Consider the following 72,089-nt stretch of genomic DNA (forward strand, 5'->3'; position numbering starts at 1 on the left):
CCACCTGCTAAACTTGTACAAGGAGTGCTATGAGACCGGCACCCTCCCGGCCGAAATCCGCGCTGCCACCATAGTGGTTATCCGCAAACCCGGCAAACCTGCAGATGAATGTGCATCGTACAGGCCCATCTCCCTGATCGCAGTGGAGGCCAAAATCCTGGCTAAGCTGCTGGCCAACCGACTGCTTTCATATCTCGCGGCCTTGATCCACCCGGACCAGTCGGGCTTCATGCCGGGCCGTAATACCGCACGTAATCTGCGTCGTGTTCACGGGGCCCTGGGTCGGGCGGCAACACTCCAAGAGGAAGCACTATTGCTTGCGCTCGATGCTAAGATGGCGTTCGATACGGTGGCGTGGGAATATCTCTTCGCTGTGCTGGCCCGTGTGGGGTTGGGTCCTCGGTTGGTTGGATGGATTAGACTACTATATACCTTGCCCACGGCTCATGTATCAGTCAGTAACCACCGTTCGACCTCCTTCTCCCTCGGCCGTGGCACGAGACAGGGCTGTCCTCTGTCGCCGCTCCTTTTTGCCTTGGCACTTGAGCCACTTGCGGTCTGGATCCGGAATGACCCGGAAATCAGGGGCCTTAAATGGACAACAGATCATGAAGACCGCATCTCTCTATATGCGGATGATATTTTGTTGTACCTGGCCTCCCCTGCGCGTTCGATCCGTCGGGTACTACACATTTTTCATATATTTGGGGCCCACTCTGGGTACCAGATCAACTGGTCCAAATCCCAGATGTATCCCCTCTGGGGTGACCCGCCGCTTAGCCCTAGGGGATATAATATACCGGTGGCGCTACAGGGTTTCCAATATCTGGGCATTTTCATAACATTGGACTCAGCATTATTCTACGAGTGAAACCTTGGGGGCCCCTTACAGCGGTTCAAATCCGACGTGATCCATTGGAACACACTGCCCCTTACACTCCTGGGCCGGGCAGCCCTTTTTAAGATGCTAGCCCTCCCCCGTTTTCTATATGCCCTTCAAAACACGCCTATCCCGATCCCAGAAGCCTACTTCTTAAAGATTGACGCAACATTGCGTGGATTGTTGTGGGGTACAGGGCCGCCGCGCATTGTAATACAAAAGCTGACTATGGGCTGGTATGACAGTGGGATTGGACTGCCGGACTTACGCCTTTATTACCAGGCAACACAACTGATCGCGGTCAACCAGTGGGTGTTCGGGTCTCATGATGACCCTAGCTTCCGAATGGACCGTTGGCTCATGGGGAAGGGAGGATATAACAGGGCATTGTACTCAAACCCGAAGAAACTAGGCTTGACTGGCCCCAAGGCCAGAACGGTGGAAATTTGGCACCTGCTCCAGCGGCGAATGGGGTGGCGTGGGCGGTTGACTAAGGCCACTCCACTCTGGGAACCGGATTGTTTGGGACGGCTGAGCACCTGCGCGGGATTCAATAAGTGGGATCTTATTGGCATCTCTACGGTGGGGGACGTCTGGGTTAAAGGCAGGAAGGCGTCCTTCACAGAGCTTCAACTTAAGTACCAGCTTGCACCCTCTGAGCACTATCGCTATCTACAAATAAGCCATGCTATCGACTGCGCCCTGCCCGCGCAGACTATTCGCCTTTGGAAGACAGATTGTTACTAGATCCAATGGACCGCAGGGCTATTTCCTTAACGTACAAAAAGTTAATTAATAATCGCACTGACATAATGCAGAAAGTACGGGCCAGGTGGGAAACGGAGGTGGGCGAAATGTCTGAGGACTGGGGGGAGGCGCTAGCCTCTCCTAGGGAGGTGGCGATACCAATGCGGCTCCGCCTGGTTCAGCTCAAATTCCTGCACCGTGTGTAATTTGATGCAACCCTGTTGTGTAAATTAGGTAGGCGTCCAGATGAGCTCTGCCTTCGGAACTGTCATCATGTAGGTTTTGTGGGCCTGCCCCCCTATACAGCACTATTGGACAGAAGTCACTCGTCAGATGGCGCGGGCTGTCGGTAAGTCGGTTGCCCCCTCCCCTCAGCTATGCCTCCTAAATGTGTGGGATGATACGGACCTCACCCAAGCGGAGCAGGAGTGGGCGGCGTTAGGTTGGGTCATAGCTAAAAGGAATATTGCCCAGAAATGGGGGGTAGCCGCCGTGCCATCGCTGCACACATGGGCCAAGGATATGAATTTATCGATGGTAGCGGAGAAAACGGTCTATAACTGTCGAGGCTGCCCTAAAAAATGGGACCACAAATGGGGACGATGGAATAAATATCGGGGGGACATCTGCATTTCTCACACAATTGAACTCCGACGAGAGAGACAGGCCATACTGGACAACTTGGGAGTAAGTGCGCTGACCTGAACTCTTGGAGAAACCTAGCCTAAATTGTATGTGTTGTGGCCTCTCTGGTCCTAAACTGTTCCGGGAACCACCTCGATAATGTTTCACTGCTTGTTTTGTTTCTGTGCCAAGTGCCCTTGATGTGGAGCTTGTCGTCTCCAATGCCCTAACATGTATTTGGTCTAAGTCGGTGCTACATGAGTGTCTTGATTGCTGTACCTGCTGCGGTGTTCGCTGTTAATAAAATGTTATTTTAAAAAAAGAACACAAAAATGCATTTTAATCTTTTATTTTCCAATTTCTTTGCAATATTACACTGTCATTATTCCCTCTGTACCTCCTTGACCCAGTACCTTTTATACCCGTATCCATTCCCTTGACCTCCTTTCTTTCCTTCGTCCCCGCTTTTTTCCTTTCTTTTTTTCTCTTTCTCAGGACCTCCAGCCTGGCCTCCTTTCTTCTTTTCATTCTGACTTCCTTACATGCTCATTGATTCATCACCCTTTCTCTCTTGGTGCATTTCTTCCTTCTTCCTCCATTCATTCCTTACTTACCTTTTTTTTTTTTTGTTCCTTCCTTCATCCCTTCTTTACTTTCTTCCTTTCTTATCCTCAACCCTTCCTTCTGCTTTTCGTCCTACTTTCCTTTCTTCTTTCTATTCATCCATCACACATCGTTCACTTCCGTTCTCCCTCTATCCCTTCATTTTTTCCTCTTACATGTTTTTTATTTCCTCCTTCTTTCATCCATTACATATTTCCTCACTCCAGTTCTCCCCTTCCTGCATTTGTTGCTGCCTTCTTTAATGTATTCCTTCCTTCATCCCTTCCTTTCTTTTAAACAGCACAGTACAAGCACATTCTCTTAAGTTAGCAACGCTGCCTCATGTCCTCAACTGACCTATCATAAAGCTGCATTTTGAGATCTACACACATTCTCTAATTTGAGTTCACTTTTGAGTTGCTGTCATAGGCTTTCCATAGGTTATATTATATTATGTTATTTTGATTTGTATAGTGCACTAATCACCTGAGAGGCTATTCAGGTGCTTGGGCAGGTGTGTAGGTGTGAGGTCTACGAGGTACTTAAAAGAAGAGCCAGGTCTTCGGCTTCTTACTGAACGCAAGAAGTGAGGAGGTGGCTCTGATGTGTTGAGGCTTGTGGGTGTGGGTGGAGCCAATAAAGGAAGTGGGTGGAGCCAGTGGAGGAAGTGGCAGAGCCAAAGAAAGTGGGGGTGGCATCCTAACACAAATGTGGGCACCTGCACGTAATATTTTACAAATTAAGCACTGTTCTACATGCAGTGGCGCTTATGAATTGGCCCTCATTTAACTGGGGATTAAGGCTCTGTGAAGCAATGGAGCACACTTGACTACTTGGTTATTTTGCATCTTGGAATTCTGTTTGTGCGCTATGGATGTAAATAAGCGCTGTGGCAAAATGGATTTGCAAAATCAATTGTACTGTTAATTTGCCCTTTTAACAGGGGGTATCAAGAGGCCGAGGACTTGCTCTTCCCCTGTGATGCTTCATGCTCTTATGGTGTGCTTCATGGCTCTTATGGTGGGTATTTGAGTAGACGATTACACAGTGTTTCCTGTTTAGAGATGCTACGTATAGACACTTTATATTACAAAGAGGTTTAATGAGCTTTCTTACCTTGTGCTTTCGCAGAGAATCATCAGTAGGAGTTTTTATTGACAGAGGAATTTTGTTATACCATTCCATATAGGAATACGGTCTGGTCTTATATTTTATGGGTAATTGAAGACAATCAATGACACATATAAACAGAAGGAAATTTAGTAGGAGTACATCTTATATCTTGTTATTTATTCTGCAGTTCTCCTTCCCAGTTGTTCCCTTCCCATTTCCTTCCCTCGCTTGATCACCTCAATATTCTGCGCTGTTATTGCATTACAGAATTGGAGCTATCTGTAAGTGGACATAATTGCGCTTTGCACTGATCCTGAGGATTTGTTCAGGTGACAGCAAAGCACGCAGTCTTGCATGTTGTTTGATGGAAATTGCACTTGTTCTTGCAAATACTTCCCAACCATCTAAAATGGCGGCTGGGTCCCTTTTAAATTTCTATGGATGATGTAATTTGTACTTGCCCAGTCGGCGTCCGAGAATATGAAGGAAAAAATCTTTGAAGCCAGTCTCTTCCAGCAAAACTCATCAACATTCAACAGAAACGCATGGAAAGAAGCCTAGTCATGCAGTTGCAAGAAGTGGCATCCACTGGTTGTGAAGATCCTCTCCCTGAGCTCGTCGCCAGCATAACGAGAAACAGTGCCTTCGTAGGTAAGCAAACTTCCTTTATTCCAGTTCCAACTGTTCTGGTAACTGGTCACTTGGTTCCTTAGAAAGATAGGTACTAACACAGAGACATAACTACAGCCCACTGTAATCCAATATCAGCTTGAAAATTTCTCCCCACTCTGTTCCAACATTCTCGATGACGTCCACTACACTCCATTCCAATCCACCCTTCATACAAGCTTCCGACTGCTGACACATACAATCGAAAAGCCTCAGCAAGGACTGGTAAAAATCAGGTGCATGTCAGGCTTTTCCTGATGTTCAGTTAATGACTATTCACAATTCCTATTGCCATTTGTGGAGTCCTGGGCCTGTTGCTGAATCTCCCCATGTCCCTATCAACCCACCTCTATAGCCTCCCCTGAGGGAGATGAACAGGTCTCTGCCTGCATGTTTGGCCGGTGGTGTAGGGTGTTAGGGTCTGATCTAGACTTGGGAGGACAGGACACTCCATCACAAACATGACAGATATCCCGTCTGCCGTATTACAAGTGCCAAAGGATATAATGCAGCTCAGCCATCTAGTGCCTGAGAATATTAGCATCAGGAGTGCACTAAAGCACTGCCACCCTTTGTGCTTGTGAGCCCTGGCATTCCTTCTCATGTTGTATTTCCTACAGCACTGCCATCCAATGTGCATGAAAATGCAGCTTCTTTAGTTCCGGGAAGTGCTTCTTATTATCTAGGCGCCCAACCATCACTAGTGCCTGGGATGCAAATCCAATTTTCCCTTGCTGCAGGTTGTGACTCACACAAATAAAATTGCTGCAGTATCTTAAGTAATTGCTTGTCATTTGAATCTTTCCCTTTTCTGCTTCTGAAATGTAACAAGCAATTCAATATCGCATAGCATCATGAGTGTGTGAAAGAGCTGAAAATGATTAATAAATTAAAGTTGCTCCAAAGCCCCCCCTACCCTCAAAAATGTTTACAACATCTTTTCCTGAAGTGAAGATTTTGTAAAAGGTACATTGAGGGTGGATTGGCAGCCTGACCAGTCACCGTCCCCAAATAGTAGTCTAGAGACCGGATCCTGAGCACTTTACCAGACATCACCAAGAAGAACCTAAAGAACATCACTGCTCTACCAAGCTTGGATGGATACTTCATTCTTCGGGCACTGGGTCCATATCTGGGTTGGTGGTTTCAGGAGGTAGTTGGTTCGGGTGGCTCAGCGGACTAATGGAGCCACTGCAGGAAACTGTGTTTCACCTCATGGCCACAGGTTTAAATCATGATGCCTTTCATCCTTCTGAGGCTGATAAAATGAGTATCATTGAGTTGGGTTAACAATAAACATGTAATTTCAGTGTCGAAATACTCATCAAGATGAACATGCATTTTACAAATACACATTACGTTACAGTTCCATGCAAGATGTTATAGCAGGTGCAGCAACAACAAATCAATGCATACTGAAATCACACCAAAACTCATTATAAACCCTTGGAATCCAAACCCCAAAGATCTTTACTTTCACCTTTGAAGTGTATAACTGAAACTGTTACTGTATTTAAATTCAGTAACACTGAAAGAGATTGTGAGTTTTGGCTTTGATTGCACTATCGAGGTAAGAGCTTTGCAAACATCTTTCATAGGCTAACATCGGTAATAGACCAACATTTGGCTGCAGATACAGAGCTTAGCAGTTTAAGTATTTGAGGTCAGCTCTTTGGCCAGGAAGGTGCTATGGAGTTCTTCTGGTTTTCATTAGAATACATTACTTTTGAGTGTGGCATTTTATGCTTTTTAGGGCTCGCGCCCTGTGTTGCACTGCATAGCAGTGCTCGCGCACGTGAGAGCCCTTTTGTGGAGGGTTCCAAAACGGACCCTGGAATCGCACACGCTCGTGCGTGTGCGATTCCTTTTGAGCCACGGTATTGCCGTTTGCGGTCGTATTTTTTAGAAAGACAGCACCAATTGGCCAAAGGCGGTCGCGTTGCTCCGCCCATGGCCTATTGGTGTCTGTTACCCGCACGCCAAGATCTGTTTTCAATTATCGTGCCCAGACACGGGCGCAATAATTGAAACCAGATTGTTCGCTGTGGCGCGCCGCTGTATGCATTTCCGTGAGTATGTCTTCTAATGGGTCTCTGGGTGTCCCCACCTTTCATTGTCTGGCATTTACTCTGCTTCTTTTGTGAATGTCCTTTAACTTGCTGCAGCTTCAGTAGTTGCAGTATTCTCCACTCTCAGTGCACGCGAGTGGATGCCACCAATCCACCTCTTCCATGTATGTGCAACACTCCACTTGTTCCCACTGGTGCCCTCCCATAGTCGACTAACGCATTTGTAGCACTCTTACTATGCCATAGTTTACATTTTAGCCGACCTTTCTATTATACCTCCCCCCGCATATACCCGTACATATATCTTGGCGCTATTGGCAGTCGCTCCCTGGCCCCCAAACCTCACACATTATTTCATAAAAACTGTTCTTCCACTCGTTTTTTTGTTGTTGTCGTTTTATATAGCGTAACTCGCCCCAAAGGTATTGGAGCTCTTTACAAGAGCACCAGTTCCGTTACAGACTGACACATTCCTTTTTGGGAAGGCACGGGGAGACGTGCTTTATTATATTTTTTTTGCATCTGACTACATTGAACAACACATCTCCCCGGCGCAGCCTCAAATCAGGCACCGGTTAGATGCCCTCACGAGGGACGCTGTAATGGGCCTTGACAAGTTAGTGGGCGGGCGGCAAGCTCTGTCACCAACCTGGCGCGCGATGAACCCCGAGCCGGGCTCCGCAGAAGGCAAAATTGCTGTCCATAAGTTGCGAAAATTGGTGCCGTCAGAAGCCGCGCCTCAGGCCTCACCAGCCTCCCTTCAGTTTCGACTGATATTTACTTTTAACGCGGTGCTGGACAGTAACTTGTTACAAGCCATTGAGGGAAGGAATGGAGAGTCTTGGCTGGAAAGGGAGGGCATTGCTGTGAAGGAGATCTAGCCCCAGCGCGATAAATCCACTAGGAATCAACATCGTAACTAGCAGCGTAGCTTCCATTGGTGCAGCAGGTGCAGTGGCACTGAGGCCCAGAGGCCTGAGAGGTCCACTGATTATTCCTGAAGTTCGCTGTTCAAAAATGGCCATGGGACCTATTTCCTTCATTGCACTAGGTCCCATGAGACACTGGCTGCACCACTGATCATAGAGATGTAGAATGGGGCAAAACATTTATTATGTGAAAACAATCTCTGGTGACTTCCTGTGTTTGTTATTCATATTTTCTGTGATTTTTCCATTTTGTCTGTTTTTCTTGGACATATCATCTGCAGTAGACTGCTTTGGTCATAACCTCCGAGCAGCAACAAAACTGATGCTTGGAGTGAGTGAGAGACATTTGATGCTTAAGTCTGTCTCCGCCCTCAGTTTCACAATGATGTTCGAACACTCATCTGGATCCAGCCCATAGTATGCATCATACATGCATATGTGGTTTTCTTTCCAGTTCCATTCTACAAGGAAAATCCCATGAAGAAATGGAAAATAATATGACCGTTTCTTATTTAAATATTTGGATGCTTTGTAAAGTGCTTCACTCATTTACTTCATAGAGGTCTGTTGAAATGCAGTTGTGCAAATGCTCCCTCCGAAGCAGTCACCGTTTTGTTCCTGCTGTTATTTTGTACTTACTTCGTTGTTCGTCTGTTGTTCATCAGTTGTCCACACACATATTTAAACAAACATGTGCAATGCAATAGATCTCGCATTTACACAAGTTTGACCTATTGGCATTGTAAATGACGATGCCTTTTATATATGTTGTGGTTTTTAAAACCTAAATAAAAGGCATTGTCATTAGCTTAAACTCTCGCAAATGCGAGACCTGTTGCATTGCAAATGCTTGTATGTATTGGAGTGGCCATCTAGTGAATGAGGTCACAATAGATCTTAAAACCCCAGCTGACACCATAAAATAACCATTCTAATACCTAGAGTGGCTGATCGTTAGAGATGCAGGACTGTGCAAAGAGAACTGTTTTTCATCTACACTAGATGGCCCCAATAAAGTCATTTTCTTTTCGAAAGTAAAAGACTGAGGGCCCATTGATCTTATTGACTGTTAGTCAGAGGCAGCTGGTAGGGAATGGTGGCAGGGGGTGGAGAAGGGTGGAGTTGGAAAAGAAAAAAAGAATAAAAAATTAGACTTACCTGTTGGTCGCCAGTGGCGCCTCTCCTCTGTTCTCCATGTTTTTCTGGCTCCCGGAAGCACCCAGACTCCCCTAGCCAATCACGACGCTGCTATCACCAGCAGACTTGACCCTGAGCCTCATGGGAACAGCCCAGACCGAACTGCCAAGCCATGTCTTCCCTGGACTGGAAACAAGCATCCTGGGACCGGTTTCAGGATAACACCCCTCATCAGCCAGGCTTGCTTGAATCCAGTGACAAAGTGAGCAAGGGACCCACGTCTGGGCATACCGTGCCAACTTAGGGCGCACAAAGCAAACACAAAGATGATGGACGGAGTGCTGAAGCTTTTCAAACACTCATCCCCAGTCACAGATCTGGGTTGAATCCATGATCGTTCTTTAGCTCACTTTACCACCCCTGTCCACAGCAGCGTCATGATTGGTCTGAGAGGCCTAGTTCAGCACTCAGATAGGCAGTGGAAGCATGTGCATGTTCTCCACCCAGGCTGTGCAATATATTTTGGTGGAGAACATGTTAAAAGCGTATGACAGTTTGGCCGGCCCAAGACGGCCGGCCAAACTGCCACACTTACGTGGCACCAACCATTCCTCCTCCCTCTGATGCTGGCCCAGCCCCGCCCCGCCCTAACCTGGCTCCATACTAAAATTAAAATGATAATAATGTTCTGTTATTATCATTTTACTTTTCCTTTGCACTGTTCAGAGAGCAGTGGGGAAACGTACTTCCGCCTTAGCCCTGGAGCTGCCACTGCTGTTAGTACAATGCAAACTTAATTCTGTTCGCCTAACTTCATGCCACCTCCTGGAGAAAGCTTCCCCACTTGACCATGCTACCCAGTGAGAATTGGATGCTAAAAGGGATTCTTTGCCATCCACTTGGATTGCATTAGAATTGTAGCCAGAAGATAAAGTGGTACATCATCTCATACTATTACAGTTATTCCCCAATAACTATAGGTTTAATACCCATGAAAAGGCTTCATGCTTGCTAAGGCTCTTTTTTAAATAACATGATTCACATGAATAACAGAAACCTCCCCACCCATAGTAAGGTGTTTCTCATATAAGCCTGACCCCTGGCCTCTGCACCACTCCCTCTGCTGCCGTTCCCAGCTCCGCAAGACTGCTTCCTAGCCCGCAGCCCTCGAGGCCCCCAGTTCTATCCCGCAGTCCTGCCATCCACCAGATTAAGCCTCCGGTAATTTGCTTTTTGTCATTGTACTCTGTTTTCTTTAGAATGTGTTTTGTATTCTGTTTGGCTTGTTTTTGCATTGCTTTATTTTGGATTTTGCCCACTGCCCAGTGCCCGCACACTCCGTTTTTTCCAGACGTTTTTCTTCTGCTACCGCCACTCTCCCACCTCCCTGCCAGCCGCTACCACCTCCCAGGACTATTTATGGAGGCCGCTGGCCCGCCAAAAGTATGCCGGGGGCAAACCCATCTGCTCTTGGTCCGCACCCAGACCCATGAATCCTGTCACTCCCCACTACCACAGGTACTCCCCCGCAGATCTCCGTGCCCTGGACTCCGGAAGAAACAACAACTGCTGCCTCACATCGCCTCGCTCCACAGCAGGACCTTTCACCTGCAGCCGCTGCCGGTTCACCTCCACCCAAATGCCAACCACCACCATAGCACCAGCGCCACGCCAGCCTCAGTAGCCGACGCCTCCCCGGAATGACTCAACAGCCTCCTGATCAACACCAGATTGCTCTGCAAACACGACGCCGAAGTCTGGGACACCATCTCCACCCTGTCACCCAGCTTGATCTTCATCACAGAGACCTGGCACACCACTGCATCTCCCCGGACAATGCCAACGCAACACCCATCTGTTACAAGATGAAACACCACGCCCGCGTGAACAGACACAGGGGCGGCACCACGTATTTGTACACAAAGAATCAATCACCTGCACCACCACCGATGACGAGATCACGCCGATCATGGAACACATGAACTTTCAGCTCCAGACCGACGACAAACCCACCATCGAAGGAACCCTTGCCTACAGACCCGCAGGACCACGAACAGGCCTCAGCGACACCATCACAGAATTCATCACCCTGCTCGTCCAACAACAAAATCGGTTACAGCCACACCACAGAACTCACATGATCGGACCACTCCATCATGCACTTCTCCATAACTGGACTTTCCTGCACCATCCCCAACCACCACAGTGCCCCCTTTCTCAGCTGGACCAAGGTCACACAGCATCAATGGACCGACGCCCTTAACATCACCTAGCCCATCATCACCACAGAGTTGAACCAGGCACTAGAGAACTTCAACACTTAGATCACTAGAGACGCCGACTGAGTTGCTCCCACCAAACCGGCCAGAACGCACAGATTCACCAAACAAGCCAGTTGTTACACCCCGGAACTTAACGTGGTGAAACGCAGATGCAAACAACTGGAAAGAAAGTGGCGAACCAGCAGGAAGAACACGGACCGAGTCACCTTCAAGTCAGCCCTCAACAACTACCACTGCAAGCTCAAAACCGCAATAAAGGAGGCCCTGACGCACCAGATCAAGTCCACCACAAACAAAACCAAGGGACTCTTCACCATCGTCAAACAGTTCCCCTGCCCATCAGCCACAGAAAACTCTATCACAGAAAATCTGCGATGCCAAATGTCTTCCTCAACGGAACACCCTCGCTGACCACTTCCACAACAAGATAGCAACCATCTAATGAAACTTCCATTTCCAACCTACTGACCTCCTTAACATCCCATCGACCACTGCTGCCGCTCACCACATGGGAACAGATCAATACACCGAACACAAACCCTTAAATGAACTCCATCCACTCTGGAGCACCCACTGACCCATGCCCCCACCGATTTTTCAACCTCTGAATAGACGAAATCGGACACCAGCTCACAAACATCCTTAACACCTCCATCGCCACAGCCACCTTTCTTGACCTCTGGAAACATGCAGAGATTGGATCGCTCCTCAAGAAACCTATGCAGACCCCCAGCAAGCTCCAGAACTACTGTCTCATCTCACTGCTTCCGTTTCTTGCCAAAGTACTGGAGAAGGCCATCAACCTCCAACTCACTGAACATCTGGAGAGAAACAACCTGATGGACCCTTCCCAATCAGGATTCAGAGCAAATCACAGCACCAAGACCGCCCTGATCACCGCAACTCATGACATCCATACCCTACTCGACAGAGGAGAATCAGCGTCCTTATCCTACCCTGTCCGCAGCCTTCAATATCATCTACCACCGCATACTCATCAATCGACTGTGCCAGATCAGAATCATAAACAACGCGCTCAAATGGATGGCTTCCTTTCTCATGGGTCGCACCCAGAGAATCCATCTCCCTCCCTTCACTTCTCAAGCCAAGTATACCATCTCCGGCATCCCTCAAGGCTCATCCCTCTGTCCAACCCTCTTCAACATGTACATGACAACACTCACGGACATCGTCAGAACCCACGACATCAACATCGTCTCCTACGTCGATGACACCCAGTTCATCCTCTCTCTCTCCCCCACGGACCCCATCAAAACAAAGACCAACTTCCACAACAGTATGAAGAATATCTCAGCCTGAATGAAGAACAACTGCCTGAAGCACAACACGGACCAAACTGAAGTACTGATCTTCACAGACACCATCATCTAGAATGACTCCTGGTAGCCATTGGAACTCCGACCCACCCCCACTCTCAAAGACCATGCCTACAACCTCAGCATAATCCTGGACAGCAAACTCTCCATGAAACGTCAGGTCAATGCTGTCTCCTCAGCCTGGTTCCACAGTGTCCAGATGCTCTGCAAAGTCTTCAAGTGATTCCCCATCAGCACCTGGAAAACTGTGATGCAGGCCCCCATCACCAGCGAGCTGGACTACGACAACACACTCTATGCAGGCAGAGCCACCAAACTCATGAGGAGACTCCAGACAATCCAGAATTAAGCAGCCACACTGATCCTCAACGTGCCAAAGAGGACTCTCATCACCCAGCAACTGAAATAACTCCACTGGTTCCCCATCCAGAAAAAAATGTCAATTCAAGCTCCTGGCCCATGCCTGCAAAGCCCTCCATGACCAAGTACCCGCCAACATGCACCACTGCCTGAATTTTCACCAATCTCCCAGGAACTTCTGTTCCGCTCACCTTGCCCTCGCACAGGTGCCATGCATCTGCCGCTGTCGCACCGGATTTCGCTCCTTCTCCGTCCCTACCACCAAGTCCTGGAACACCTTTCCCCTCCACCTCTGCACCTCACCCTCACTGACCCACTTCAGGAAGAGACTCAAGACCTGACTTTGCGGCTAACTCCATAGCACAGTGTCTGGATACCCTTGCCGGTGATAAGCAGTGCTTTATAAGTAATATATAATTGATTTATATTAAAGGACAATCTTTGTTTCTTCGGTAAGATGGGGGTTCTTCATGGACACTGAAAGTTTCTCCGGTTCTGTGGATCTCTCCCAGCATGCCCAGGGACAGTCCAACCCCTCATTTGAAAAGCTACAAAGTCCATCAGTCCACTAAGGCAGCAATCAATAAGTAAAATATATTGCACTATTAAATAGCAGGAAAGTTGGGAAACATCTAGCATTGTAATAGTTCATATAAAAACTGTGACAGAAAATTGAGGCTGACCCTATCCATAGTTCAGAATTCTTAAATGGCATCACAGAAAGGTAGGCAGAACTACCTTTTCTGTTGGCTTTAGCACCTAAATGCAAAGTTGTCTGCCATGAGAGCTATACGAAAAAACCAAATACATAAGAGAGCTGTAATCTTACCTCACTTCCATTGAGCCAATGAACTGACATTGCTATGAATAAAAAAATTCACTTTCTGCTAGTTCTCTATACAAAATTCCCTCTTCTTAGAAAATTAGAGTGTGTTTTACACCCTCTCTCCTAATAAATATATTTTCATGTGGAAAACTATCAAGAAATCTTTACAAAAATTGTTTGCAGTCTATTTTCTTCTGTACCATTCATGTTATAATTGGGCAATGAGTAGGGCTCCATATCACAAGCTGAGCTTGTTTCCAGTCCATGGCTTTCTTTTTCTATATTAGGACATTATAGCACTTGTAGTCTTGGATTTAATACAGTCAAATCCCTTGGACTGTCACATCTGAAAACGATGACAGTTAAAAGGCAGGCCCAGAGCTGGAAGCAAGGTATCCTTGTGGTATGAAGTCCTATAATAATCATATTCAAAATAACAAGAGCAACCCTTATGTCCTTGTGAACCGGGTAGGTACTAAGTACAAAACAATATCCACAAGGAACTCATTTGTGAACAATAATTAATAATATGTGACTAAAATATGTCACTCTGAATTAATCACAACCTAATATGACTTTTCTTTACAAAAACCATATCAAATCAATTGTAAATCCACCTTCATAATAAGCCCACACAAAAAGCCTATTTCCTTTTTATTCAACCTAACCTCAGCCGAGGTAGGTATTATTTTATTCTAAAGTTCATTAATATCATAGACTTTTCATCAAAAATACATTTATGAGGATTACAGATATATACAATTCATATTTACAGTGACATGTGACCCCAAGTGAAAAACCATAACCTATTGCAATACTAGTGTATGACAAAAGTGAAGAACAGAGAATTAAAAGGTTATTGGAAAATTATATAAGGACAGACTTGTTACAATTTGTAAATGATTTAGTCAAAAACTGTCTCTTTATATGTGTTGTCAACGACGTTTCGACCCACTCTAGGTACCGGGTCTCTTCAGGACTGTATTTCTGGGGACAATAATTGCACACTTATGTCCATGTAGGATCCAGTATGTGGTGGCGATGGAAGATTATCTCCTAACTCCAATTCACTGACTCACTCCGTGTGGATCAAAGAATGAGTCATAGTGTTCCAGTATCAATTCATAGAGAATAATTTCGCTTAGCGCGGTGATTTTCAGATTTGCCTGTCTTAGCATATAATTGAAGGGGATATCGCAGGTGTGTTCGGTAAATTCCGTAATAAAGCCAAAGCGTCTCTCATTTAATGAAGACACCCGTCCAGCAATCGATATGTCGCTGTGTAGGATTCAATCACCAGGATACCTAGCGGTTACCCGGGAATAGTAAGTGCCGTTATATCAAGGTCACGTGACCTTGATATAACGGCACTTACTATATTGAATCCTACACAGCGACATATCGATTGCTGGACGGGCGTCTTCATTAAATGAGAGACGCTTTGGCTTTATTACGGAATTTACCGAACACACCTGCGATATCCCCTTCAATTATATGCGAAGACAGGCAAATCTGAAAATCACTGCGCTAAGAGATATTATTCTCTATGAATTGATACTGGAACACTAGGACTCATTCTTTGATCCACACGGAGTGAGTCAGTGAATTGGAGTAGGAGATAATCTTCCATCGCCACCACATACTGGATCCTACATGGACATTAGTGTGCAATTATTGTCCCCAGAAATACAGTCCTGAAGAGACCCGGTACCTAGAGTGGGTCGAAACGTCGTCGACAACACATATAAAGAGACAGTGTTTTACTAAATCATTTACAAATTGTAACGAGTCTGTCCTTATATAATTTTCCAATAACCTTTTAATTCTCTGTTCTTCACTTTTGTCATACACTAGTATTGCAATAGGTTATGGTTTTTCACTTGGGGTCACATGTCACTGTAAATATGAATTGTATATATCTGTAATCCTCATAAATGTATTTTTGATGAAAAGTCTATGATATTAATGAACTTTAGAATAAAATAATACCTACCTCGGCTGAGGTTAGGTTGAATAAAAAGGAAATAGGCTTTTTGTGTGGGCTTATTATGAAGGTTGATTTACAATTGATTTGATATGGTTTTTGTAAAGAAAAGTCATATTAGGTTGTGATTAATTCAGAGTGACATATTTTAGTCACATATTATTAATTATTGTTCACAAATAAGTTCCTTGTGGATATTGTTTTGTACTCTATAATAACCATAAGCAGTGAAGCACTCTTAATTTGCATATGATTTTAAGTTGTGTGTACTCCTCTAAATTGTAGCATCCTGCCCGCAACAGGTACTTGCCAATGACTATGCCACACACGGACCTTAGTACAACACGTTTTTATTCTTCTGCATGTCACCGCAAACTCAACCTACTAAACCTGCCTTCACTACGTTCTAATGCTAATGTCACAGTTCTACGGAGTCCATCAGGAGCCACAATGGTTACGTCATTACCAACTCACATGACACTACATCTCTCCCTCTGTTAAATAAAAAATTAAATGTTTTACAACTATATATAATTAGAGCTCTGCAATGAGTCTTTGTGGCACTTGTGTCTTTGGAAACTGGGGATAAGCAGTAGAAATGCCTATGACTGGCACTGGTGATGGAGAAACAGCAACAGTCAGGGGTTCTTCACTTGTCTTTTCAGACCCAACCTCTACAATGACATCAGTTCCTGACGAGCGACGAGTCACGTGTCAAAAGTGTGAAGAGTCTAGCGTAATGGACTACCCAGGACATTGGGCAGTGTCCTTTGATGATCACAACATGAAATGGTTCAGCATCGAAAAGGGCATCAGACATTTGTTTTCCATGCTGACAAACGAGCACTTGAGCTCGACTAGTGAACGTGACATCTTTTGCATGTCAGCACTTTTCTGCATTGGCCCTTAATTTCCTCTTACGATCCAAGTCTTTCATATGTGTCTCTTCCTCAGTATTTGCTCTTCTGCTGGTCCTCTGAGTTAACTTGGTCATCATGGCTCTTCCAAACTTCAAGGTTGCAGGGCTTTCACCTTTAGTTGAGTGAGGGGTCAAGCGGTAAGCTCAAAGAGTGTAATTTAAAACAGCTTTATGGTCGAGCTTTTCTAGTACAGCACACTGTTTGGCTTACTTTAGAGTACTCATGTACCGTTCAACAAGGCCATTGGCTTGTGGCCAAAGAGGGGTGCTTTTCTGCTGCTTCACATCAAGATGATTTAGAAAGTCTCTGAATTCTTGACGGTTGAAAGGTGAGCCATTGTCAGACTTAAAGATCGCAGAAACACCCCTGGTTGCAAAGATGCTGTCCAATCTCTCAATGACACATTCTTGAGTGATAAATCTTCAATCAATGGAAAACGGGAATATTCGTCAATGATCACCATCAGGTGATGTCCGTTGTCAAGAGCAACAAAGAAGTCTGCTGCAATTCTTTCCCATACATGCATTGGCAGCTCTGACATGTTTAACGGGTGTTGAATGGTTTTCAATGTCAGGCTGTTGCACGGATGACAGAACTTTAGTTTTCTTTCAACTCTTTCACCAAGATGTGAAAACCAGACTTGGAGAGCTCATTTGGTGGTAACAATTCCACCATTTCCTTCATGGGCCACTTCAATTATCTGCTGTTGCAGGCTCTCGGGAATGACAATTCTCGAACCTCTTAGAAAAATACCTTCCTGAGTAACGGACAGTTCATTTTAAACTTTTGGTATTCACTGTCACTGGTATGAAGTCGATTGGACTGGTACCAAGACTGATGTGCAATAATATCTTTTAGTTTCAGGTGGTCACTACCTTGATTTGTGGTAGTGACAATTTGTTCCAACGAAATGGCAGCTGGTGTGCTTGATTTCACTATGAAATTTAAGTAAGCTGCAGCCATTTTAGAAGAGTTGCCAGGGCATTGTAGAGGCACTCCTGGGAAGTAGTGGTTCTGGTCTTTCCCTGGACAATGTACAATGGTATAGTTGTACTCTTGTAATCGCAGGCCCTAACATTCAATGCGAGGAGGCATTTTTGCTTATAAATTGCAAAAGATAATCAACAATATTTAATGAGTAGTCACAGGTGTGAAGCCTCTCCATAGAAGAATACATGGAAATGTTCACAAGCCCACGCCACAGCTAGGCTTTCTTTCCCAGGTTGTGAATAAACCCGTTCAGTTTGGGACATGCTTCAGCTTGAATATGCCACAATACACCTTTGAGCATTTTTGGTTTCTGCTGTGCATGCATTACGCTAAACCCTACAAGGCTAGTATCAACAACAACCTCAGTATGATGCTTTGGATCAAAATATGCCATTTCAGTAGCATTCTCAACAGCTTGTTTGATTTTCTGTAAGCTTTGCTCGCATTCATGTGACAAAAGAAAAGAAACATTCATTTTCATCAAGTCTCTTAATAGTGCACGGACAGTGGCAAAGTCTTGCAGATATCTAGAGCAATAGCTGGCCATGCAAAGGAATGAACGTAACCTGGAACCATCTTGTGGGGGACTGGCAGTTGGCAGCGCTTGGACTTTAGCTGGATCTGGTGTCATGCACCCATCAGAAAAGATATGGCCAAAGAATTTTAACTTTGTCTTAGGAAAATCACATTTCTTGGTATTCAAAGTTAAACCGGCTTCAGCGAGCAGCTGACCCACTTGTGTGAGAGCTTTGTCATGCTCCTTCTGTGTAGCCTTGAAAATCAATATGTCATCACTGTAATTGACAGCATTCATGACAGGCTATATGATACATTGAATGACATCTTGGAATAACTCTGTAGCTGATGACACACCAAAACGTAGTCTCTTGTAACGGAACAGACTAACGTATAGAAAAGGTTGTAATGTACCTGCAATTCTCCTCAAGTTCGAACTTATGATATCCTTTATTCAAACCCAGGCGAGAGAATACATTCACACCATTCAATTGTGTTTTCATATTGAAAATGGGTGGACCTGGACGTCGTTCTCTTTCAATTGCCTTGTGCGCTTGATGCATATCCACGCAGATGCATACAGCTCCTTCACTGTCCTTTTTGAGTATTATCACTATAGGAAAAACCCATGGAGTTGGGCCAGTAAAACACTCAATGATATTGTGTTTGAGTAAGAATTTGTGTTCTTTTTCAACAGCTTCCTGCAAGGCGAAAGGCAATTCATCTGTGTCTTTCAGCAATAGGACGGATGTCCTCATTAATGTCTAATTGGACTTTCAGAGTCTTGAGTTTTCCAAACCCATGAAACAAAGAAGGGAATTGACTTAATATCTTGTGGTGAGCATTCTTCATGTTATAGTTCACATATTTCAGTCCCATATTAGTAATTGTGCTAAATCTGAGTACCCAGGTGCTTGCACTTTTGTTTTCTTATGCTTCATTGTTCCTACAAATGAACCTTGACTCTTTAAAGATGTGGATGCAGCCCATGTACACTCTTTAGTTTTCAATTATGTGAGTCAAGGTAATGGAGACAGTTCATTATATTTCTCCTCAGGTATAATATTTATTGACGCACCACTATTGGTAATGAAAGATATTGAATAATCATTGACTTTTAGTGTGCTCTTCGGACGATGTTTGAATGTATTTGGTGCTTTGGCATGTCGATTTCCCTTGGACCCGTGCTTTTCCTCACAGGCGGCCAGTCCAACATGTGCATGCTTCTCTGAGGTAAACATCAACACAGCACAACCATCTCCTTCAATTTCACTTGATACTGATACGGAAGAACTGTTTGACAAAGATTTAGATGTCGATCAACTTCGTTTGGTGTCGATTTTCCTCTGCTGATGTGGTCACCTTGCCCTATGGGTGTGCATCAAATGTCGCTTCTGGGAAGCTGAGGCGGCCGTTTTGTTTTCACGCCGCGATGCACTTACTTATTTCTTCGCCTTGCATACCATCACAAACTGGTTCTCCTTCCCACAGCATTTGTAGATCTGCCCAATGGGGAGACATTTGCCTTTATGTGGAAACGAAAATCCACACCTGAAGCACAACTTCTTTTCCTGTGGAGAGTTCACTCTGGGTCTCTCAGCCTTGTGCATTGGTTTATTTCTCACATTCATGACTAACTCACTCTGGGCACCTCCGGCCTCCATGTCAGCAGCTTGTCAATCAACGCGCTCTTCAGCTCTGACAGCCATGACAACTAACTCCAGACTCAGAGTTTCTCTCAGCATTCTTTGTCTGAACGAATTATTATAGAAATCAATGCATTCATCAACAAAAATGAAATCTCATCCTTATTAATAGAATCCCCGTTCTGAACTCCTCCACATCAACCCCAACTCGCAAATATGTAGTAAAGCAGGCCCTGAGACCGAGGCCTGTGATTACTGATTGATAGGTTATGTTATGTTATGTTACTGGGTATTTGTTAAGCGCGCGGCTACTCCCAAGAGTGTCGCGGCGCTAATCATGGGACCCATAGCAAAGGCACTTAGCAGTCCGGTACCACAGACACAGATCATGAAAACAGTGATGTTTTTAGTTTATGACGAAAGCACAGAAGATCATTTTCCTGGCGTAGATCAGAAGGAAGATTATTCCATAGAGAGGATGCCAGTACCTGAAAGGTACGGCCTCCCTGTCGTGAAAGAAAGAACCTGGGAGTGTGAAGCAGTTGGGCAGAGGAGGACCGTAGCGTACGTGAAGGTACGTAATATTGGCAACGAGCCCTTAAATAAGGTGTGCTGATGTTATGAGAAGCCTTAAAGGCCAGTACCAGTGCTTTAAAAAGTATCCTCTTACGTACTGGGAGCCAGTGAAGTGTTCTCAAAAGGGGGGTCGTGTGGGTGCGTCGATCAGCAAGAAAAATCGCTCGGGCAGCAGCATTCTGAGCCACCTGGAGACGATTAAGGAGATATTCAGGTAGACCCAGATACAGAACATTCACATAGTCGAGGCGAGATAATACCAAGGCCTGGACGATTATCCTTCTGTGCGATTGAGAAAGCAGTGGAAGAAAGTTTCGCATCATCCTAAGTAAGCCGAAGCAAGTGCCTACAACTGACTGAACCTGGGCATTCTTGCAGAGCTTACTGTCCAGTTTCACCCCCAGGTTCTTAACCGTGGTAGCCAGGTCGGTGGGCGGAGGCATATTTGAAGGCCACCAGTCACGCCAGTTATCATCTGGTGCCCCGCCAAAGAAAATCATTTCTGATTTATCAGAGTTGCATCTCAAGTGATTGGTGTTGAACCAACTAAAAACTGCCGAAAGGCAGAGCTTGATGGTCATCCCATCCAAGACTTCACCCTTGGCACAAGTGAATAGCAGTTGAGTGTCGTCTGCATGAGAGACGATTCTGGCGCCGAAGGATTCAACCAACAGTGCCAGAGGAGCCACATACACATTAAACAATGTGGGGCTCAGGATGGAGCCTTGGGGGACTCCTAAATTCATAGCTTGAATGCAGGCCTCAAATGGGGGAGACCAGACAGTTTGCTGTCGGTTGGTTAGATAGGACCGAAACCATTGTAAGGCGGTGTGCCCAATACCGCACCTCCAAAGACGATCGAGGAGAAGGTCATGGGGTACGGTATCGAAAGCTGCCGAAAAGTCGAGCAGGACCAACACTGCTCGCCCGCCTTTGTCCAAGGTGACTTTTAGCGACTCTGAGATCTCGAGGAGAGCGGTTTCGGTGCTATAATTAGCACGGAAACCAGACTGACTGGAATGTAGAATGTTGTTAGATTATATAAATTCTCCGAGAATATGATTAACATATTTCTCCAGAGTTTTGGATAGGGCAGGAAGCAATGAAATGGGTCTGTAGTTACTGGCCAGCGAGGGGTCCGCGGAGGTTTTTTTTTAACAGGGGGAGAATTTTACCCAAATTCCATTGCTCCGGGATGGTCCCCGAGGAGAGTGAGAGATTCAAGATCTTATTGACTGCTGGGTTGATTACCTCAGCAATCGAGGCCAGGATTTTTGCAGGACAGGGGTCAGCTGGAGAGCCAGACTGAACGAAGAAGGTGTAGAGAGTTCTCTAAAGGAATAGCAGGGATATGAAGTAGGCAGTTTATAGTAGGGGGAGGTTGCTGGAGCAGCCAGTCCAACTCCAAGTCACAGTTAGGGCTAGCCGCTTAAATGGAGGCTTGTAGAGAGGAGATTTTATTGAAGAAAAATAAGGCAATGTTATCAGTCCAAGCTTTGGTAGGAGTAAAAGGGTTTTTTAAAACATTGGGGGACGGAAAATCTTTTACAACCCTAAAAAGTTCCGCACTTTTGTTGCCTGCCTGCTCAATTTTTATAGTGAGGAAGTTCATTTTGCCCACGCGAATTTTACAGTAATATGCTTTTAAAGCGTTCCTATAAGTTTGCTTAGCACAAATGTCGTAGTCTTGTCGCCATATCCTTTCTAGATATTTCAGTGGCTCCTATTTTTCCTAAGATCTTCAGTAAACCAGGGTGCAGTTGGTCGACCTCTATTGGCAACTCGGGTTTGGAGGGGGGCCATATTATTAACACATGATTCAAGCCAATTGTCCAGCAAGGGTACATCAGTTGCCAGATTATCCTTAAATGAAAGGGGATGTCTTTCCAGAAAAGGTCCTACGGCAGCCGGGGTCATTGATTTAAATGACCTGAAACTATTGGTACGTGGTGCATAGGCCTTAGCTATTACAGCGAGTGGTTCTTTAATGCTAAAAGTAAGTAAAAAATTATCTGACCAGGCTACGGGGAAGGGTGTTTCCATTTCAATTAGTTTATTGGAAAAGACTTGGTCTAGTATATGTCCCTTATCATGAGTAGAATGAGTAACATAAGGAGAAAGATGAAGCATGTTTAAAGAGTCGTACAGCTTAGTTGAATCTAGATTAAGGGGTGCATCCATGTGAATGTTAAAATCCCCTAAGATTAAGCAGTGTTCATATTTGGCAGCCAGGGGAGAAATGGCAACATTCAGACTTTCTAAAAAACTATTAGCCTGCCCAGGCGGCCGATAGATCAAAGCCCCAGCAATAGAATACTGTGGAGAAGTTTTAAGAAGAAAACTCAAGCTTTCCGTATTCGCCAAATCCAGCTTAGGGAGTATGGAGCAGGTAAATGTATTTTTATAAATGATTGCGACTCCTCCTCCTCGTCCCCCAACACGGTCGCTCCTTACAATAAGGTAGTCCGTTGGAATGGCATTGGCAATAGTGGGGTTGGAGCCTTCATGCAGCCATGTTTCAGTAAGGAATAACACGTCTGGTTTAGAATCTGAGAGGAGATCCAGGATTTGATATTCATGTTGCTTTACAGAACGAGTGTTTAAAAGCATCAATTTTAGATCAGTATTAGTATGTGGACTCGAGGGTGTAGTTTTAGCGGTTATATGTTCCCCTAAAAAGGGGTGGTGCGCAATGAACTGAGGAGGAGGAAGGGGCCAGTGGCACATGTCACAGCTCCATGCTTCCATGGGGCAAACTGAAAGAGAGTGGGGACAACAGTTCTCATCTTTATTAAGAATGTTAAGGTCATCCATAGTGTACTTGACTCAGGGGCTAGGATTGTTAGGAGGTATCTTACCTCTATTAAAATGTTCGGTAGGGTCCAGCGCGTCCGAGGCGCGGACGGGCTCAGACGGGCTTGCCTTAGGCGCGCCTTCGGCGCACCAGCGGCGCACCCGCTGCGCGCTAGCGCAGCGTGCCGTTTTATCCCCTCCGTAGTTGGGAAGACTAGACCGCGCCTTGCCAAGATGGCGGGTCACAGTAAATTATATTCCCCACTTCCTGTTTCCCACAGAACACAGATTATACTTCCCCTTCGTGAGGACGAAATCAGTAAAATACAGGTAAAACTTTACTAAAATCAGGTACAACACTAAAGCAGCCAAACAATGTTAAGAAGATAAGATGCAGGATAGAATACAATTCAAACAATTCTCGAGGGAGAAAAGTGCATATTTAGCGGATTGTGCAAATTAGCAGAGTAGCAGCAAAATGAATAATCATGGGCATCAGCGTGAGTAATCTTTTACGGGTCCAGATGGGAGGGTGCGTAACTGGCAGGCAAACACTAAGGCAGGAAACTCTTGATCAATCCCACAGATAGGCGCAGCAACATTACAATGGTCAAAGAAGATTGCCCAAATAAAGCACACATGGTCAGAGGGGGTATAGGCGCTCCTCAAAACACCATAAAGTCAGAAGCCACATGAGTTAGGAACACATAGAAAATCAGGACCTAGCACACGTGGTGATCACACGCTCCCCTTGCCGGGCATCTGGTCACAGTATCCGCTAGCCAAAATGTGTCCACACGAGGTCAAGACCCACCCGTAGTAACCATTTGACCATTAATTTATGACTCCAAAGGCAGCAACCAACATTCCACCCTATATATGGTACGCCGGAAACTTTTATTACCAGTCATGTTTTTGTATTAAAGAAGGACCTATACCAATTATAAATTGAGACAGTCCTCAGACCTTGTGCCTGTAACTGTTCTCCCAGGGGCTATGTTAATTAAACAAACTGTTCCTACTTTGCGAAATGCCTAGTCTTCTGTTTTTTTCTAAGGATTTCTAACTCAAGCAACAGAATCTGACAAGCATCCGTCAATCACTATGAGGCATATAGCTTCCTCATCATTAAATTCACTGAACTTACAATGTTTGATGAGCGTATCCAGCCTCTCAACAAATTCATTGATGGTCTCACCAGATTTCTGTCGTTCTTTCATAATCTACATTTGGCATTGGATTGAATTTGAGATTTAAGGCTGCTTTGATTTGACTATATGTAATTTCATCAGCTCGCTGCATTTTCTTTGACTTCTTTTACACCTTCACCAGCAATCTTTTTGTTATCTGCTTCCTCAATTGCATCAATGGAATCATTAAATGTCTCTAACCAAGCAGTCTATCTGTCGCCAATATTCAACTTTTTGGTTGTATCGAATGGTAGTGGTGGTTTCAAGAAAGCAGCAGCATTGTAACCGTTGGTGGAACTTACTGACATGGTGAGTAGAGTTCTCCCTGGTGCAGCTTGGTGATCTTGTCGATGCAAACCATCTCTGAGGCCTTCGACGTGCTGGCCTCTGGATCATCTTTGATAGTGACAGGAAAGTACAACACGTCTTTCTTCCTCTGTGTGTCACTGCGAACTCCACATTCTAAACCTGCCTTCCCTTCACTATGCTCTAATGCTTTCGTCCCAGTTCTACGGATTTCATCAGGAGCCACAATGGTTCCATCATTACAAACTCACACAACACTACATAAAGTAAGATGACTTTCCACGCAAATATATCTAGCAAGATGATTGGTGTAGGGTGTACTTGGTTGCCAAATTACACGCAATACTCCAGGGCATTATTTGGGAAGGCTGGCAGTGTTAGGAGCGCAGACCGCCAGGGAGGACCATTTTGAGAACCATATCGAAGCTCTAAGCCATTTAAAGGTATCTAAGAATTGAAGTCTCTATGTTTTGTATAAGGCAGAGTCTGATAACTCTAACAATAACTACTGCTCAGTTAAGCACATTCCACAAATCAGAAACACCTATGTTTTCTCCAAACTTAATACAATTGCACAGTTGGTTGCCCACCTGCTGCAGCCATCTGTGTATCCTACATATAGGTTCTATTGCACTATCAGCAAGATAGCTTTGTTTGGATAAATGCTATGGAGAAAGAAAATTGGAGGCAAAAAGGGCATCACTTCTGTGTTTGAACAGCTGAGTCTAGCTGGTGTTGTGGCAACGTTGTTAAATAAGGGATTAAGTACCCCCTGTTGTACATTATAAGGATATTGCAAGTCACCGAGGAGTTCCATAACCATATAGAGGAACAAGGCCAAAAGCTGAGTTCCTTCTTATGTGTTCCACTCTATTACGAAGTCGCCTTTCTTGATTGACCCTTGCACTGTACAAAACAATACAATTTGTTGTTAAAAAAAAAAAAGCTGAGTTCCTTCATAAGTTTATGGAACTCCCAGGTGACTTGCAATATCCTTATCATGCATGTCAGGGGGTACTTCATCCTATATAACACATTGTCACACCATCAAGTTGCCCACAAATTACTTAAAATCTTGGTGCATAGCTATTTTGTATGAAAGAGCGAGCATGTTTGCAAACATGAAGAATAAATATAAAACTTCTAGTGCAAAGTTAAACACATCGAAATCATGTTAGTTCTTTGTTGCAAACATATGTTAGTTAAGATTTCAATACAAGTCAAATCTTTTTTTTTTTTAAAGCTGTACTAGCTTGAAATGTGTAGAAACATTCAGAAAGATTCTAGCGTTCCTCTACCTATATAAGAATGCGAAAAATAAATATGTTCTCTCTGTTTCTCATAGTAAGCTAAAAAAAAATAGAGCAGAAGTAAGAAAAGCAATGTTCTCTTTGTGTTGCTTTAAACAGCTTCAATTATGCTCTGTGACCTGACATGCCTTTCACCTCGGCTGATGACTCTGGCAGCAGACATTGGGACATCAGAAATCAACTGTAATAGTGAAGTTCTGACATCTTTTCTTTATAATCTGTGACTGGGTGAGTCACACGTCGCCCATTATAAAGAAATTAGTGACTGGCGTTTATACAGGGGTAGTAGAATCCCAAGTATTATGGTACTCCAAACAGGTATCCACTTTTCTAAAACTCAAGTGGCTTCCTCAGTGTCACATAACAAAAGTAAGTGCCTGTAACGCCAAGTCTGGCGATGCCACTTCCAGCGATTTTCTAGAGGCAGGGTTAGATTGGCAATGCGAGAAGCTGCCCACCGGCCGATGGGCCGGTGCCTGAGTGCCAGCTGTGGGCCAGTTTCTTGGAGGGCAACAGCCAGCAATGTCATAATAGTCACCCAGCCCCCTCTATGTCTATCTGCTCGAGCCACTGATATACAAGGCTGGCATGAGCAGGCGGGGATGCAGGCACACAGCGCTGTGCTTAGAGGGGGGGGGGTGGGACGAGAGTGCATGCAGTTTTGTGACTGTAGCCAGGTCATCTTCTCTTTGGCCAAGACCCCAGAAGCAGTGCTTTTCCCCAATCCTCCCAATCAGGTCCTCACACTGAGGCCATGATGAATGGGAGAGGGAGATGTGAATACAACGGTTTCCTTGGGTGGGGGGGGGGGGCAGGTGTAGCCCTGACCGTTAAGCTAGTCACACCTTGGCCCTTCTGGGGCTAGGAGGGTTGTGGGGGCCGCAGCATCTCCGCACAGAAGCAGTGTCTTTGCTGTTCTCCTCTCCCAGGACGCCAATGCTGAGCCGGGGGGAGAGAGTATGAAGAGGCTGACAGGCCACCGTGGGAGTCCAGGACAGGTGTTGAGGCCATTGGGCCAATTTCACTTCGACCCATATGGACTAAACTTCAATAATTAACTTATCTACTTACCTACACATGTCCCCATTTTTAGACCGTGACAGAAGTACTTTCTGGAATGACCTGTGCTTTACCTAGTAACATCTTTGACTTATCATAATTTAGCACAGAGGGTTAATGTGCCTGCTGCAAAACAGAACGTGTAACATGCAGATCACAAACTTGTTTTTAAGTAGATAGATTAGTGGGTTACTGCTTTTATGTCAGAGGTCCATTTGTTACCCGCAGTTCATAAGTTACAATCCTTTCAGTGTAGCACAGTGAGTTATGAATTAGCATCAAGGCGCTGCACACAAACTGCAAGGCATAGGAAAGCACTGTAGTATCTTTTTACTTAATCTTTCTCTATTCTAAGGTTGTTTAAAAAAGGGCTCTTTGGGTAATAGTAAAGTCTTATCAGCAGTGAATAGAGGTTATTATACACAACTGGTTGTATTAAAAGCAAGCACTGGCAAAACCAATAGGCATCAGCTACGCAAGCTAGTGGCTTTGTCAATGTTTTAGTCATGTTGCACAGCAACGCGGCTACTGTACTGCATGGCTGAAATTGGGAAGAAAGCACTATGACGCAGCCAGCGGTGTTCTTGTCGTAGTGCTTTTTTGTGTTATGGCTGATGGTCAACGAGGTTGAGGGGCAAGCAACAACAGGGGTTCTGGGGGGTGGGGGAACTGGTGAGTTTTTTTTAAAGCTCTATGGCCCAGCCAGCTCTGCTTGCATCTTTTTTTGTTATGACTGGTTGAGGAGGGGGCAACACAGACAATGGAGGGAAGATGGCAGGGGAAAGCAACAAGATGGATATTGAATAGTGGCAAGCAACAAGACAGACAGCAGGAGTGAACAAGCAACAAAATGGATAGCAGAAGGGACCAAGCAACAACACAGACACAGACAGTGGGGGGAATAAGCAACAACATGTAGGGTGTAGGGAGAGAAAGCTACAATCCAGATGGCAGGAGGGGCAAGCAACAGCACAGACAGCAGCTAGGGGCAAGCAATAACATGGAGGGTGGAAGAGGGCAAGCAGCAAGATGGGCAGCGAGTGGGGGCAAGCAACAACACGTAGAGGTGGAGGGGGCAAGCGACAACAGCAAGGGGGACAAAAGCACACAGGTATAAGAGAGACATGGGGCAGAGAGAAGTACAGGAGGGAGATGGCCTTCAAAGACATGCACTCTTATGGGGCGCTTCAACAAAAAGAAAAAAGTAGCTCCAAAAGTGCATGCAGTAAAAGGACAGAAGTACTTGGTCATGCTTCAGGCGAGGGACAAACACAAGGAATAAGGGAAGACAGCAAGTGCTGACCAAAGAGAAGCAAGCAAATGAGAATGACGATGAAGCAACCAATGGTAAGCAATGGGAGTGCTCTAAGCCCACTGTAAATTAATTAAATATCTCATAAGCAACAAAGCATGCGCTGTTTCAAGTGAAACCTAAAAAGATGACAGAAACAAGGCAGAGCTGCTACTAAAAATTAGACCTTTTATTCTCTCAAACCATCCAGTAGTAAATGATGGAGCGAAGGAATTTCAGAGATGCTTTTTTTGTCTTGTTATTGTAGATTTTTTCTCCAGGGATCCTGACCTAGACCTTCCCCTATGACTTTGTGTTCAATTTGTGATTTATGTGATAATCTGGATCAAAAAGACAGTTGTTTGGGAGTCACTGCTTAATTTGAGCCAGTTGTTTCCGGTGCTTGGCACGAGCACTTAATTGTCAACACCGGTGCTTGGGACAGTTTGCCACAAGGTGGCGCTGACTGTCTAATTTAGAGATGACCACAACAGTTAATTATTTATTCAACCATTCCAAATTACTATTACCTGCTGCCCAAGCCATTCTTATAGCTGTTGGGGCCTGGTAAAGTCCAATTTGTAGAAGTGTGAAGGTTAGTAGTTGTGTTGTTACTGCCATTGACAGCATGGCAGGGGCAATGTGTGGTGCAAGCTGCAAAGGCTTCCTAACGAGAGCCCTGGCACTTATTGTTTTACAAATTAAGCACTGTTGAGAGAAAGTATCACCTTGTACAAGGTGTTGAGGCTGCTATAAGTATTCAGATGTCACCTCTGTGGTATTTCCAGTCTTGAAAAATGATACTTATCCTACAAGCTCTAAAATGCTTGATCTACCCCACATTTCTCCAAGGTCACGCTCTTCAAATGTGGCCCACTTTTTTGGGGGTGCCCAGGCCTATTTTTGGTCCCAAGCCGACCCTGTCTAGAGGTCAAGGTTCCTGTCTCAGTGCTTAGTCCAGCGCCGGAAATTTGGAAGTTGGCGCCTCAGTTCACCACTTTAAAGGATCAAACCGGTGCGATTGCAGGTGATTTCATCATGTATTCTTCTGAATAGTCGGGGTGATTGCAGGTGATTTCATCATGTATTCTTCCGAATAGTTTTTAACTTTCAGATACTCTCTTTTCTCTCAAAGAACGTGGGCACGCGTTTCACAGCCTCTATTTGTAGGCCCCTCCCTTATAGTGAGGGTCTCATGACATACTAATACAGTTTCTATTTGCTGAGGGGGTCACCCAATGTTAAATACCTGTTCCTCTAAAAAAGGGGTCTCCAGTCTCCACAAACCAAGATTCACTTGCAGACTACTCCCCATACTGAGGTATATCTCGTATAATAAACGTCTCTATCCTCCAAATAAAGATGTTCTCCTCATGATACCAACTCCAGTACCCCCCGCCCCCCTGGACCCCTCCCCGTTCACTCTCTACTCATTGTCCCTCAGTCTCCCTAAAACGAAGGATGTCCAACGTATGCAGAGCCCCTCCCGCGCGACCCCGTAAAACAGTGCTAGCTCTCGTGTCAACGTGGCTCCCTGCAGCCAATCAGAGTGCCCGCTTCCATTCGAGGCCGCGCCCTTTAGGGAGACTTAGCCTGTGATTGGCTGTTGTTTAGCTGAACTCCGCCTGCCTGGGGTAAGTTTAAAGGTACAAGGGGGGCGTTGGAGGGTCTCAGACGGAAAGGAGACAAACGGGAAGGTAAGTGAAAGTACTAAGGGGGCTGGGAGAAGTTGAGTGTTGTTGTCGGATGAAAGAAGTGGGGGAGTTTGAAAAGTAATTGAGGGGGGATAGCAGAAATAAGGAGGGCTAATCTTGAAGTGAGATCTGTGCGTGTGCTACTAGTGAAAATGAAGTCTGTAAAGGAAAGACAGTGGGCCACCAGAAAACAGACCGTGAGAGCGGTGTCATTTGCTATTGAGGAAAGTGAGGCACCGATGTAGGGAGGCGATCGGAATTTGAGTGTGAGATGAGTTGAGAGGTTTATAAACTGAGTGAAAGGTCTGAGTAGGGTGGGCTTCAGAGAAAGGGGTGCCAAGTAGTAAGTTTGAGCAGGGAAGTTCGGAGAGAAGCCGTGATTGGGTTCGCAGAAGGGGTTGGTCCCGTTGACGAAGGGATGGATGCTCCCTCGTGCACACTGCCCAGATTCCCAGGAGTGTTCCGTGAGTTTATTCTCCCCGCAGGACAGTCCACTTGCTACCTCCGTGACCCCCAGTTGCTGCTGTTTGCATTGTTTTATCCACGCTCTCTACCGGTTCTGTGCCATGTGCGCCCTTCCTTTCATTCCCGCTGCTGGCAGCAATCGGAGCGGTAACTTTTGGGCGTGGTAGGCCACAACGAAATGTAAATGTCGGTATTTTTAAAAGGATGTGCTTACGTGACACACTTAAAAGTTTGGGAGTCAATGATTTTAATACTGGAAACTTGTTGATGGAAGGCTCAGGCGGGAGTCATCCGGGTGTTTGAAGTCGGCGCACAGGACGGAAGGCTGAGCCGGGGAACGCATTTGCCCGAGCTCCAGCCTGGACCCTGGGGGCGGAGGAGGGACTTGGCGAGGAAATCGGTGGGGCCGCGTGTAGCGCAAATAAGTTGGCTGGCTAGTGCGTAGGCCGCACAGATATTGAATCCACTGCACAAATAATACTGCTTCCGAGCGTGTTACTTATTCCCTGTGTGTGCACTATGTGCCCACAGACCTTCGCAGTAATGCCCGGTGTGCTCTCTGTGCCAGCACAATTTCTAGTAGCCCTCAGTGTGTTTTTCATGCCCGCAGGCTGTCTCAGTAATGCACTGTCAGTACTTCTTGTGCAACGGTGTTTAAGCGTCTTGTGCCAAAAGACTATCTGAGCAATAATACACGGCCTGTGCTACCTTTAGCCCGTTTTTAACGCACTATCCCAGTAATGCCTTCTGTGTGCTCGTTGTGCCCAAAGGCTGTTTCTGCAGTGCACTGTTGGTACACCTTGTGCCCCGGTGTACACTGCACTGTGTGTGATGCAACTTTAGCTCCTATGTTCACACACTATCCCAGTGATGCACTGTGTGTGGTGCATCTTATGCCTCTTTGTTCACTTACTATCCCATTCACGCACTGTACTTGTGCTCAAAGGGTGTCCCTGTAATGCACTGTTTGTGCTTCTTGTGTCCCGGATTTCACACACAATCCCAGTAATGCGTTGTGAGTGCATCTTATGCCCCGGTGTGCATGCACCATGCGTGTAATACACTGTCGGAGCTGCTTGTCCTCCCAGTCTCTCACTAACTCACTGTCTGTGCCTCTTGCGCCCTTGCCACTCACTCATTGTCCCAGTAAGGCCTTTTTTTGTGCTTCACGTGCCCTGCTGCCCCTGGAGTGCTCCAGGAATGACCTTCGGATTTGGGTACTTCTTGTGCCCACAGCCCTTCTGAGCGGAGCGCTGTGCTTGCTACTTGTCACCTGCTGCCCATGGACTCTGTCACTCTGTGTGTTCTTCCGCTGCACTACTATCCTGATATGTCTTGTCTGCACCGCATGTACCCACAGACTATCCCAGGGGTGTCCTGCGTTTGTTTCATGTGTCCCCTGGACAATGCTAGTTATGCTTGTTTGTACTTCTTTCAGGGAGCGCTCCTGCGATCAGAACTACTTACCAAAATGAGGTTGCTGGCTGTCTTGTGCTTCTTGGCGCTCGCCACGTCAGTAGTTGTGTCCAAGCCCACCCAAGAGAAGAAAGGCAGGGTCCACCAGGGCAAGGACCTGAGTGACCACCAGCACGATGACAACAAGGACTTCCAGTACGACCATGAGGCCTTCCTGGGTAAGGAGGAGGCGAAGACCTTCGACCAGCTGACGCCGGAGGAGAGCAAGGAGAGGCTTGGGTGAGACTTTGATTTCTTTGATGGGCAAGACACAGTGACCGTGGGGAAATCGTGGAACTGTGCAACTGGAGGGGGGGTTAAACCATTGTATGGAACCTTATCGATGGGTGTGGATGACATCTTGGGAACACCTCCTGAGGTGGGGATGGGGAGGCCTTTGGGCTCATAAGCAATGGACCATAGAGAAGGTTTCACCACCAGCATAACATAGGCCCTTGCACTGCAGCAAGTCCCTGCCCTTCACGGGTGCCTACATGGCTCAAGATTGGTGTCTCTCTGTGAGCTTGCCTGACTAAGTGAACTTTTAGGTGATCTTCACTGAATCGTCATGTTGAGCTCTTTAATTTGTGCTACGTCTGTACAACAGACTATTCAAAGACTCGATGGAGTGTCGTTTCTAGGGTATTCGGATGGGTGTCAAGACAGGACTGTTTGTTGACATGCAGGGTCAGCTCCTGACCCATCTTCCTCCCAAGAAGCCCCTCTAATCCCTGGTATTGCCAGCTCCAGATCTAGGCCACACAGAGGACTCCGCTGAGCTCCAAGTGCAACCACTTACTTGGATAATAGAGAAGTTAATCCATCCTGTTCCCCTCTGAAAATACAGTGATGCAGAAACCAGTAGACTGCCCATGATTGGAGAATGACTTGTTCTGAGCTGCTCTGATTGGTCCATGTGCAGGGATAATTTATTCATCTGTTCCCACTGGTCACTCTAGCTCCCTAATGAGAGAGTGTGGAGATACCATTTTCTCCATTACATTCTGTAAAAGAGCACAGTGTAATACGTTCTTCATTCAACACTCTATTTCTTCTGGGTCAATTTGACATCCCCTGCATTCAATATGGTCTGAGAATGTGTAAGTCTGTCCACTGGGCTCGAATCTAACAAAAAGCCAGTTTCGGTCCATCATAGAATGTCTTACATGGAACGTATATCCATTTGGTCCTTAATATTATCTTACAAGTAGACAGTTTAATGTGCTATCCATTCATCGTCCTGTGGTCTCTTAGGACATGGTCTGTGGTCTCTTATGAGAAGGTTAAATGTTCTATCTATTAACCTCTCCGGGGTCTCCAGTGAAGCGAAGCAGCATTTTGCCCATTTATCATTCCTCTCTTGCAGTGAGCTTGCAACTGTCTGTCCATTCATCGCTCTCTAATCTCTTACAATCACACTGGTGAAGACCCCTCTGATCTGTCGAGCTCTACAGGGACGCTGTACTGCTCTGCCCTTCCAGCTCTTTGTGCAGTGAGAGCTTGTAACACTGTCCATCAGCTGTTCTTGGGTGCACACCTGCTGTTGCTCTGTAGACTGACACTGATGGCTTAACACCAAATGTTGTGTAGTCTTGTGCCATGGTACCACTGCTCACGTTCCGCTCTTCCATTTAGATCGTCCCACCCATTTCTTTTGTAGTATCTTCTGACTGGCATCTCACTGTTTCTGCCTCGCAAAATAGAAAACTCTGTATTGCTCTTCCTACCAATTATGTTTGGTGGTATCCTGGCTCAATGACCAGCACTCTTTGTGAACACGCACAAAAAGTATTCTCCATTCTGAAATTTCTATGTTTGCAGAAGAGGCTGTTTAATTGCACTTTGGGCATAGACATTTTTATGTGCGGGGTATAAATAAGTGTACCGTGTAGGGTGCATTTTAAGTGGTTCAGGAGATCCTCTTAGAGTTGGGCGAGCCATGGTTGGCCATCAGCGAGCATGAAACTATGCACCTCTATTCACTCAAAAAAGGGATGGGGACCAATTCCTACCCCAACCTCCCAAACTGAACTCACTCACAATTTCTGACATGCCTCATCATTGGGCTTTCTGTGAACTGCGACTTTAGAGAGTTTTCACTGTCAGGACATGTAAAGCTTAAATACACATGTTCAACTTTTTAAATACCTATGAGCATTTAGGGCCTCCCTACATTCAAGTATTATGAAAGCAGGTTTTGGACTGGCAAAGGTTAATTTGACCATGTTGAATTTGCAGTTTCAACACTGAGTTGCTAGGCTGCAGGAGAGACCTAGAGGTGGCAAGATCAGTGCTGCTTTCCTCTATTGACATTTAACACACAGGCCCTGGTTAGACAGTTTAATATAGTAGAGACTTATATAGAAGTTGTGAGAAAGTGCCCTCTTTCTGCATGTTAACCCCCACTTTTTACTGAACTGCTGATGTGCTTTGACTGTGTGTGCCCTGGGCTCCTGCCAATCAGGAACCCATGGCCTATGTTCTTTCCCTAAAACTGCTTTGAAGAACAAACCCAATTGGCACTCTCTGGCCACAGGTCAGTCCCTGGTAAATGGTACCACAGGTACCCAGTGCACTGTGACCAGGGAAGGCCTCTAAGGGCTGCAGCACTTATTGGGCCACCATTAGAGGCCCTGTACCCTTACACTCACACACTGCCTTTGCAGGCTGCATGTTTTCATGCAGAACAAAGTGAAGAGTCAACATGGCACACATCCCTGTGTGTCGTGCCTACAACCAACTGCCCTGGCATAGATCAGTCACCCCTCTAGCTGGGTGCACTATACCAGTGGTGAGGGTACAGGTGTATGAGCCCAGTACTTCTACAGTGTCGAAGTCCATTCTTAGACATTGTAAGTGCTGCCATTAAGAGTACATGGTGCTGGGAGTTTGTCCTTACAAACTCCACAGAACCATAATGGCTGGACTGAAAACTGAGAAGTTTGGTATCAAACATCTCAGCACAGCGTTTCCCAAACTGTGGGCCGCGGACCCCCAGGGGTCCGTGACACATTCCCAGGGGGTCCGCGAGCTGGATCGTATTATATTGAAGCGCCCATGCGCTACTTCGGCTACAAGCACTGAATGACAGCGCAGGGGCGGCAGGACCAAAAAAAAATCGGGCCAATCACCATTTCAGCTTTGGGGTGGAAGCTGAAGGGTGATTGGCTTATTATTTTATAGGCGCGCACGTTCGCACGGCAGTGCGTCTTCCCTCACGTTTGCGGCCAGCCCAGGAGCATTTTGCCACCCAACGCCCTGTCTCTGCTTTCGCATTCCGGCATCTCGGACCACTCGAGGAGCATGTGAGTGTTTTATTTTTTAATTACATTTACAGCTAGTGGGCAAGGGTAAGGCCAGGGGAATTCGGACGCCGTGTTTATTGAGGCCGGGTGTACTTACCCATACATGCCAACATTTCAGGAGAGCAAAGTGGGCGATTCTGTAAAAATAATCGGGAGAATGGGGCCTTGAATCGGGTTACTGTCACGTATGGGCCTTGGAAGTGTGTTGCTGCAGGATCGGACATTTAAAACGCAAATGCGCGTGTTTTTCTTACCTGTTAGAAGCATGGAGCGCCAGGGCCGGCTTTAGGGCGGTGCGACCGGTGCCACCTTCCTGGGGGCACCGTGCTTGAACGTTTAGTACGCTTTTGAAGCACCTGCTGCAGCGTTTCTTTCCCCGGCTCACATAAATGTCACAATAACTCCTGTGATTAATTATCGTCCGAGAGAGATCAGCATTTTGCATAGTTGAGGTTTTGACTTATGTGAAGTTAGTGAAGGGGGTTAATATGCCTTCTGCAAAGAACGTGTACCAAGTGATTACAGAGTGCGTATGTACAGGTCAGCAGGTTACTGCTTTCAAAAGAAACCTCCTTTTATTACTTGCAATTTATAACTTTAAGAAGCATGGAGCGCCAGGGCCGGCTTTAGGGCGGTGCCACCGGTGCCACCTTTCTGGGGGCGCCGTGCTTGAACGTTTATTACGCTTTTGAAGCACCTGCTGCAGCGTTTCTTTCCCCAATTATCGTCCGAGACAGATCAGCATTTTGCATAGTTGAGGTTTTGACTTATGTGAAGTTAGTGCAGAGGGTTAATATGCCTTCTGCAAAGAACGTGTACCAAGTGATTACAGAGTGCGTATGTACAGATCAGCAGGTTTCTGCTTTCAAAAGAAACCTCCTTTTGTTACTTGCAATTTATAACTTAAATTCCTAATATAGAATAGTGAGCTATTGACTTTCATCCCAGAACTGCATACACACTGCAAAGAATACATTATTGGAAAATTGATTGTTGCAAAAAGGATTAATTTGGCTAGAAATCGATTCTTATTATTAAAGAGAACTCCCAACTATGCAGTTTCTTTTTCGACTCTGAGTTTGGGCTTCTCCACACCAAGTACTCTCAAACTATACTGCCTACCAGTATGTATGACATGTGACTCCTACACTTTTAGTCTTTTGGCTTATGTAACCTTTCCTATACACTGATTTACACACGTATGATTGATTGTCTCTGTGTAATGTGTGTGTGATGCAAAGTGCTCGAACACCCTGCACTAGTATGAGTGGCGCTATATAACTAATTCAATGCATCTGAGGGAGTGTGGTTATGGAGACTTCGTCACTGTTAAAGGGTGCTAGTGAGAGACTCCCTGGTAGAGGTGGTCATGGGGCGCCAACAAACATTGTCGCACAGGGCGCCACCAGCACTAAAGCCGGCCTGTTTTAATTTTTTGACATTTAAATTGTAAAAATTGCTTGGGGGTCCCCGGACTCCAGTAGTGATTCAGTGGGGGTCCTCAGGAGTCAAGAGTTTGGGAACCACTGTCTCAGCACATTAAACCCACACTGATGTCAGTGTGGGATTTAATGAAAAATGCACACAGGGTATCTTAAGGATGCCCCCCTGAAAAACGACCTACTATTAGTGTCCAGATTCTGGAAACGCTTGGGAACGGGGGAGGTTACGAAAGTGTCCCAATGGTGTATGAAGGAGATTTAGCTCAGTGAATTAAAATGGGCCAAAGCTACAAGAAGGAAACTCCAGACCATTTGTGAACACTTGAATGTGAAAATGGACCCGCAGACCTTGCAAATTAACGAAATAAAGAGTGTTCTTAAATTGCTGGGGAAGGAATTGTCTAGAGCGATAGATAGGGAGTACCTGAGTAAGAAAGACTCTTTAAAGTTTATGAGAAATAGCTGGGAGAAAGAAATCAGTTACCTCTATCTAGACACATTACCGAACCAATGGCTGAGAACGGAAGTTTTAAGGATAAGAATTGGTATTAACCCGGCCTTGTCAAACAGTAAAATAAAATCAGGATTGATGCAACCCGATGGTAAATGTACGTGTAAGATTGGTACGAAATGTAATATTCTACATATTTTATTGACTTGCCAACATTTTTTAAACCAGCGTAAACTGTTTTTACGTCCAATCTTTTAAAAATATGATGTAAGGTCGCGTACCCAAGCATGGGAGCTTCTTGCTGATATGGAAAATTTAGATACTGCAATAGCCATTGGAAAGTATATGCAGGCTGTAAATAGGTCCCCTATGGAAAAGGAAATTGCCTGACTATAAGCCTAAGTGAAGTTATGAGTATTGTGATTTAATATGAAAGGTTCCTGTTTTAAAATTTTGCTTGCAAAAACTGTTAGGAATGAAGTTTTAAGATAAAAAGGAGTTTTTGACTTTAAAATGGCATAAAAAGATTAATTTTATATTGTTTTCAATTTTTTAATGTATGTGGTTTAAAGACCTACGGTCTAAATAAACTTTACTTTGGGACTTGAACTACTAGTGTCCAGGCTGGGTAGCTGCTTTCAGCTGCCACCACCAGACTTGTTTCTGGACCCTTGGGTCGAGAGACTGCTGCTCTCAGGGGTCTGAAACAATGCTCATCCTGGTACGAGGTGCCAAGCCTCCTCCCCTAGGATAGGCATGGTCCACGAAAGGGAAGCTTCAAAGGCTTGCCGCCTTTGTGAGCTTCGCCAGGCCTTTTGCTACTCCCAGCAACTGGTCACCACCGGTTCAGACCCCCACTTTGGGCGGGAGAACCGACGGGAAAACCAAGTGAGAAAGGGAAGTGTTCCCACCTCTGCCAACTCCACCCCTCAGGTGGGGTAGGCGAGGTGAAGCACAACTCCCAGACCCCGCCATCTTGCAGATGGGGGGGACCCAACCAACCAGGGTGAGGCTTATGCCCCCCCCCTCCCACTGGAGGGTGGCATAATTGGGGATGTCCCCACCCCAGGGAAGGAACCCATTGGTCCCCACCCCAGGGAAGGAACTCATTGGTCCTAACCTTTTACCTACCTGTAACTTGTCTAAATCTAGTATTTAGGGGCACCCCTGAACCCTGCTTCCTCAGACAAGAAACTACAAGAAGAAAAGAAGAAGGACCAAACAGCCGTGCCGAAGCTAAGAAGAGGAGGACGCCCACTGACTTGGCTCCAGCCCTTACGGCCCTTCCCCACCTCGAACCTGCAGAATCAAAACTGGTGTGTCCTGCAGCCAGCAACCTCAAGAACCCCACAGACCTGCCCTGCCTTCAAAAGAAAAGACTCTGTCTCCCGTGAGCACCGGATTTGTTCAACCCAAACGTACTCCAGCTCGGGCTAAATCTACGAGTCTGCACCCGAAGCCCACGGCCTGAGTTCGATTGGCCCAACACCACGAGGAGGTCTCCCTGGCGATCCTGACCCAAGATCCACCGATCACTGACCTGCATCTAGCCTCCAGTGGACGCCTGCAGCCTAAATCCGGAAGGTCCCCCCCCCCAACCACGACAAGGAGCTGGTAAGAAGATCCAACCCTAATAGACAACCCCACACCCGATGCCCCACGGCCTTGGGTGGCCCAACCGATGGTGTCTAGCCGAGCCCCAGCATCCCAACTTACCTCTCCAAGTGGTGGTTCTACCCAGAAGACCTTTGTCCCACCTTTGAACCTGATAACCCTAGTTTCCTCCATAGGATAACATTGAGTGTTTTTCTGTGAAAAGTATTTGGGTGGAGTTGGAAAATATATAAAAGTCTCTTTAACTGGAACCAAATGACAAAAACGCTTTTACTTACTTGTTTACAGAAAATGTCCCAGTGCAGTATCCAGGTATACTACACCTTGTAAGAAAAGTAATCTGCAAAGTAATCTATTTGACATTCTATTGAAAAGCCAATACAGAGTATATGTACAATATTTCAAAGCATTGCATTACTAGTAGTTCTACTGTAATCAAACCAAAGTATATATACTACTGCATTTTTAAACTGTATTGTTACTGCAAAGTACTTAGCACTTACATGTGCCAGGCTTGTTTGGTTCTAGAAAAATAAAGTAACTAAAATAATAATTTTATTCAAAATCAATTGGTCTGAAGTTCAGTCTTTGGGTGTGTGATATCATTTATTGATTGAGTGTGTTCAACAAATGCTTAACACTACCCTCTGATAAAGCCTTGCTGCTCACCCACACTACCACAAATAGAGAGTAAGGTGCTGTCTACTTTGACCTCTGTCTAACTTTGTGGTTCCACTGGACTCTGTACACACTATACCTCACTTTGGTATAGTATATACAGAGCCAGCTTCCTATAGAAGTTAAATATGCTAATCCGGTATTAGCCAATTACACCTATACTATAGAGGTAAAAGCACATACATTGGGCACTGGATGTCGGACCCCCCCCCCACGTCAATAAAACAGCACTAAATCTAGCAAAAAGTGAGTGTGCTCAGACGTTTTACGACATGGGCAAAGTGGGATCTGGCCCAGGGCCCCAGCCTTCCTGGGAGGGGGGTGGGCCTGTGAGAATCTTGCTTTGATGAACTTGAATTATTCTTAAACAGATTATTGTAAACAGCTTTTTTTCTTTAATTTATTTTTTAATGGGGTGAATGTATGAGCGTCTATTGCAGACATGTTTCAGAGAAATGTGTTTGTTTCATGCAACATCCCAAAAAAAGTTTCTTTTACATCAAACCAGGTCCTCCCATGGGAGGGGCACACAGATATTATTTGCAATAATAGTGAGGTGGCGCTGTGTTACTATATTGAAAACCACATCACTGTCCCTGAATATGAAATGTAAACACGTTTTGAATTTGGACCAGTGTGCCTGTGCACTGCCAGTGATTTGACCAAAGAGGGCACGAAAGGGCTGCAACTAGATCATAAATTCAAATCTGTTCCTAACACCGGACCCCAAAATACGTTTGGTCCAGGGCCCCCAAAATCCTTAAGAGGTCCCTGAGTGTGCTTCCTCAATAAAGGCTTTTCCTGACGATACATTACAGTGAGGAGGAGACCAAGTATACAACTAAAAAACGTATATGAGAATACTGTGACCACTAGGGTGGGGAGCTCTGGAAGAGGGAGGAGGTTTGGGAGGCATCCTATACATAGGAGGACAAGACCATATGTTAGAACCCAGGCGTTCCACAAAGTATGAACATATATGGTGAGTTTTGTGCATTCTTTTCCCAAAGAGCTGCGTTTTTTAAACTCTTTTTACCTCCCAGAAATCGTCTTTCCATCCAAGATATACTTAAGAACGACTGCCGCTCAACCCCCCCCCCCCGCACCCCCTCCACCCCACTCCCGTCCTTTACCCTCACCTTGTGAAACTTTTCATTTTATGTGACCGTGTGAATGTAGCCAGCCCTATAACTGACTGCTCTTAAAAAGAGCGGATTGGAGGGGAGAGTTAGCTTCCCATCACCACCTCCATGCAGAAGCGGCATTTTACCGAGGAACCACGGAGGGTTGTTAAACAGGAGTAGGGGGGTCAGCGTGTATGCCAAGGGGTACTGTGCATGTCAAAAACGCCAGACCGTGCTCTGGTCGCCTGTGTTGATCATTACACCTGGTGCTGCTCTGCACTTTCCCTTCCGAGTATCATGTTTCAACTAGCCGAAGGTCTGCGTGAGAGAAATCTGTTTAATCTCATTAAAAAGTTAATGTTTTGTGTGAATTATCTGAAGAACACCTCCTGCTGCGGCGGTTTAGGGGTTCACGAGCTTTCCAGGGTGAGTATCAGCTTAGGTCCCACCGGATGGAGAGGAGGGGGGGTCACTGCCGTTGATGGGTAAGGCAGGTGGGGATGATTATGGTGCCTGCGTGGCACGATGCATGGCTTGTGCGCCGCTCTGTGCGCGTGGCGCCGGGGCCAGCGTACGGTGCTGTCTCCGGGACTCTGCGTCTCCTCACACCCACGTCTCACCGTGCGTGCACTGGGGGAGCCCCGGCCTCTTCGGATGCCAATGCATTTCTTCCCGAGCGGCACTCTGAAATGTTTCCTTATTTGGGAATAATCCACCCTCCCCTGCCAGCGGGTCCAAACGCGGGCCTTGTTTGAAGCCAGTCTTTAGAGGCTTTCAAGTCTGTGCCACATCATAAGGCCTCCCCTCTCGTGTTGCACCATCACCGCCTGCCGCCACATCTCTCTGCCTCAAACACATCTAAGGCCACTGTCCAACCCTCTATGTGGCAGGTATGGCTTTCTACTGGTCCTTTTCAGATTTGAGCGAGCCATGATTGCCCCCCTCACGCACATAAATCACCTGCTATTGTTACTACTAACATCTCTACTCACTCCTGGCTGTTACTCCTTCAAATCCTCTGTTTCTCTCCTTGTGTTCGTTCACACACTCCTTCAAACTCTGCCATTACCTCACAACATCTGTGCACATCACTCACGCTCATACTTAAAAGATCTCCCCGGCTTTTCCTGTCGCCCAATCACTCTCTCCAGGCACCCTTGCCTCCACTGCTGTTACTGTAACATTTCCCACCTAGCTGTTTCTAGCTCCCTTCATATTTGTCCCTACCGGTATCTACCTTTGACCCTCCCGCCCCACTTGTACTACTCTTTACACGTAACTCAGTCACTGGTACCTGCAACTTCCCAGGCATGTTACATTCCCGTATTTGATCCATTGACACATACCAACTGAGACCTATAACCAGCTGCATCTGCCTGTAGCTCTTCACACGTACGCATGCATGCTTTATTTGTACCCCTGTCTGCTGTTAGTTGTAAATACACTTGTTAATCGTGCTGAACCCTGGTGATCCAAGCAGTCATCTGCCTCCCCAGCCCTATGGGACAAGGTTTGCCTTTTATCTGTTCTGAGGCTGCTGCATGATATTTCCTGTAGTTTGAGGTCGGCCTCTGTTTCCTTCTGGAGTTTTTACCTCTGTTAAAGCAGCTTTGCTCCTTCCTAGACGCATAGTGGATAAGATTGACGCTGACAATGACAGCCTGGTGACATTGCCGGAGTTGCTGTCCTGGATAAAGCTTGTGCATGGTCGCTGGGTGGACGAGGATGTAGCCAAGCAGATGGTGCTCTACGACAAGGACAAAGATGGCCTTGTGTCCTGGAAGGAGTACAGCGACCAGCTCTACAGCCATCTCATAGGTGAGACCCTCTCCCACTGACCTCTGCCCTTTCACTGCAGGAAGATTGTCACCAAGATAGACAAAAACCAGGATGGCGTGGTCACCCACCAAGAGCTGAAGGACTGGATCCATCAGACGCAGAACCGCTACATCTATGAGAACGTCAACAAGCACTGGTCTGACTACGACCAGAACGGGGACGACCGCATCTCTTGGGAGGAGTACAAAAACACCACGTACGGCTATTATGCAGGTGAGAGATGAGAGCAGCTCAGGCAGGAGAGCCGGGCAAGTTAGTGAGGGAGTCGGAGCTGTGGAAGGGAGCTACCTGTACTTGGATGAGGAGTGAGTGCAGTTCAGGCATGGAGAGCCGGGCAAACCTGTGAAGGAGCTGGGTGGGGGGGGGGTCTGAAATGGAACTCCTTGTACTTGGATGAGTGAAGGTCTGGCAGGGAGTAGAGAGCAGGAAGTGAACTGTGGGGGCAGCAGCTTGGGCCAGGATCTCGGGCCACACCGGTGAGTTGCTTGGTCACCGAGCTAAAGCAGGAGGTAACGTTCAGGACAAGGCGGGGAGCGAGGGGCATGCAAGTGAGAGTGCCGCCCAGTGAGAGTAGCTTAGTAAAGATTAATGTGTCGGGTGAGGTTGGAATTTAGGAGCATCACGGGCACACAAGCGAGCGCTACAGCAGGAAGCTGCACACAGTGAGACGCCCGAGTATCTTGGCCACAAAGAGCATAACCACACTACATATCTGTAAGACTAGTTGGACGTTCTCATAGATGCACAACCTTTGCATACTCGTGCAATCCACTGGTTCGATTCAAGATGGTCTTTAAAAATGAAATTGAGAACATCCCCAGGAGGTTAAACCGGTGGAACACGCAAATTCTTTGATGCACATTCTTTCTTTTCGAAGGGATCTCAAAGACTCCCAGTAGCAAACATCTGGCACTTGAACCCTTCTTTTTCTGCCTTTTCAGCATGGGTCTTTCAGAAAGTCCTATCCTATGGTTGAGTCGCTAGTAGTCTCTTTTAGATCGGGATAGGGTAGCGTTAAAGATCATCCAGCTGAAAAGATGACTTGCTTGAATCACCAACACATGTTGGCTAGCCTCAAAATCAAAGCACTCCTGCCACATGAATGGTTGTACTGATCACTATGCGGCTGCTTGTTCGATTCCAACAAGTGGCAGCTTTTTAAAGAGTGTGGACGTCTTTATCTTCCTCTACCGGTATTCCTGCTATGACCTGTTCACCAAATGTTTTGATGTATGCACAATTATATCGACATTGTATTTTTAGGGTTTAAAAATAGCAGCATGTCCAGGAGCAACAAACCACTGGTGAATAGGTCCGATATCTCATGGTCAACCACACAATAACATAGTGTCCTCACACTCTTCTGAGATCCAATGGGCGGAATGAACCGTTCGCTAATAACTGAGCACTAGGAGAAGACTAGCAGAAGAACCGAGTGATGCGTAAACCGGTGAGGGCTTTCAGTGAAAAGGACCTATCTGGGGCACATATTTCATCATTCACACAATGGAGAGTGTAAAGCTTATCGGCTCGTAATGTTTGCGGTTCGCTTGCTCTTCAAGCTGGGCCAAGTTATTGTATAGTCAAGTCTCACTTCAAAAAAGGATATTTGGATGCAGGCGTTTAAAAGCCAGACCAACACATTTAGCTTAGGCAGCACTAAGTTTCATGGAGGATGGCTAAGATCTAAGAAGAGGGTACCGTGTTTTTCATGCCTCCCATGAAAAGTGAATACACATGCAACTTTCTGAGTCTAAGCTGTTGAAGCACCTACATTCACTCTAATAATTGAGGTGCATTCACCTTGCTCTTAAATCAATTTAATGGTGAGGAAAATATTAAAATGTCACCTAGCAAAGGTCAAATTCCCTTAGGTTGGCACCACAAAGAGTGCAGTGGTACCGTCCATCTCTTTGCAAACATAAACAAACAAGGTCCCGCCATGCCTCGATGAGCCTTGATGATCATCACCGTCAAACATTCATCAAAAGAATGCGGAAAGGATTCAGCTGTCCTCTTTGTGTTCTGTGCAGACTCTTGCTTAGGAAGATTGGGCGCTGCACTGTGGTGGCAGATGTTTTAGTGTGAATTCCCTACCCAACCGGGTTTGGGTGGTGGATGTTGGCGCATTGGAAGCCCAAGAACCATGGTCGGCTTTGCATCCTTTTCAGGGCTGTCCATCCAAAGATGGCCACATCCTCCTGTCCGAATTCTAATCTGGAAGGGAAGTGACCATGGGGCTGGAAAGTGATAGAGCTTCATGGAATTCTGGGAGCACCTACTCCGAGTGCTGGACAGCTGCGTACCACTAATTCTGTGTTCCCTGATGAAGTCCTGTTTCAAACACTCCTGATGACCACAATATGTTTTAACATTTTCAAAGACTATTCCAGGCTCTACCAAGGTGGGAGCATGTAAAGTATGTGAATGTCTATAAGATGTAAGTTGTAAGTCCTCCTGAAAAATGACTCCAATTGTAGATTGTGTAGCAGTAGAGATGTCATTACAGGAAGTTGTAGAGTGCTCTAATAAGCATTCTTATCTTTCACCGTACCTTCACTTTCCAGTATGGTGCACTAGCTGTAAAGAGGCCTCTGGTAGGATAAGTGCCTTTTATATAGATCATGATCATTGGTAAGGCTCTCAGCACTGAGCTTATTAGCCATGACTGTACAATCCCTCCCCCTAAATATGATTGAGAGCAGAATTAGAGTGTGGATCTAGGTGAGGAGAGGGGATTGCAATGCTGACTGCAGGCTGTCTTGTAGGAGCTTGGGGTCTTCATGTGGCCGTGTTTGTTGCATGCTGCATGGCAGTAAGTGCAAGTTTAGTGCTCGGCCAAAGCTGCTTTCAATCTCTCGCTGATGCCGTTATGTGGTTGAGTCTTGGGAGGTCTTAAGCAGAAAGCTTCCCTTTTTTTTTTTTTTCTGGAATAGATGTTATATTTCTGTGCTTTTTATCCTCGTTCTCTTTTTATGTTTCCAGTTCTCTGTCCAGCAATTTCTGGGTTTGGGTCCGATGTCTCACTCCTTTCTGTGTTTTTAGGGGCGCTCACTCTGGATCTTATTTCTCATTTTCCCCTTTCTTTTTTCTGCAGTTACTTACTCTCTATCAAGATTGTGCTTCCCTATTCTGTATTTAGCTGCATCTAGTTTTCTGGATCCTGTTTCTCTACCTTTAAGTTTTTTGTGCAAATCTTGACCACTTCCTCCCCTTTCTTTGTCCTGCAGAAGCTACTTCTGGATGCAGTTTGTTGACTCTTAATTCTATTTTGCTGTATTTTTCTCTTGCACTCACTTGACTGGGCTCTTTTCTTGGGCAGTGGAACGCTCTTATGCTTGTTTCCTTTCTTTTCTGTGTGCTGTAAATGCATGCAAGACTTTTTTTTTTTTTTTTTTTTTTTCCCCCTAGTGCTCAACTGGCTCAGGTCATATGTCTCGCTTGCTTGTTCTTTCGTTCTACCTGTCTGTGGACTCATTTTGGGTCTCTAGTCTCTTTTTGCCGGCTCCTGAATGTATTAATTGTTTTTTTTACTGTCCTCTGCGCTAGCTATATTGAGATGCAGTGCACATCTCTCTCAATCTTCTGGTCCGCAATCGTCGGGTGTTCCTCTTTGTTTACTGTGCTGTGTGGTAACTGACTGGTTCATGCTTCCCGCTTTCTTGTGTTTTGTAATAGCTGACACTGAACCCAGTTCCTATCCAGGTCCATTTTCCGGTCTGCAGTAGACCCGGTTCCTCTTTAGGTGGTATGCTGGTTCTAGTTCTTGTCTCTCGATCTCCTGTGCTTTGTGGTCTGGATCTAGTTTCTCTCTCCATCTTCCATTCTGAAGTGGCTTGTTGATATAGTTCCTTTCTCTACTGTGTTCTGTGGTATGTGGCTCTGGTTTCTGTTGCTCACTTTTCTGAACTTTTGTTGTAGCTGTGTCTGGATGTAGTTTCTGTCTGTCTTCATCTTCTGGTCTGCAGTAGCTGGTTGTTATTCTGGATCCTCTTTATTTACTGTGTTCTGTGGTACCTGGCCCTGGATTCAGTATCCTTTGATTCTCTTCTGTGTTAGCTTGTGTACTCGCTTACTTTCCTGGGATCAGCAGCAATAGCTGATTATGGGTCCTGTATCACTCTACAACCTCAAGGCGCTTTGTTATGGCCCTGCTGCCCTCTCTTTCTGTTTTCTATATTCGCTATCTCTAGATCCATTTGCTTCTGTATTGTGGACTATTAAACTTTGAGCCATTCCTCTTTTTTTTTTTTTTTCTCTCCTTGTGTTCTTAGTAAATGGTAGTGAATCTTTTCCCCTCTGCACCCACATATCATGTTTTTTTTCTGTTTTCCACCCTCTCCCTCCTCCTTTCTTCATCTTTGGCCATCCACTGTCTTGGAGGGGTCTATTTATTCGTATTGAAAAACACTGTTACTTTCTCACTAATGTTGTCCTAGTTCTTGTAATTTTTGCTAATTCTGAAATAATATTTTTCTAAGTCTGTTTTGCAGTTGTTGACAGTAGATGCCATTTTTCTCCCTTCAGTATGTTTTGCAGTTGCATGCTCTGGTCTCTCGCATGTCAAAGTAGCTTCATCTATTGCATTTAACTATTCAACACAAATGAATCTGCTCTTAAAACGAAAGTTTTAATAGTATTCTTCACGATGATGAGAACAGTGGTGGAAAAAGTATGAGGCAAGAGCAGCTAATGATCTGCCTCTTCCAGGTGAGGAATTTAATGACCTGCCGGATAAGGAGACATACCGCAACATGATGAAACGGGATGAGCGCCGCTTCAAACAGGCTGATAAGGATGGCGACATGATAGCCACGCGTGACGAGTTCACCGCGTTCCTGCATCCCGAGGAGTTTGACTACATGAAGGACCTGGTTGTGAAGGTGAGCAGATCTGCCCCTTCCTTTTACATTGAGAGTGAACATCACTCATTTAGTGAGGAAGAGCACTCTGCGCCACCGCTCATGAGGACCAGAATACAGCAGAGGATAGAGGGGCTTGAGCTAAAACAACTCCTCTACATACCTTTAGAATGGTAGCTTGGGACTGAATAGTCCTATGTGCAGGGATGTGTTGGCTTCATTGGTGCCCGGGGCCCTCCGAGGGCCTTCTGTCCTTTGGGCATGGTTGGGCAGGCTCAGATGGTTGTTGTGTTATTTGCCCATCTCTTTATCTTTCTGCTGCTTCCATCTCTGGTTCTTTCCTTACCTGACTGTATTTGTTTCTCGTGACAGGAGCCAGTGTTCTGGGAATGTAATTGGTTGTTTAAAGATGTTTACAGTACTACTTTGACCTCAGACGAAACATATGAACCTCTTTGTCTGTTTTTATTAATCTAGGAAACCATAGAAGACATTGATAAAAACGGCGATGGATTTGTGGATGTGAATGAATACATAGGTAAGACATCAACAGGTGAGAGAGTGAGTGGCTACACCGCAGGCCTCTGGAGTAAACCTCCCAGGTACTTCCTATACCATGCTTACAGGGCCGCACTTGGAACCAAAAGCAGCCATGGCGAATTTTGTCAGACCAGCCCCCATGTGGTGCATAGTGAGTACAGTGAGCGAGCCAGGCCACTACAAAGGGGGAACTTGGGCGTTCTCCCCTCAAGGAAATTTGGGGATAAGTGGTGCATTCTACAACACCTTTCTCATTATATATTCAATTTATTAGCTTTTAAAGCATAGTAAATGACCTTACTGTGCACCAGGATACAAAAATCTTTTTGGGGCTCTTCAATGATTCCCTCACTATCACCTTCCAACGGTGCCCCTCTCACATGTATTTTATTTGTTTTATAGCACCTCTCATACCACTGTAGGGTGTCGGAGCGGATGTATGACGTAACAACGCAAGTCATTACAACGCGTGCAGTTACATCGCGGTCGTTACAACGACTACGAAGTTACTACGCTATGCCATTACAACGCAAGTCTTTACATCGACTTGCGCTAGATGGCGTGCTAACATTAGAAAAGCGTAATTTACTATTCCAACTCCAATCCACTTAACAGTAGGGAAGGTGTTGGGATAGTAAACTACACTATTTGTAATGTTAGCACGCCATCTAGCACAAGTCGATGTAAAGACTTGCGTTGTAATGGCATCGCGTGGTTACATCGCGTTCATTGTAACAACCGCGATGTAACAGCATCGCGGTGTACTGACTACGATGTTTCCCGTCAGAGCACTTTATATCACACGCATACAGAGACAATGAATCATACATGTGTAAATCAGCATATAGAAAATGTTACATAAGGCAAAGGGGACTGTAAGAAGTAGGATTCACATGTCATCCATATTGGTAGGCATTTTTCAAGAGTGCTTGGTATGGAGAAGCACAAACTCAGGATTCAGAACAATACATTGTTTAAGGTTGACTTTAATAATAACAATCTAATTCTTCCCAAACAAACCTTTTCAGCAACATCAGTATAATGAAAGACTGGAGAACAAATATAACTTTCCAACCTGTACCATTCAGTTTGCATGCAGCTCTTTGATGGCACTTCATAGCTCACTGTTTTAGATTACGATTGTAACTTGTGAACTGCACAGTACCAAAAGAATCTCTGACAAAAGCAGTAACCAACTGAGCTATGCACATAACTTATTGTTCTTTGATATGCATTGTGCATGTTCTTTGCAGCAGGCATATTAACCCTTTGCTCTACCTTAGATGAGTCAAAACTTCCACTAGAGAAAAACTCCCATGTCTTTCCAGCAAGTAAGCTAAACACCAGAGTTAAATTGATACTTTTATTGTTGCAGAAAACTGCTGGATATACAAGGAAATTTCAGTGCTTTTAAAACTGCTGCACTGCTACAAAACCGGCTCCCACCCTTCCAGGCTCCCCGGGAAACGCCTGATGCCCAGTACGGCCAGTGCCGCCTTGAATGATTATAGTCCTGTTTTAAGGTAGAACTGCCAAAGAGACTAACAATGGAACCTTCTATGTTACCGGCACCTGGAATTAATATCACCCTATTATTTTCTTACCCTCAATAAAATTTCATCCTACATAAATCAAGGGGATGTGTGCATTCTGAATAGCACCCATTGTTACAGTGCTAGTTCCCTAAGGAACATAATCAGTTGAGTCAAACAAAAGCTAAGAAGCACCACAAGTTTATGAAAGAATTTAACAATAACAGTATATATATATATCAACTTCAATTGAGAAGGCTGAGTATTTCTTGATTTCAAGTTCTTTATTCCAATTTCAATACAGTACGGTACAGCCGACGCGTTTCGTCCTGACACAGGACTTCTTCAGGGCTGTTAAAAATACATAGTTATATAATTACAATTACAAAAGGAGTTTTTTAAACAATTAAAAAATTATCATACATTCGATGATAAATTGGTACACGCGGCCTACATTGAGACAAACAATTTTTGCTCTTTCATAAGGTCTCTAAAATTAAGAAAAGTATTTACAATCCAATACGGATATGATTTATGTTATACATCATATCCATAATTTCACAATGAACCCCACAAAGAGAACCTAACACAGCAGCATTACATTTATCATATTGAGTGTCCATATTAATAATTATCTTACATCAGCATCAAGTGACTACTTGGAGAGGAAAGAAAAATGAAGAAAGGAAAAGAAAAGAAACTGGGAAATAAGGGGGGAGATTTATACTGCCATATGAATTTATTGTTTCGATCTGTCTTATTATAAAAAAAGGTCATTCCGTAGTTGCAGATTTTTTGTGTGTAATACACTTGAAGTTCCTACCCAAATCATAAATTATAGTAAGTATATATGGTACCTACCAAATCTACAAGTGAAGATAAGATCACTCCTATGGATATTGATCAGACTTTAAGCAATATAAGCTGATAGTCTCCTGTCCCAATCATACTCATCCATCTAAGGTGTGAGACAGATGCTGAAAAAATAAAAACAGAACAAAAGCGGTGTGTGTATATATCTAATATATATCCTAAACAGGTACTCTATATGTAAATGGAACATATGATTATATTTATTATTTATTATCAACGATATTCACCTACAAACATATAGTCTCTAAAGATCAAAAGTGTTTGATGTAGTTTGTGAATGAGAATATATGATTAATACATGCAACATATGCATTACCTGTATATAAGAAGTTCCAGAATCGTAATCTTTTCACGAGTTTTATCTAAGAAGTATTATTCAACACCATTAAAAGGCTGAAGTCATCCACCTAATTGAGTGGAGAAGTACCCAATCCGATCTGAAAGGAGGAAACCAGATAAGAGAGCGCCTAAGTTTGAGCTAAATTCCAGTCTAGTGCTACATTATGTGTCAAGCAGGGCTGTCTCTTAATAGATGATCTCGCTAACCCCATACTGGAGCCTACTTGTGTTTTAGAACCTATCCCAAAGGCCACCCTACACACAAAAAAGTAATAAAGTAAAAGGTACTTAGATACTGTTCTAATGATCTAAGTCCCTGTCTGGGCTGTATCCCAACTAAGTGCTCCCTCTTGTTATAGGCAGACTTAAAATCTTGGTATAATAGGATAAGGGGGAGATATCCCTCTTAAGTGCTTGTCTTGCTTAGCCTATGATACAGTTTAAAACAATTATATTTAACCTTCAAAAATTGGCATGTACTTACCGTAATATGCTAATTACGGAAAGGCAAAGGGGCGGCAATACAGTCTACGGCCACACGAACGGTCCCACGATCCGGTACCCTCTTGTACAGCCAGTGCTGACTTTATATAGTTTTCAAATAACCCGGCAAGTTCATTCACCTGTGTTGATTTCCAAGGTGACGCTCCTTACCGATCACATGATATTTGTCGTTTAGGTAGCGGCCATCTTCGAATGTGTAATCTTTCCCGATATGATACATAGAAAGGACAGCGGATTGTATAAAAGAGACAATCTTGAGAGTGACCTATATGTGAGTGAATAGTATTGAAGGACTTTAAAGCAGAATGTCCAGGTAGTAATCCTCTCCCATAGATTCCTCCGTAAGCTTTCTCAACTAGACGCCCTAGTGGGTCATGTGACTAACGGCGTAAACAGAGTGGCCATCTTTGAATGTATGAAATATCCATCCAAAGGTCGAGAAGTAAAGAGACATATTTTGAACGGCCTAATATACCGCCGATACATTGGCTTAAGTGTACCTTACGGGTACATAAAGAGTATTAATGGGTATATAGTAGATAGGCCAGTTAATAATCTTCTCCCATAAGTACCTCCATTAGCTTTCTACATAAGACACCCATGTGGGTCATATGACTAACGCTATAAATAACGTGGCCATATTGGAATGTCTAAATTACCCGTCCCAAGGTCCAAAATAGCCGGGAAAGGTGTTTAAAGCTACCTGATTTTCCGCTGATTGGAAACCAAACCAAACCAAATTATGTTGTCCATAACTACATTATTTTAAATTGGGGATTATATTCTGATCTATATATACACTGTTCTGATTTAGAATGTACCCTTGGGAACATAGCAGTATTTTGAAAGATACTTCATGTGAGTTCACTATTGGCTTCCAAGTGTGCAGGGAAGAAGCATAGACAAGAGTTTAAAGGGAGATTGAGTGACAGTAGTAAAACAAAATATAGGAGACTTTGTGACAACATGTTTACATAGTTCAATATACATATTGTTTTAACAACGACTAGGTTGGAACATGCCCCAGACAGGACCAGGAGATGTGTTTCAATATCTTATAAGAAATAGTGCATCTCATTATCACTATTGTGTCCCATCTCAACACTCCGTAATCTGCATATCCACCCCGCTTCCTTCTTTCTAAGTGCGAGTTCTCTGTTTCCACCCCTGGGGTGTGCTGGAACATGATCAATACCCATAAACCGAAGATTGTCTGTATTAGAATGTTTTTCCTTCATGTGAAAAGTCAAGGGGTACCTCATGTCCCCATTTCGGACTGCTCGAACATGTTCTTGGATTCTAGTCTTTAGGGGTCTTTTTGTGCTGCCCACATAGATTTTATTGCAAGGGCAACATATTATGTAAACTATGTAATTTGAATTACAATTGATAAGGTGTTCAATTGTATGTTTCCGTCCAGTGTTAAAACGAAAGTTTCTAGTCTTGTTCATGCCTAGGTTGCAGACGCTACATTTGTTACATGTGAAGAACCCTACTGTTTTTGTGGTGAGCCAGGTTTGTTTTTTAGGGGTAGTAACATAACTTGGGCAGAGTATATCACGAAGATTTTGTCCTCTTCTATATGTCATCTTGGGTCTCTTACCCAGTTGCTCATTAAGTCCTGGTACATCTGTTAGTAAGTGCCAGTGCTTTCTGAGAGTATTATACACCCTACTACTTTGTTCATTAAACTGTGTATTAAATGAAATATGACTTTTGCTGGGCACCCCCTTTGGCTTAATGGCTAACGTGGTAGTTCTGTTAATTTTCTTGGCTTTGTTTTGTGCTTCGTTTAGAATCTGTTTGGGGTATCCTCTTTCTAAGAAAAGTCTTTCTGTCTCCCTTAAATTTGACATAAAATCCTCCTCCATGCTGCAGTTCCGACGCATGCGGATCATTTCCCCGTAAGGGATATTATTGATCACATGTTGCGGGTGTGAACTTTGATAGTGTAGAGTGCTGTTGCAGGCAGTGGACTTCCTATGTGTTCGACTGTGGATACGGTTGTTTTGTATGAAGAAAGTTACGTCCAAGAAATCGATTTTTTCAGAGCTATGATTGATAGTAAATTTGACATCGAATGGATTGTCATTGAGGTAATCATAATATGACATCAAATCTTCTACCATTCCGTCCCAGAGTATAATGACATCGTCAATATATCTGCCCCAAAAAATCACATGGTGCATCCATGTTGACGCGTGTTTGCCCCAGGCATGCCCCCGCTCGAACCAGCCCATAAAGAGCCCGGCGTAAGCAGGAGCGAACCTGGAGCCCATTGCAGTACCCTGGATTTGATGGTACCAGTTAGAATCGTGGAGAAAATAATTCTTGGAGAGGATCATATCTGTCATTTCCAACAGCATCTCATTATGGTGGAAATGGTCCGCAGCTCTCTGGCCCAGAAAGGTTTGTAATGCTATAATACCAAACTCTTTTTTAATGCAGGTATACAAGCTTGTCACATCTAAGGTGACAAAGAGTAAGGTTTCTGACCATGTAAAGCCCTCAAATTTGCCCAAGATATCCTTCGTATCCTTTATGTACGCAGGTAAATTTTGTACCAAGGGTTGGATATATTGGTCCACATACTCCGATAATTTTTCTGTCGGAGAATTAACTCCTGAGATGATAGGGCGGCCAGGTGGAAAAGGGCCGCCCTTATGTATTTTAGGTAGTATGTAGATACAGGGGAAGGATGGCTCTACAACTTTAAGGTATCTGCATTCCTCATCACTGATTAGGCCATCCTCCCGCCACTTCACTAGCTTCATGTTAATGTGGTCCCCCAGTGCCCTCATAGGATTGGTTGCGATTTTCTTGTAACAATTACTGTCCATGAGTTGCCGTTCTATTTCCTTCATATAGCAGTCCTTTTCCATCAGGACCACATTGCCCCCCTTATCTGCCTCACGGATGACGATTGTGTGGTCAGTTCTCAGATCTGTCAGAGCTGCCTTTTCCCCAGATGTCATATTATGGGCACGTTTATTCGCACGGATTGGATTTGATGAGAATTTATGAAAACCTTGTGTAACTCTCTCAAAAAAGACGTCTATATTGGGATGAGTGCCAATGGGTACAAACTTAGATTTCAATTTCAACCCACTATCAATGCATGTATTTTCAACAACATTGAGTTCGTCACATCAAGTGTATTACACACAAAAAATCTGCAACTACGGAATGACCTTTTTTTATAATAAGACAGATCGAAACAATAAATTCATATGGCAGTATAAATCTCCCCCCTTATTTCCCAGTTTCTTTTCTTTTCCTTTCTTCATTTTTCTTTCCTCTCCAAGTAGTCACTTGATGCTGATGTAAGATAATTATTAATATGGACACTCAATATGATAAATGTAATGCTGCTGTGTTAGGTTCTCTTTGTGGGGTTCATTGTGAAATTATGGATATGATGTATAACATAAATCATATCCGTATTGGATTGTAAATACTTTTCTTAATTTTAGAGACCTTATGAAAGAGCAAAAATTGTTTGTCTCAATGTAGGCCGCGTGTACCAATTTATCATCGAATGTATGATAATTTTTTAATTGTTTAAAAAACTCCTTTTGTAATTGTAATTATATAACTATGTATTTTTAACAGCCCTGAAGAAGTCCTGTGTCAGGACGAAACGCGTCGGCTGTACCGTACTGTATTGAAATTGGAATAAAGAACTTGAAATCAAGAAATACTCAGCCTTCTCAATTGAAGTTGATATATATATATACTGTTATTGTTAAATTCTTTCATAAACTTGTGGTGCTTCTTAGCTTTTGTTTGACTCTCCTGTTTTAAGGTATCCAACTATTTTGTGGTGCCCAGGACCTGCACTGATAAAGCCATAGCCTGGTTCCCAGGTATCCCCCTTCATGCCTGAATTGCTAAGGATGAAGTTGGTACCTCGTCTTTGAAGTAATGATGATTAATCGGGTTCCCAGCTTACAGCACTATTCTGATATACTCTGGGTTCCCAGGTATCTGCCTAGTTCTGGTAAATATGCCTTACACGGATTAGCCCGTATTCTGGTTCTGTGGTGTACAGCTTCATTGCTTATAATGTGCTCCCCAGCCTTTGTCTAATGCCATGCCACAGAAACTCCTGATCGAGGGGGTGCCTTGTCAATGCTGTTAAAAAGGCTGCAGCTGTGATTGCACAGTCCAGTTTTCTCCCTGTATACACACACTGCCAAAACTGAATATCCGAGCTTGTCAATTTGTCACATCATTTTGCTGCAAGTCTCCTCTGTGAATTTACTGGTCTTCTGCTACTACTGCCCTCCTCTTCCAACAGGTGATATGTATTCAACTGAGAGCAACGAGCCTGAACCAGACTGGGTGAAAAGTGAGCGTCAGCAGTTCTCGGACTTCCGTGATCTAAACAAGGATGGAAAGATGGACCACTCCGAAATCAGCCACTGGATTATGCCCCCTGACTATGACCACCCAGATGTAGAAGCAAAGCATCTCATTTATGAGTCCGACAAAGACAAGGTTAGGTGTCTGCCCACTGCATCCATGTCAATGCATGCATTTAGGTACATGAATCTGTTGTTCTACACCTGGGGCTCTGGGACAAGGAGATGAATAGCCAGTTATGATGGCATGAACCATAGATCATCCTAGTTAAAAGCTTTTATGCACTAATATTGCCAATTATCACAGTTCAGCCCCGTTTAACAGTAGATATAAACCAGAATAATTTTTCATGGTCATTGAACTAAGTCCTCACCTACTTCCCATATGCAAGAATATGGATCAAAGCTAAACTTAGTCTAGGTTCCATAAACTGGAGTATGCACTAGTGCTAAGTATCATGGTCTAGTTTTCCTACATAAGAGCATGAACAAGAGTTGAATACCCTAGTCTAGTTTTAATTCACAAGAGTATAGCTCTTAGTTAAGTATCCTGGCCTAGCTTTCATACATAGGAGGGTGGACCAGAGCTTAACATCTTATTATAGCTTCCATACACAGGAATATTACCCAGAGCTAAGTTTCTTAGTCTAGCTTTCAAACACAGGAGCATGGACCAGAGCGAAATAACCTAGCGCAGTACACCTATACAGTAATATGCATCAGAATTAATTAAATCAGACCTTCTTAATACTTGTCCTTCGCCCATATGTAATGGGCTGTGCAAGAGTCACTTGAAAGAAGATCCACCGTATCTTTGCCTGATTCTAAAGCGAGCAAAGTGAAAGGGGACCAAGTCTTTTCTGCCTTCATACAGGGATAAAAGTGAAAAAAGACCCACTAATCTTTCTTTATGTATTGGACACACACACAGCAATCATGTTTAAGACCATCCTAGGTGTCACTATCTGAAGTTCTGGACAAACAACACTTGAGTTGTCACATGAAGGGCTGGGCCCTGGGACCACCAAGATCAAGGCCACAAGGTAGATCAGAGGACTGAGTTCTGGCTCCCAGGAATAGGGTTCTGTATAGCTCAGCACTTGCTTGGATACAGGGAGAGAGGTAGATGAATGGGTATTTCACACTTGAGCCATAGTAACATGGAGGTTTGGCCCTGGTACATGTATATGGTAGGAGGGGCGGGGGGAGGTCACCAGAATAAGATGGGCTGATCAGAATGGACAGTACTCTCCCAGAATAAAGTGGGGGATGGGTAGCACAAGACTGATGCTTTCCTTGATAATTGCCACCAGCTCACTGTAATTCTTGCACTCCCTTACATCTCAGTAATTAATTTCTCCATTCGCTCCCGCAGGATGACAAGCTCACCAAAGAGGAAATCCTGGATAATTGGAACATGTTTGTTGGGAGCCAGGCTACCAACTACGGGGAGGACCTGACGCGCAGACACGATGAATTTTGATCAATACTAACCATCCACACCAATCAGACGTGCTAACCCCACTGCGTGCGGTCGTACAGTCAACATTGCTAATTACTGCCCCTCAACCGTTACTAATCCAATGGAAATAAAGAGGGGGAGGGGCAGGCAAGGGTAGGGGTGGGATCTGTTTTTTAAATTTTATTTTAGAGGGAAGATATTTTGTACAAGTTAAAATGGTGGGGTGGGGGGGATGGGTGGCCTATTCATGGTGGACAGGGGGAGGTACGAGAGATGGCAGTGGCACAAAGCGTAAGAGTTATGTTGATAAGTTGGTCCCTCCAATTGATGTAGTATCGAACCACAAGCGAATGCTGAAAGTAAGTGTGCCTGATTTCATGTATGTATAATTATAGGAAAAATAAGAGAGGCACGATAGGATAGTGCTGCCGCACAGTATGGCTGAAGTGGTTGCAGGCTTCGACATTGGTGTGTGGATGGCATGGGGAGCTTTAAGGGAACTCAGGCGAGCCTCCTATCCTGTTTGCATCATCAGATCTAGAAGAGGACTCTTTCTTGCTTGACATCCTAGATGTGGCTGGGGGATTTGATGGCCCCTGTTAGGACAGGAAAGGGCTTTACCACAGCCAGTAATGTGTTCAGGCCACTGTGTCATAGGCTTGGAGTTGGCACAGCAGACACACATGGCTTTATGTAAATTCAGAGACCGGAAAAATATTGACCACTGGGCTAAATGTCTCTGCTAAATGTCTCTGCTACCTTACAGAGCACCTTAGCTTTGGGGAAACTGGCCCAACCTGGTCTGACACGGCTCACAGTCAGTGGATAGACTACCTGATTTGTTTAATCGTGTTCTCAATGCATAACCAGAATCCGAGAGAAAGCTGAGGTTATCCGAAGCATATTGAATTGTCTGTAGTTGAAGAATGATTCATGCTTCAGATTGGCAGATGAAGTGGATCCCACTGTTTGGCAAGTCTCTCGAGATCATTTATGGTGGGACATGGATAGCCATGTAGAACAGAAACTGGTCATTCTCGTGTGGCACGTTGTACCGTGTCTCTTGAACTCTTCAATGGTGCTTTGGGAGTGTGCATATTGTACAGTGTCTTTGTAGGGGCGTGAGTTTAGCTGTGTAGTAGCATAGAAGTTGCGTACGTTTGCAGTATATGCTTTCTTTACAGAGTGTGGTTATTGTACAGTAGTAGGCCTGTTTATACACCACTTTTGGAGCTGTACTAAAGCGGTACATGGGTCAAATGTATTCAAGAGCCTCGTGAATCGTTGTGGTATGGAAGCAGCTCAGTTACTCTAGGGCTGTCCTGTAGTGCTGTCCAGGTAGAAACGTGCATCTCTATTGGAGTATTGGTTAGGTATGTAGTTGATCAGTCTGTGTAGTTGTTGTGTAGAGATACAGCAGAGTACATGTCCGTGTGGCTGTTGTGCAGTGGTACTAGGGCATAGGCATGTAGGATTGAAAAAAGTGCTCTTAAGTCTGAACAGTACCTCACATTCCCTGTTCTCCCCATCAGGACGGAAAGCTCTCCAAGGAGGAGATCCTAGAAAAATATGAAATGTTTGTATCGAGCACCCTGACTGATTATGGCCACATGATGACCCAGCATGAGGAGCTGTGATGCTGGCAGAGTTAATCCAAAGTCCTTCACTAGTGCATATCAGGAGATGAATCTCCCTCTTCTCAGCATCTCAGCAGATGACTCTCCATGGTCCAGGCTGGTGTCACTCCACTAAAGATAAATAAAATGTCCACTTAACTGACTGAAGTGTGTGTTGTTTATTATTGTGTATGATTATGCCGAACGGGTCACAAATGCTGAGGGTTAAAGGTTTGTAGGAAGGAAAACAGGCAGCATTTTAATTTGGTACTGTCCATGAGAACAGCACAAAGTAACACTCTCCCACTCTGAAAATGCATTGTGATACACACGCTAAGCCCATTGTTACACAAGACCTTAAGCCAGGGCCACTGAAAATTGAATTCAGTTTTTGCGGTTTCTTCCATGTAAATATGGATTTGTCACCCTTGTCATTTCAATAGGTGACAATTTTACCCAGATAGTGTAAACTTCCCCAATTAAAAGAGTGACAACAAGGGGTATGCAGGCTGTATCAAAAGCCTCCACAACATTCCCAAAGACCCTGCATGAAAACTGACCGACTTCCAACTCTGGCCTCTCCTTCTTTCTAATGACTCTTGTCTTCCTTTCCATCCTCTGAATGCCTCCAGCTCTCAGAGAACAGCCTACTCTAAACCTCATTCATGTTTGCCTTAACCCTTACTTTGCAAATTGCCTTCACCTTTTTGCAAAGAGCACAACCTCTCCTTGAAAAGTCATGCCCTATCAATAGCAAATCATCTGTAGCTCATTTATTATTTCCAGCAAGCAATGCATGGAATTCCCCATCTCCCATTCCTACTAATGTAACCTACCACATGGAAACTGGAGCATAGGCATGGAGTGGTTCCTGTAGAGCACAAGACTAATCCCAATAGTCCACATTAAGTAAGGGGGAAAAAAAGACACGTTGAGACCTGGAGCAGCATGCTGCCGAGCGTAAAAGCACAACCATGCTTCATCAGGGCTAGCAAGTGCCATGTAATGCAATTGCGATACATTACACACAGCAGCCAGACAGTCAATTGTAGTTCATACAGGCTGATTGATTCTTCACTTTTACTGCCTGACTCGCTTGCACTCGCATAAGACCAAACTGCTAATGGTCATGCCCATCACCTTAATATCAATCCACAGCAATAAACCGCCAATTGAACGGGCACAGAATGACATCTCTGAATGAACAACCCAGTACAGGAATCAACTAAGTGGACTATGAAAATAATAAATGCCAAAAAGAGACCTGCAGAGCCGCTTAAAGCTGCTAACTTACTGAAAACCATTAACTGTGGGCCTTTCTCACACTTCTTCATCCAGCACACTGCTAAGCGCTGCGTCCAAGATTACGATGACGGCACCTCTGTGGTCATCATGCACAACATGGTAACACTGCCCACATAGGATGAAAACAGACACCACTCAATCAAACTCCCTACACTGTGTAGCTTGCTGCCTATGTAGGCAAGCGATTTTCCGCCACACATGGGGGTAGTAAGCACTATATAAATGTTACAATACAACCGAAGAAAGGGGTTTTTATCAGCCGTGTAGGAAAGCAGTGTGGTCACCCTCCACATTTTTCCTGGTATTTGATGAAATGCACTGGTTTCTTGTTAACCAGGTTCCCAGTGCCAGATCTCTTTCCCAAAACTGCAATCGTACCCTCAATGGACAATACATTTAGCACCCCCTGGAAGTCCCTAGTAAATGGTATTCCTGGTAATTAGGGTAAAGATGGTCCTTAAGGGCTGCAGGACGAATTGTGCCACCCTAAAGGACCCCCTCACCAAACACATACAGACTGCCACTGCCGACTGTGGGTCTTGGTGCAGACTTGCCTGTAGCCCTCAGTATAGGTAAGTCACCCCTACAGCAGACCTTACAGCTCAAAGGCAGGGTGCACTATACTACATGCGAGGGCATTACTGCATGAGCAGATATGTCCCTGTGCTGGTCACTTCCAGTACAAGTGAACAGGGAAGCCATTTTAAGTACATGGGCTGGACACTGGTGAAAATCAGTTCCCCAGCTACATGATGGCTTCACTGAAAATAGGGATGTTTGGTATCAAACATCTCGTATTACTACACCCACACTGATGGCAGTGTTGGATTCCTTAATACATGCACCCAGAGGGCAGCTTAGAGGTGCCCCCCTAAAAACCAACCAGCTACTGGTGTGCTGACTGACTGCTTTTCGCCAGCCTGCCACAAGAAACCAGTTTTTGACCTTTGGACCTTTGCTCTCAGGAGGTCAGAAACAAAGCCTGATCGGGCAGAGGGTGTTCACACCCCCACACACAGGATTACCTGCAGATTAGCATTCAAAGGCAGGGGAGCGTCAAAGGGCACACCGCCTTTGATAAGCAAATCTGGCTTCTCTCACAAAAGAGCAAGCTGACCCCTTTTGTCCAGTCCTTTTTGGCACCTGGACAGGCAGAAATTTTAGCTAGACAGATAGGTGTGCCCACCCCCAGGCTAGTACAACCGCTAATGTGGGCTATCTGAAGTGGAGGCGACTTTTCAGAGTTAGCCATCTTGGTGATTAAGTAGCCCATTGACTACTACCCTACACTTCCCTAACACCCCTAGATTCAGTATTTAGGGGAGCCCCTGGCACCAGGAAATCGGATCCCGATAACATACGAAGAAAGACACTGCAAAGGCATGAAAGCAGAAGACTGAAGAAGAGAAACTGACTAGGCACCAGTCCTGCCGACTTTTCTGCTGTTCCCTGCCGCACCTACGCCAAATATGGCTCATCCTGCAGCTGTTGTGCCTACAAAGCCTGAGAGGACTGCCTGCCTGAAATGAAGACTCCAAGTCCTGTGGAGCAATAAAACTGCTTTCCTGCAGGCACCCTAACAAGAACCGTGAGGACTCCAGAACCACCAAAACCCGATGTCGCCAAGCACCACTGCACCCGAGACCCCAGCCCGAGTTGTAGTGGGCCAATGGTTTCGGCGTGGTCCCCAAGTCCTCCAGAGACCAAGTCCACCTTGGTTTTGCCCCTCGTGAGCTCTCTGATGCCGCCTACAGCCTCTGTTTGCAGGCCCCCTCAACCGCGAGTACTCCCGGACGAATAAACCTGACACCTCAAAGACCCTCTGCACCCAGCTGCCCCGGCCCAAAGAGAAGAGGACTGCTGGTGTCCTGATGTCCCCTACTATCGCAAGACTTGAACCCTCTGCTTGGTTCAACCCGACTGACCCCCAGTCCAAACCTGCAGCTTCTTTTGCCTCAGACCGATCCCCATTGACTAACATTGGGTACCTGAAGCTGTATTGCACCACTGCACCCAGCCACCCTAGTGCTGTTGGAGGTGACCTGCTGGTGCTGCCTTGGACCTTGCCCCATACTCACCTTAAGTCCAGGAGATAGGTCTTGTAAGTTGCTGGATGTACCCGAATGCCATACTTCTTTTTCCTCCCGTATTGCATTGCAGCTTCTGAAAATGCACTGTGCCAACATTTTTAAAACAAAGTATTTCTCGTGTAAAATGTGCTTACCTGATCGTATTGATTCTAGTGATTTTTTTTTTTTTTTAAATGTGTGTGTGTGTGTATATATATATATATATATATATATATTCACTGAAAAAACCATAGGTTTGAGAGACATTATAGTTACTTGGACATTTGACTCATATAAAACCAGAGAAATTCGCCCGTTAGTTAGTTGAGCTAACTATAACTCGCACGCCCGCAATGAACTGCTGATGACATCACATATTACCTCACTGAGGACCTGGTCAGTGACATCACTGATGACATCTGAAATGACATCACTGATTACATCATCCAGTGAATGTGTGTTTCTGTAAAGTTTAAATATTTTTCATATATACCTATGCCAAGGTGTATTGAAGCATGAGTGGATTTACAAGTGCCTGAAGGGATTATTTAGTAGATGTGTGACTCGCTGTATAAGTGAGTGATTGAACGTGTCTTACTGAATGCATGGATTAGTGACTAAACTGTGAAAGTCTGTATTAGTCTCTCAGTTGGTGTGTAAGCAACTGCATGGGTTGGTGAGTAGCTACATGAGTGTCTGTATGGTTATTGATGTGTTGTCTGAGTATCTATGGGTGCCTGAGTGTCTGTGTGGGTGGGTGGGTGGGAGGGAGGGCGGGTGTGTGACTCTGTGCATAGATGGCTGAGTGGGTGATTCACTGGTTGTATGGATTCAAAAGTGCATCTGGGAAGGGCTGTATGGGTGAGTTAGTGTGTGTATGGGTGTGTTGGTGAGTGAATGAATGTCTCAGTGGTATATGTGTGGCTAACTACATATGTTTTAAGGCAGTATATGTGAGTGTTGGAGTATATAAATGACTACACGTGAGAGTAAGATATTTCTAAAGTGGATGCATAAATGAGTGTCTGCTTGTATCAGTGATTGTATAAGACAGTAAGTATGTGTTAGTATCTGCATAAATAAGTGATGTGGTGTGTGTATAAATAACGGAGTTGGTGTGTAACTATACATGAGTAAGTGGGTATGTGATTGATTCTTTGCATGACTGTCTACGTGTGTGAGTAACTCTATGGATGAGTGGCGGAGTGTGACTGTATGTATAGGTGTAGAAGTGCTTATTATAGTACTGTATTGATGAGTAACTGCATGTATAAGTGACTGGATGTGTGTGTAGACCGAGGAAATAGTCGACGGTATGTAGTATCTGGCTTTGTTGTGTGTATGGTTTCAAAAATAGTACTCTGTATTTTCAATCAATCAATCAAGACATTTATAGAGCGCACTACCTACCCGTAGGGTCTCAAGGCGCTGGGGGGGGGGGGGGGTGCCGCTACTGCTCGAACAGCCAGGTCTTAAGCTTCTTCCTGAAGGAGGGGTGGTCTTGGGTCAGGCGCAGGTCGGCCGGGAGGGAGTTCCAGGTCTTGGCGGCCAGGTAGGAGAAGGACCTTCCTCCTGTAGTGGCTCTGCGGATGCGTGGGACGGCGGCGAGGGCGTGGCTGGCAGAACGGAGGTGGCGTTTGGGAGCGTAGAAGTTGATGCGGTTGTTGAGGTAGCTCGGGCCTTGATCGTGGAGAGCTTTGTGTGCGTGGGTAAGGAGGCGGAAGGTGATTCTCTTGTTGACCGGGAGCCAGTGCAGGTCTCTTAGGTGTCCGGAGATGTGGCTGTGTCGTGGGATGTCGAGGATGAGTCTGGCTGAGGCGTTCTGGATGCGCTGGAGTCTCTTCTGGATCTTGGCGGTGGTTCCGGCGTAGAGTGCGCTGCCGTAGTCCAGTCGGCTGGTGACGAGGGCCTGGGTGACGGTCTTCCTGGTCTCTGCGGGGATCCACCAGAAGATCTTCCGAAGCATGCGCAGGATGTTGAAGCACGACGAGGAGACGGCGTTGACTTGCCTGGTCATGGAGAGGGAGGAGTCCAGGATGAAACCCAGGTTGCGTGCGTGGTCCGTCGGTTTGGGTGCGGGGCCTAGGGCGGGGGGGCCACCAGGAGTCGTCCCAGGCGGAGGGCGAGGAGCCCAGGATGAGGACCTCCGTCTTATCTGAGTTCAGTTTCAGGCGGCTCGTCGTCATCCACTCGGCTACCTCTCTCATCCCTTCGAGCAGGTTGGCTCTGGCGGCGGCGGGGTCGTTAGTCAGGGAGAGGATCAGCTGGGTGTCGTCGGCGTAGGAGATTATGTTGAGGTTGTGTTGGCGTGCGATGGCCGCGAGGGGGCTCATGTAGACGTTGAAGAGAGTAGGGCTCAGCGAGGATCCTTGAGGGACGCCGCAGATGACTTCGGTGGCCTCTGACTTGTACGGTGGTAGGCGGACTCTTTGTGTTCTTCCGTCGAGGAAGGAGACGATCCATCCCAGTGCCTTCTCCTGGATTCCGACGTTGCTGAGGCGCTGCACTAGGGTGCGGTGGCAGACCGTGTCGAAGGCCGCGGAGAGGTCTAGGAGGATGAGGGCCGCTGTTTCTCCGTTGTCCATCAGGGCTCGGATGTCGTCAGTGGCGGCGATGAGGGCGGTCACGGTGCTGTGGTTGGCACGGAATCCCGACTGCGATGGGTCGAGGGATCCGTTCGTCTCGAGGAAGGCGGCCAGCTGTTTGTTGACGGTCTTTTCGATGACTTTGGCTGGAAACGGGAGTAGAGAGATGGGGCGGTAATTCTTGAGTTCGGTGGGGTCTGCTGTGGGTTTCTTGAGTAGAGCGCTGAGTTCGGCGTGCTTCCAGCTCTCGGGGAAGGTGGCGGTGTCGAATGAGGTGTTGATGATGTCCCACAGGTGGGGTGCGATGACAGCGTCGGCTTTGTTGAAGACGTGGTGAGGGCAGGGGTCGGTCGGAGATCCGGAGTGGATGGAGTTCATCATGTGGACGGTGTCTTCGGTGTTGACTGGGGTCCAGGCGCGGAGGGTGGTGGTGGGTGGCGTTGCTGTGGTCGTGGCGTGCGTCAGTTGAGTGCTGAAGCTGTTGTGTATGTCTGCGATTTTGTTGTGGAAGTAGGAGGCGAGGGAGTTGCAGAGGTCTTGGGATGGGGTGATGTCGTTGTTTCCGGCGTTGGGGTTGGAGAGCTCTTTCACGATGTTGAAGAGTTCCTTGCAGTTGTGTGCGTTGTTGTCCAGCCGGTCCTTGAATGCAGTTTTCTTGGCGGTGCGGATCAATTGGTGGTGTTTCCGGGTGGCGAGCTTGAGGGTGGTCCTGTTGTCCGGCGTGGGTTCCTTTCTCCAGGCTTTCTCGAGGGCTCGGCAGTTCTTCTTGGAGCTCTTGAGTTCGTCGGTGAACCATGGGGCTCTCTTATTGCCGGGTCTGCTGGGCGGGATCCTCAGAGGGGCGAGTTCGTCTGCGCATTTGCTGATCCACTTCGAGAGGTTGTCGGCGGCCTGGCTGGGGTTCGCTGAGCTGGCCGGAGGGTGCTGGCTCAGGGAAGCGGCGAGCTGGTCGGCTGTGATCTTGTTCCAGCTTCTTCGGGCAACCTGTTGCTGGTGGTGGTGGATCGTCTTTCTACTGAAGGTGAAGTGGATGCATCTGTGGTCCGTCCAGTGGAGTTCTGTGGCGTGGCTGAAGGCGATGTCTTTGCTGGATGAGAAGATGGCGTCGAGTGTGTGTCCGGCGAGGTGGGTGGGTGTGGATACCAGCTGCTTGAGTCCAAGGTTGGCGAGGTTGTCGAGCAGGGTGCTGGTATTGCAGTCGTTGTTGTTCTCCAGGTGGAAGTTGAAGTCCCCTAGGAGGATGTAGTCAGCGGAGGGGAGGGCGTGCGGGCTGACTAAGTCGGCGATGTCCTCGCTGAATTGAGTGCGTGGTCCCGGAGGTCGGTAGATCAAGGTGCCTCTGAGGGTGGTCTTCGGGTCGGTGTGAATCTGGAAATGCAGGTGTTCGGCGGAGGGTGGGGTGTTGTCAGTGCTGGTCGTGATGCGGATGGTGTTCTTGTGGATGATGGCGATGCCTCCTCCCACCTGGTTGGCGTTGCGGTCCCTCCGGGTGATCTTGTAGCCTTCTGGGATGGCGATGGCGATGTCGGGTGCTGAGGAGGCGTTCATCCAGGTCTCCGTGATGAAGGCAACGTCAGGGGCTGTGGCGTCTAGGAGGTTCCAGAGTTCGATGGCGTGTCTGTGGATGGAGCGGGTGTTGAGCAGGATACACTTGAGGTGGTTGCTGCTGGTGTTCGGCTTGGCAGGTGCTGGTGCCGGGCAGGTCCGGATACAGGTGAACTTACAGGCGAGGCAGCTGAAGGGCCCGTGGGTGTGCTTCGGGGTAGCTCGATAGCATCCCTGGGTCCTGCCGGTGTTGAGTGCGATGAGGGTGGCGGCGGTGTACGTCAGGCGGGTCGGTCGGGGTCCTCGTGGGCCAGGGGTTCGGGCGCTGGGCGCGGGCCAGGCGCGGACGGGCGCAGACGGGCTTACCTTTGGCGCACAATCGGCGCGCCCGCTGCGCGTTCGCACGGTCGCCATATATGGCGAAGTGCGCGGGTGGGCGGAGCAGCTGGGAGGCGGGAGCGGGGAGGGTACAGAAAGAAAAAAGGGGCGGGGTCAGCGGTGGTGGCGGGGAGCGGGGAGGGATGAGACGGGGCGGCTGAAGGAACTGGCAACACAGGCAAGAATGGGGGACAAAAGTACAAGTTAACAACAAAAACAAATCACAATACAGTCAGAGGCAGAGGCACAGGGCAAGAAGCGAGCAGAGACCACGCCGCTCGAAGTCGGGGGGCGTGGTCACGCGGCAGAGCCGGGGCAGCGAAGCAGACGCTGGAAGGCACACGCAGCAGCTGGTGGCCGTGCGGCGCGGGGGTGTCCTAGAACTAGGTCACACTCACCTGCGTCGCACGGTCGCCATATATGGCCAAGTGCGCGGGTGGGCGGAGCAGCTGGGAGGCGGGAGCGGGGAGGGTACAGAAAGAAAAAAGGGGCGGGGTCAGCGGTGGTGGCGGGAAGCGGGGAGCGGGGAGGGATGAGACGGGGCGGCTGAAGGAACTGGCAACACAGGCAAGAATGGGGGACAAAAGTACAAGTTAACAACAAAAACAAATCACAATACAGTCAGAGGCACAGGGCAAGAAGCGAGCAGAGACCACGCCGCTCGAAGTCAGGGGGCGTGGTCACGCGGCGGAGCCGGGGCAGCGAAGCAGAGGCTGGAAGGCACACGCAGCAGCTGGTGGCCGTGCGGCGCGGGGGTCCTAGAACTAGGTCACACTCACCTGCGTCGCACGGTCGCCATATATGGCCAAGTGCGCGGGTGGGCGGAGCAGCTGGGAGGCGGGAGCGGGGAGGGTACAGAAAGAAAAAAGGGGCGGGGTCAGCGGTGGTGGCGGGAAGCGGGGAGCGGGGAGGGATGAGACGGGGCGGCTGAAGGAACTGGCAACACAGGCAAGAATGGGGGACAAAAGTACAAGTTAACAACAAAAACAAATCACAATACAGTCAGAGGCACAGGGCAAGAAGCGAGCAGAGACCACGCCGCTCGAAGTCAGGGGGCGTGGTCACGCGGCGGAGCCGGGGCAGCGAAGCAGAGGCTGGAAGGCACACGCAGCAGCTGGTGGCCGTGCGGCGCGGGGGTGTCCTAGAACTAGGTCACACTCACCTGCGTCGCACGGTCGCCATATATGGCGAAGTGCGCGGGTGGGCGGAGCAGCTGGGAGGCGGGAGCGGGGAGGGTACAGAAAGAAAAAAGGGGCGGGGTCAGCGGTGGTGGCGGGAAGCGGGGAGCGGGGAGGGATGAGACGGGGCGGCTGAAGGAACTGGCAACACAGGCAAGAATGGGGGACAAAAGTACAAGTTAACAACAAAAACAAATCACAATACAGTCAGAGGCAGAGGCACAGGGCAAGAAGCGAGCAGAGACCACGCCGCTCGAAGTCAGGGGGCGTGGTCACGCGGCGGAGCCGGGGCAGCGAAGCAGAGGCTGGAAGGCACACACAGCAGCTGGTGGCCATGCGGCGCGGGGGTGTCCTAGAACTAGGTCTGTGGGTGTATCAAAGTTTATATTAGGGCATCAATATGTGCATCAGATTATCATGTGGATGATGTCATCAGTGATGTCATTTGAGATGTCATCAGTGATGTCCCTGACCATGTCATGAGTGATGTAATATGTGACATCATCAGCAGTGCATTGCGGGGGCGCAAGTTATAGTTAGCTCAACTAACTATAACGGGCGAATTTCTCTGGTTTTATGAGTCAAATGCCCAAGTAACTATAACGTCTCTGAAACCTATGTTTTTGTTTAGTGAATTTCTAAGGTTTTTTAAATGCTAATTTCTAACTACAACGTCCCTGAAACCTATGGTTTTTTCAGTGAATTTCAAAGGTTTTTTAATTGCTAACTATAACGTCTGCAAAACCTATAGTTTTTTCAGTGAAAATATATATATATATATATATATATATTGATAGAGAGAAAGATAGGTAGACAGATTGATTGATAGTTCTGTATTTCAATGAAATCATTTCTTGATATAGCTGATTATTTTTGGCTAGGAATTTCTGATTTATAATCATTTATTTAAAAAGATTGTTTCTCCTAACCAAAAGAAGCAAAGCTGCCTATTACAATACTGTGAATTGATTAAGGGCATACCCTAACCTCAAGGAGGTGAACACTGTTGAACTGATGCCAATATGTCCTCGTTAGTAAAGAGGTCAGTATCCCCCGCCTGTCACGCGGGAGACCGGGGTTCAATTCCCCGACGGGGAAACGATTCCTTTTATTCACACAATTAAATAAAATGATGTACTTTCTAAAATTTTAAACTATATTTGTCATTATCCTTGTCTATTACGATTGAGATAAACTTTGAATTCACTGATGGCCACATTGCTTACAGATGTTTTAACTGAAACTCAGAATATGCTCTGAATATTTCAATCTGCACAGACCATACCATCAAAAACAATTTACCTCTATAATCTATTGGAAAATGGAATGAAGCAGTGGTGAATCTTAGGCTGCTGCTCAACTCTAGGGGCTAGATTTAGAAGTGGAGTGACTGCTTTTGGTTAGTAGTGGCCCCTGGCGGTTAATGGTTATAAGCTGCAAATCGTAAAGTGAGCTGATTAGATAGATAGATAGACAGATAGATAGATAGATAGACAGATTGATAGATAGTTATGTATTTCAATGAAATAATTTCTTCATATAGCGGATTATTTTTGGCTAGGAATTTATTATTTGTAAAACCACACAATCCAGACCAAATCTGGGGAGAGGGAACCAGAGGCACGGGGTGCTGGGAGACGGCAGCCTCCAACATAAACTATGTACCACAATGTAGCCGCTCCCAGTGTGGTGTCGCTAGTGTAGTTTTAGTTTGTGAGTGCAGGCATCTCACAAAAAGTGAAGGACTGGTCTCACACACCACCTGGTGTCATGCTTCATCATAGACCAGTCCTCGCCCTCTAAAACCTTGGTTTGATAGAGGGCGTGCATACACCTGACGACAGGGATGCACTTCTAAACTAAGTGGGGGCCCATGGGAGAAAATAGTGAGTTAAAAGGCCATTAAAGGTGTCAGCTCAAATTTGATAGTGCTGGCATCTATATGGTAGTTTAAAATAAGGTGATCGGTGTAATGGGGATATTATTGTCCCCCCACCGCTGTCAATGAGGTCAACATGTTTCTGCCTGTAGGCCCAGTTGGGTCCGCGGCATTCATCAGGACTGTGATAACAAAAAAGAAGAACGGGCTCCACTCTTACCACACTACGGTGAGAGGATTTCCACTCAGTGAGGTGATGTGGCTCACACTCCACTGTGAAATGGCTAAATTCTAAAGCCCTAAATGAGGTCAGAATGGCCCCATAGGAGGGAGAGGGCAGGAGACCCCTTAGGTCCAATGTGTGAATAGACGTCTTCACCGCCTCTATGCCTAGGTCTGTGCACCTCCGCTCCTCGCTGGTGAATTCTTATTTGGAATCATTTATGAAAAAAGATTGCTTCTCCTAACCAAAAGAACAAAGCTGCCTATTACAATACTGTGAATTGATTGAGGGCATGCCCTAACCTCAAGGAGGTGAGTACTATTGAACTGATGCCAATATGTCCTTGTTAGTATAGTGGTCAGTATCCCCACCTGTCACGCGGGAGATCGGGGTTCAATTACCCGACGGGGAAACGATTCCTTTTATTCACACAATTAAATAAAATGATGTACTTTCTAAAATTTTAAACTATATTTGTCATTATCCTTGTCTATTACGATTGAGATAAACTTTGAATTCACTGATGGCCACATTGCTTACAGATGTTTTAACTGAAACTCAGAATATGCTCTGAATATTTCAATCTGCACAGACCATACCATCAAAAACAATTTACCTCTATAATCTATTGGAAAATGGAATGAAGCATTGGTGAATCTTAGGCTGCTGCACAACTCTAGGGGCTTGACTTAGAAGTGGAGTGACTGCTTTTGGTTAGTAGTGACCCCTGGTGGTTAATGGTTATAAGCTGCAAATGGTAAAATTCTGGTGTTCTAGTTAGTTCAGCTAACTATAACTTGCGCCCCAGTAATGCACTGCTGAGGACGTCACATATTACATAATTCATGACATGGTCATCATGATGTCATTTAAGATGTAATCAGTGATGTCACTGACCATGTCATGAATGATGTAATATGTGACGTCATCAGCAGTGCATTGCGGGGGCGCGAGTTATAGTTAGCTGAACTAACTATAGCACCGGAATTTCTATGGTTTTGTATGAGTGAAATGTTCAACTAACTATAACGTGCCTGAAACCTATGATTTTTTTCAGTGAATTTCAAAGGTGTGTAACTGTATACATGAGTAAATGGGTATATGATTGATTCTTTGCATGACTGTCTAGGTGTGTGAGTAACTCTATGGATGAGTGGCGGAGTGTGACTGTATGTATAGTTGTATGAGTGCATATTATAGTACTGTATTGATGAGTAACTGCATGTATAAGTGACTGGATGTGTGTGTAGACCGAGGAAATAGTCGACAGTATGTAGTATCTGGCATTGTGTGTATGGTTTCAAAAATAGTACTCTGTATTTTAGAGTGGGTGTATCAAAGTTTATATTAGGGCATCAGTATGTGCATCAGATTATCATGTGGATGAGGTCATCATTGATGTCATCAGTGATGTCATTTGAGATGTCATCAGTGATGTCACTGACCATGTCATGAGTGAGGTAATATGTGACATCATCAGCAGTGCATTGCGGGGGCGCAAGTTATAGTTAGCTCAACTAACTATAACGGGCGAATTTCTCTGGTTTTATGAGTCAAATGCCCAAGTAACTATAACGTCTCTGAAACCTATGTTTTTGTTTAGTATTTCTAAGGTTTTTTAAATGCTAATTTCTAACTACAACGTCCCTGAAACCTATGGTTTTTTCAGTGAATTTCTAAGGTTTTTTAAATGCTAATTTCTAACTATAACGTGCCTGAAACCTATTTATTTTTTTTAGTGAATTTCTATGGTTTTGTACATGCTAATTTCTAACTATAACGTGCCTGAAACCTATGGCTTTTTCAGTGAATTTCAAAGGTTTTTTAAATGAAAATTTGTAAGTCTGATGTAGCTCAATCCTATGTTTTTTTAAATTTTCTTTACATATATATATATATTTTTTAAAAAATTGTGAATAATTTTTAGTTAGGAAAACTATATCCATTCTTTTTTTTTTGTAATATTATACAGAAGTTGCGCACCCTTCGCTCGTCCTACACGATGGCTGCGCGCATTCCGGTACCATTTTGAAAAGTAGTGCTGGGTTCGCGACTGTGGTGTGATTTGTAAATTATGAAATATCTTTAAATTAATTATAAATAAAAGTTTGTCTAAATTTATTAATAAAAGTATTTTTACAGTATTATTTTCAATATAATGTTGACGAAAGTAAAGTTACGAAATGCGCGGTGTAGCCACTTAATGTGCGCAACATCTCCGGGGTCGTGCCGTGATCGTGCTGAGATCGAGCCGAAGTCGAGACATCGGCGTACTTTTGAAGTTGAAAAAATGACTATAGAAAGTTTGAATATGATATTAGACTGAACAGTTTTGCTAATATACTTATTAAAAGTTTGTAGAAATTTGTATTTATAGTGTATAATGATATATATGATTTTTGCGGGTGCGTGACGAGTGCGTGCACCGTACAAGACTTCATGTCAGCAAAAGAAAAAAGGAATCTGATTGGTTGAAATCAATTTCATTGTGAAAGAGGGAGGATCCATCCTTCTGATATTTCCCTTACTTTTTGTCCTTGATAGAGAGAAGACCGGTTTCTTGCTTCTCTTTATATTGATATACCTTTTTTGTGTGTTTGTTTATTTTTAA

At 45.5% G+C, this 72,089-nt stretch overlaps 1 protein-coding gene across 5 annotated transcripts; it reads left to right on the plus strand.

Moving 5' to 3' along the window:
* The first annotated feature begins 29,784 nt into the window (after positions 1 to 29,784).
* On the plus strand, positions 29,785 to 58,479 carry LOC146809342 (reticulocalbin-1-like). 5 transcript variants are annotated; one of them, XM_085616142.1, is made up of 7 exons: positions 29,785 to 29,854; positions 31,755 to 32,011; positions 42,010 to 42,203; positions 46,935 to 47,107; positions 47,564 to 47,624; positions 55,175 to 55,374; positions 58,233 to 58,479. In XM_085616142.1, the coding sequence occupies exons 2-7, from the start codon at positions 31,788 to 31,790 to the stop codon at positions 58,335 to 58,337; spliced, it is 957 nt and encodes a 318-aa protein (XP_085472268.1). In that variant the 5' UTR covers positions 29,785 to 29,854; positions 31,755 to 31,787; the 3' UTR covers positions 58,338 to 58,479. The 5 variants fall into 5 exon arrangements, with proteins under 5 accessions (XP_085472268.1, XP_085472266.1, XP_085472270.1 ...); XM_085616140.1 differs by lacking the exon at positions 42,010 to 42,203 and adding an exon at positions 42,244 to 42,437 and having other exon boundaries at positions 56,614 to 58,479; XM_085616144.1 differs by lacking the exon at positions 42,010 to 42,203 and adding an exon at positions 42,244 to 42,437.
* The last annotated feature ends 13,610 nt before the right edge of the window (positions 58,480 to 72,089 follow it).

The sequence above is a fragment of the Triturus cristatus genome, chromosome 7 (genome assembly GCF_964204655.1).
Source record: "Triturus cristatus chromosome 7, aTriCri1.1, whole genome shotgun sequence".
In the NCBI taxonomy this organism is placed as follows: domain Eukaryota; kingdom Metazoa; phylum Chordata; class Amphibia; order Caudata; family Salamandridae; genus Triturus; species Triturus cristatus.

Coding starts and splice junctions, on each gene's coding strand:
- LOC146809342 (XM_085616140.1), top strand. CDS start 31,788: ATGAGGTTGCTGGCTGTCTTGTGCTTCTTGGCGCTCGCCACGTCAGTA. Junction 42,438..46,934: donor CACGTACGGCTATTATGCAG/GTGAGAGATGAG, acceptor TGCCTCTTCCAG/GTGAGGAATTTAATGACCTG. Junction 47,108..47,563: donor TGAAGGACCTGGTTGTGAAG/GTGAGCAGATCT, acceptor TTATTAATCTAG/GAAACCATAGAAGACATTGA.